Source organism: Canis lupus, chromosome 19 (genome assembly GCF_011100685.1).
Source record: "Canis lupus familiaris isolate Mischka breed German Shepherd chromosome 19, alternate assembly UU_Cfam_GSD_1.0, whole genome shotgun sequence".
NCBI lineage: Eukaryota > Metazoa > Chordata > Mammalia > Carnivora > Canidae > Canis > Canis lupus.
Genome location: NC_049240.1, coordinates 34783631 through 34855719, shown reverse-complemented (window position 1 = coordinate 34855719; position 72089 = coordinate 34783631). Strand labels below are relative to the sequence as shown.

Below are 72089 nucleotides of genomic sequence, written 5' to 3'. Positions count from 1 at the left end.
TGTTTCTTGCCTGTGAAATCAACTAATTACATATTCATTGTTATAAGTCCAAGATAGGAATGTGAAATTGGGTCTGGGATGTTAGTTGCATTCTGTTCTTTGTTCTAGGTGATGGTTACATGGATATTTTCAGTTTACACATACTCATGACTTATGCACCCTACCGTATATGTGTTAAACTCTAATCAAAAGATTAAAAATACATAGCTATTTAACAGTGCTCTTGTAAAAAATAAAGTAATATGTATGTATGTAAATTGTCATGCAAAGTACCTGGTAAAAATTAGAACACACCTTTTATCTTTTTTTTTTTTTCTTTAGCCTAGAAGCCCTAGAGATTTCTTTCTTTTTTTTTTTTTTTTTTTTTTTTTTTTAGCCCTAGAGATTTCATAGTCCTTCTTATTGCTTATCTTCGGTTTTAAAAGAGCAGATAACAAAGTAAGTAAAATATATTTCAGAAAAAAAATTTAAATGATAATGTGTTCAATGATAAAGGACAAATTCCAAACAAATGAATTTCCCTATCAGCTGTCAACCTAATAAAACTTTCCAGTCTTCCTCTCCCTTTCCTCTAAAACATTTTTGGTTCTTCTGTGAGTAGAACATTTCATTTCTCAGATACATTTACTTAGCTTTCTTACCTTCTTCCAATTTTCTTCCCTATGCATTTTTGGTCAGTTTATTTTTTTAAAGATTTTATTTATTTGACAGAGAGCATAAGCAAGGGGAGCAGCAGAGGGAGAGGGAGAAGCAGGCTCCCCATTGAAGAGGGAGCCTGACTTGGGGCTCTATCCCAGGAACCCGGGGTCATGACCTGAGCCAAAGACAGATGCTAAGCAGACTGAGTCACCCTGGCCCTCTTTCTCTTTTTTCATTTTTGGTCAGTTAAAAAAAATAATAATAGAAGAAGAAGGCACGGGTAGTAGTGGAATAAAACAGAATTCTTCTAAGCAATGAAGGTCAAGAAAGGCTTTATATTTGGGAGTAAATAGTGCCCCTTTCAAGTTTTTCTATTTCTATATTCAATTACTTAATGTTTCCAAACATCTAGATTTTTTTCTTGCTATTGTTATAATACTATTGTAATAATGTAATAAATAAATCCATTTATTTTTATCTGGATATTTCTATTATTTCAGTGGAGTTTGGAAAAGGAAAAATAAGTATGTAATTGTGTGATATTCTGAAGGGAAAATATTATTTTCCTAACACATATTTTTAATATATAGGAAAGCTTTTTTCTATAGTATTATACTGTTTTATTCTTTAGCTTTTGGAATCAGAGTTACATTGGCTTTTGAAAAATTTCTTCATCACTTATATCATTCATCAGTGGTATGAAAGAGCTCCTAAGACACCACCTGGGTTGCCCTTCTGTAAATTTCTAAAACTTTATTTCACAAGTATTAGTGTACTTATTTATACTAAAGAAGAGTGCTCATAAATTATATAATAGCAATCACAAGATGCTTTTGACTTGCCTAAATTTTCTTCTCTTAGAACCTCTCCTCACTTACAGACACTCTCATCTGGAGAAGTCAGCCAATCCCTAGACTCTCCTTATTATGTTATTTTCCTTGGAGAGATTCTGAGCCCAAACATAAGCAAAAATGTATACATGCACTTCCTCTAACATGGCACCATTTCAGAATTGTCTCTGTGGTGTTTCTCATGCTCTGGGAAATCAATAAACTCTGTGTTACTATAACATAACAGGACACTTTTCTTGAGGAAAGGAGTTTTTTTACAATTTGGAGAAGGCATTAAGAGTCAGCAATAAATCTTAATGGCATAGGCTAGGACCTTTTTTACCAGACAACTTTTAGAAATATCTTCTGAGATTGTTTCATCTCTTCTGCTTGATAATCCTAACCTAAACTGCATCTGAGCCCCAATTTTATTAAACTTCTCAGTCCATGAGTTTTATTTTATCCCATAAAAATTAGAATTCACATGCCAGAATACTAGTTATTCTCATGAGAGCAGTCTGCCTAAAAATTCTTGGTGGCATTGTGTTCTTCATCTCACCTCACATTTATCTTGTTGTGTTTTATTTTTAAAAAAGTTTTATTTGCCTTAGAAGAGAAAAAAAGACTACAAAAAGATCAACACAGAGAGAGAGAATCCTAATAAAATTGACTAGAACCATCCTTGAGTACTAATAAATTTTATTTTTGTCAGCCTAGCGTCCTGTAGTGGGAAACTCCACCCTAGGTTACCATCCAAAATACTTATATGAGTTTTATAGGCTTTATCCTGCCCTGGTGTCCCCAAGAGTTGATTTGGGAAATGAAATCCCTTTCGAGATATAGAAGCCATGTTGTTACCACATGAGGAAATCCAAGAAAATCACGGAGAAGCTGATCATGTAATTACCCAATTAACCAATCATTGGCCATCTGACTGTGTACTTATGATCGTGTGGAAATTTTCTGTTCTGTGGGTTTATAGACTTCTTGGCCTCAGTTTTCTCATCTGTAAACATAGGGTAATAAAAGTATCTCAGAGTTATTGTGAGGAGAAGTAAAATAAAGCAGAAAAACACTTAAAAATGCACATTGCATGCAAAGTCCTCAATAAATGCCAACTGTTGTTATATTTTCTTTGTCATAGTTATGCTTCTTTCATCAGATGTTTTATTATTTGCAGCCAGAGGTGCACTAGCCATTACAACCACTGCTTCCTTCATACATCTAGCAGGATTTCCTGCTGGCAGCTATGAGTGGTTAACAGTTCCATGGCATATATTGTAATGATAGGTTGGATTTAGATCGTTTTTCTTTCAATAACATTAAATGCGATTTCTCATCAAGTCTAGTACATTCATGTAAGATGCCATTCCTTTTTTTTCTTGTTCAAAAGCATTGATAAATTGAACATCATTCTCCTCCAAACAAAGTAAAGCAAAATAGAGCCAAGAAGAGACTTTATCTCTTGAACTCATTCTTTTCTGATACCATTCTGAAATTTCTGATGTTATTGCCATCATTTAATCCCCACTCAAAAATATATGTTCATCTTTCCTTTGGGGGGGGGCAGCCATCATCATTAGATTTATCTTTCATCAAAAGAAGTATTTTTGGAATAAGACACCATCTAAGTATAAGGAGGTTCAGTAGGCTGTCTGTATCACATGCAGCTTTGCTTGTAATACTCCACACCTGTCAATGAACATTGTTACTGGGTCTCTTCATTAGATTGTCTAGGTTTGTCTGACTTTTGCATGGGAAATATAATCAAAAGTGGTTGGTGGACGCCTGGCTATTCTTTAGTGTCAGTGGACACCCATTTTCCTTTCTAAACTTCTTTTAAAAAGTAAAAGCCCTTACTTGCCCCCATCATTCCTTCCCCCAGGATTTCTCTGCCCATCTTCCCGGCTCTCTACTCAATATTATTTTTACCTAATTTATGAAGGGAATAAAAACATTGCTTTTTAACAATCACCTACTGGAGTTATGAAAGATATCTGGAATTCAATGTGTAGTCAAAATATTTCAAGAGCATTACGGTGTACTATATGCCTCCTTCAATCTTTTAGGCAGTAAATGGTACTACTGTAAGTATGGAAATAGGAGTACCATGCTGGAAATGAGTTAAAATTTGTACCATATCTTGACTTCTCATTTTTATTTTTCAACCAACTTATAAAAATGAATAACTACCTTAATAGAAATAGCTTCTAGATTTTCTTCCTGTTTTTTTTTTAAGTCCAAGCTATACTTGGTATCACCATAAATCTCTTCTTACCTCAAATAAAAGTTTAGTATCTTGCAAGCAAATGGGTGTGGTGAGGAAAACTAAAAGGAAATTGAACAATCAAATCAAATTATTATATTTCTTATACCCAGCCTTCCAAAGAAAGCATGACTGTATTGAATGGTTTATATATGTTCCTGCCAAAAATGCTAAATGCCTAGAACCCACAAAATTTCTTTAGAGCACTATTTTCATGCTCAGTTTGATGAACAGTGTAATGCTCCCTTTCTATCATAGCAAGTAGCAGAAAACAGGAAGATAGTAAATCAAATTTTAATAAAAATTATTTTAACAAGAATAAGTTATGTCCATTGATTTGATCTCATTAAAGTAGAAGTCATTAATTAATGAATGAAACATTAATGGGGGACGCCTGGGTTGCTCAGTGGTTGAGCATCTGCCTTCGGCTCAGGGCATGATCCTGGAGTTCCGAGATGGAGTCACACATCAGGTTCCCTGTGAAGAGCCTACTTCTCCCTCTGCCTGTGTCCCTGCCTCTCTCTGTGTGTCTTTCATGAATAAATAAATACATTTTTTAAAGAAACATTAATTGGGATCAGATATCATGGAGAATCAAAAAACACTGGAAACCATGCTAGAGAGTTAGGAGTGAATGTTCATTCATGAGTATCCACCCTACGCTTAATTTTGTTATTATCTCACCATGTCTTTTAAGTCATCTTTTTTTATTATTTTTATTTTTTTTTAAAGATTTTATTTATTTATTCATGAGAGACACAGAGTGAGTGAGAGAGAGAGGCAGAGACACAGGCAGAGGGAGAAGCAGGCTCCATGCAGGGAGCCCGACGTGGGACTCGATCCCGGGTCTCCAGGATCACAACCTGGACCAAAGGCAGCGCTAAACTGCTGAGCCACCCGGGCTGCCCTTAGGTCATCTTTTTAAACAAAATTCAGTGTGTAGCACAATGCTTTGAACACGGGATATTGGTAAACATAGATTATTTTGCCCTCCATTCTTTTTGTCTTCTTCTACCTCTCAGGGTCTTTCTTAATATATGGTTTTTACATACTAGGGACTTAATGTTTGTGTCTACCCCAAAATTCAAATGTTGAAGCCCTTATCATGAATGTGATGGTATTTGAAGGTAGGGCCTTTGCGAGGTAACTAGGTTGAAATGAGGTTATGAGGATGGAGCCCCCATGATGGATTACTGCCTTTGAAAAAGGAATGAGCTACAGGAGATCTCACTGAATGCCTGAACCAGGGACGGATCTTGTAAAGACATAACCAGGAAGAGGGTCCTCACCAAGATTCCTACCCTGCTGGCCCCTTGACCTCAGATTTCCAACCTCTAGAACTATGAGAAATACATATTTGTTGTTTAAGCTGCCTATTCTGTGGCATTTCATTACAGCAGTACATATTAAGGCAGTACTTAATGTGACTTGTCCACTCTTCAAGGCCAGGGGTGCCATACACTTGATAGGGCTTAGCATCTTAATGATTAAAGTCTTAAATTATTAGTCTTTCATAAATAATTTTTCCTTAGCCTTTGAAGACCATCTGAAAACTATTTTGTTGTTGTTCTGTTGTTGTTGTTAAAAGATAATGTTTCTGGTGGTTTGGAGCAATGTAAATTAATCTGGAGTGAAATCCTTTTATGCTCTGATCATACTGGATACTCCTCAACACATTAGCTTGTCAGATTCCTTAGTTGTCACCTGAAAGTTTAAAAGTTTTTCCAGGATGGCTCAGTCAGCCTAAGTGTCCGACTTTTGGTTTTGGCTCAGGTCATGATCTGAGGATCCTGAGATGGAGCCCTGCATTGGGTTCTGCACTGAGTGTAGAGCCTGCTTGAGATCTCTCTCCCACTCCTGCTGCCCTGCGTGCACATACTCTTTCTTTAAATAAATAAATACATACATACATACATACATACATAAATAAATGAAAAAAAAGTTTTTCCTAATGGAATGTGTGAGAGGGGAAGAAATATTTTGTATTGAGCGGAGGCATGGCCACATAAATATTACTAAGAAGAAAAGAATTTGGGAATCTTCAGCACACTGTGGAAATAACACAGTGCCTCATTCTAGGAAAAATAATGATAGATTTCTCCCTCCTGCTTTTGCAGTGGTCAAAAATTTGGGGAGTATGTGAAAAGTGAAGAAATTTTAAAACATCCTGATGTTTTCTTTTTATTCTTTGTTCTCTTAAATCTTGACACCAGGAGGAAGTGTGTACTAGAAATGGCCTCTACTTGACAAAAATAAGTTTTCTTTTTTTTAAGATTTTATTTATTCATGAGCGACAGAGACAGAGAGAGGCAGAGACACAGGCAGAGGGAGAAGCAGGCTCCATGCAGGGAGCCTGATGTGGTACTCGATCCCAGGACTCTGGGATCACACCCTGGGCTGCAGGTGGTGCTAAGCCACTGGGCCACCGGGGCTGCCCCCAAAATAATTTTTCTAAAGATGTGACATTCACTAGATACAAACCAATAGTTACATGTGCCAACTTAATTAAACATAAATAAAATAAAAAATTTGGTTCTCTGAAAAAAAAAAAAAAAAAAAAGAAAAAGAAAAAGGTTCTCCAGTTCCAGAAACCACATTTCAAGGGATCAGTATAGACAGGATAGTATAGAGCATTGCCATTATCATAGAAAGTTTTATCAAAGAGCTGTGCTAGAGACAGTTTTCAAGATACAGCTGTAGTCAATAACTACTTCTAAAAGTAGTTAATTAAGCAAATTAATTAAATTATACCTTATTTTTACAAATTCAAAGATACCTATTTCTTCTGATTGGAGTATAATCATTTAGCAGTATAAAAACATACAGCTATTTTACTTAAAGGTGAAATGTTTGGAAAAAGGAACAGCATAAATTGGCTAGCTATTCAAACTGTAAGCATTTACTAGTTGACAATTTTGAGTCACTAACAGCTAGAAGAAGCTAAGAAAAACAAATCAAGCTAAAGGAATTAGGAAGAGAACAACAAATCATTTTTCACTTATGCTATGTAGGGGAGAATATCAAAAGGATATTATTATTTTAGTTATTTTAGTTAGTTTAAGAAAAAGTTTGTGAAGAATATCAAATCAATATATTTTTAAAAGATTGTATTTCTGTAAAAAGGAACAAGCAAATTGAAGTAATCTGTGTCTAATTTCCAATAGCATCAAAATAAAAATACCTAGGAATAAATCTAAACAAAGATACATAAGAATTTTATATAGAACAAAATATAAAACTCCTGAGGATCATTCAAAAAGATCTAAATGGGGGATCCCTGGGGGGCTCAGTGGTTTAGCGCCTGCCTTCAGCCCAGGGCCTGATCCTGGAGTCCCAGGATCCAGTCCCACATCAGGCTCCCTGCATGGGGCCTGCTTCTCCCTCTGCCTGTGTCTCTCCCTCTCTCTCTCTCTCTCTCTCTCTCTCTGTGTGTGTGTCTCTCATGAATGAATAAATAAAATCTTAAAAAAAAAGAAGATCTAAATGAATAAAGTAATATATAGTGTTTCTGGACTGGAACACTCAAATGTATAAAGAAGGCAGTTCTCCCCACATTAATCTTGAGATATGGAGCAATCCCAATACGAATTCCGAAATTGGGGTATGTATGTGTGTGTGTATTTAAGTTGACAGTCTGAATTGCGACATTTTTATGGAAATGGAAAGGGCCGCTACTATCAAAATATATTTGAAAGAGGAAAAATGGGAGAATTTAGTAGTTGCAAAAGCTATAGTAATTAAGATGAAACAAAATTATGAAAGAACATAAATAGAAAAAAAACAGAAAAGAAACTAGAAACTGTATAAATATGACAACAAACACTTATTTAGAAAAGACAAAAAATAGAACATATAAAATTCACTAGTCTGTAGCAGTTCTAATACCTTGTTGAGCAGACATTACAAGGGATCTCATACCTTGAGATTAGTGGTTAGGAATAACCTCTTAAGATCCGAACTTGACTCCATAGATACTTACACAGTTCACACACACTCATAAATATCTTGTGTGTGTGTGTGTATGTGTGTGAATGTGAGTAGCCTTGACATCATCATCATAAGAAAAACTGAGGAAGGCCTGAGGCCTGAGTGTCTACCATTCTTGTAACTTGCCAAGTTAGCCTGCCACAGTTTCACAAATATTGGCAGAAAACATGAGACTCCTGTGACAGAGACAAAAATTCTTATTATCGTAGCAATGGTGCCAGCTTGGAACATCAGCATTTTCTTGTGCCTGTCCCCTGAGCCCCCGTTCCCTCAGGGAGACATAAAGAGGTTCAGATGATACTCGAACACACAGTGGGCTGCATGATAGGGAAAAACAAACAAACAAACAAACAAACAAACAAAATCCATGAACTTTGAGAACTCATATTAAAAATGAGCGGTAAGAGTACCTAATTCAGAGGGATACACTACCCTTATTATACTGGACAGTAAACATTCCACACTTTTGCCTGAATAGACATTATTTCTGTTCTCCAAAGCCGCACTATACAAACACATTTGAAAAGATTATCCAGAACAAAACCAGTAATGCTTCTGCTAGCAAGGCAGACAGAAACCTGAGAAGTCCCTGGAGAATTGTCTCCTAACACTTGCATTTTCATCCTCTTCCTTGGCCACTTCTAAAGTAGGCATTGGAGAGTAAGTTCTCCCAAGAGGGTGGGACCAGGAGTTGGGGAGATGTTTTAGCTTGTTTCCTGTTTATAAGGATTTAAGTTCCTAAGGATTTTTGCACATTTTATAGTGTCAAACATATTTTCAGTCCAGGATATTGTGTCTTTGGGAGACAAACTCTTTCAGAGCTTCTTACCTATTTGGATTTATACAGTTCCACATGTTACTAGCCATATGCGTAAATCTAGACATTTCTCTATCTTTAGATTTAAACGTGGATATGCAGAGCCTATTAGTTTAGTGGGAGAGCAGTCTCCTTACCCTGAAAAAATGTGTTTAACTGTTAAGATTCCCAGGTATCTCAACTTATTCAGCCATTTCAACCACTGATGCCTCAATTTACCCTAGATTTGCCATTTGCCATTATGCTGAGTTCTAACTGACCTTTCTTGCTCATAGCATTTCTCAATTTTATCGTTTACTGTTTAGGATTATCAATAAATTGCCATTCCCAGTTCTTCATGTCCACAATCCCTATACTCTTCATTTCCTCTAATTCCTTCTTGCAAATGGAGATTATTTTCTTAAAGCAACTCTATTAAATGCAACCTAAAAGAAGCCAATGCACACATAATATTACCATTCTATTTTTTAACATCTAGCTCTAGCTCTAAAGTCATATATGTAATAGCTGTATTATCTGCTTTTCAAATCACAGGCAGAATTATTATCTAGTTTTTTGCCTGTCCATTGCACGGATTACCATATGTCCAATTCTCAATATTAGTTTTCTCTCTGTTTGTAGCCAGTCACATATTTTAGTTTTCCTTTTTTTTTTAATGATAGTACTCTAATTCTAGGAACCAGTTACTATAACACATTCTGTAACAGCTACTATAGTAGATAATCCTCAAAATTCCAAGTTGTTGAAAGCAAAGATTTCTTTCCTACGGTCACATATGTCTACTGAGTGTTTTTAGGAGTGCTCTGTTTCTAATAGTCTTTTAGCAACTTAAGCAGACAAATCAGCTAGGAATTTGAATGTTACTGGGCACTGAGTTTGAAGTAAAAAATTGGAGGTGTGGCCGGAGAGTCTTGCATTGGCAATTAAATGTTCTAACCAGAGGAATCACTAACCAAATGTTGTGATTCTTACAAGTCATGGTCATAACTGGTCACATACCTCACTCAACCACATGGGGTCATCAAGTAGGGTTGGCCCATGTATCTAAATGATGATATTTCTGAAATATCTGGTCAGCAAAATTAACGATGGTCATAATACCCTGAAGATAGTTTTGGTTTTCACAGTGGAAGGAACTGACTAAATGTTTAGCTGAGTCCTCCTGCCAGAATATTGCTGCTTCCGCCGCAGACACTAGAGGGAATATGAAGGCATGCATCACGCCCATAGGCCTGAGCAGAATCTTTAAACAGAGATGAATAATCAGATAGAGGTTTGGGAATGGAGAGAGAGAAACTCAGGTGCAAGTAGTTGATGATTGCCAGGGGGCTTAGGAGTTGATTTGTGAAAAAACAAAACAAAACAAAACAAAACAAAACAAAAAAACGTTCTGTGCCTCCTTCAAATAGGTCCCTGAGCAATTTGGGACAATGGGGAGATGGGACTGCTACAAACTCTTCTCTCCAACTGTGTGGCAGGGATAATCTCTACAACACGATTTGTCATTTGACTAGCAGTATAGCATGGCAAAAAGATGACTTTGAGATTACAAAACCCTGTACCGCAATACCAATTTTTCTGTTGACTATATACGTGACCTCAGGAAAGTAATTTAATAATATCTGAATCTTTATTTTGTCTTTATAAACTAATACTGATAACTGATATTAATATTGATATTCACATACTAGGGCTTTATACATTAAAGATTAGGAAACACATGGAATGATGCCAGCACAAAATAACTATTTAATAAATAGCAGCATCTGCCATTATTATCATTAATAGTAGTAGTAGTAGTAGTAGTAGTAGTAGTAGTAGTAGCGGCAGCTGCCTAAATGCCTGATGTTGTTTACTAATACATTCCCTGGAGAAGTCCCTAAATTCTTTGGGTTACTGTTTGATCTGATATAGTGTGTATTTTATCCTTATCTTCACCTTGTTATTTTCTTTTCATCTACATGGTTGAAAGCAGGAGAAATAAAGAGGAAATTATACTTTTTGTAGAAGACACCACAGACAATTATTTAATTGTACAAAAGTACTCTGATGATAAAATTCAGCAGTAAGAAAACAATTGAGATACCATGACACAACTATTAGAATGGCCAAAATCCAGAACACCGACAACACCAAATATTGGCAAAGATGTGAAACAATTCGAAGTCTCAGTTGTTTTTGTGGAGATGCAAAATAATACATCTCCTTTGAAAGACACTGGCAGCTTCTTAACAAACTCTTGCCATGCAACCCAGCAGTCACAGTCTCTGGTTTTTATGTAAATGGGTTGAAAACTTCTGCCCACACAGAAATCTTTCCGCAAATGTTTTTTATAACAGCTTTATTCATAATTACCAAAAGCTTGGAAGCAACCAAGATGTTCTTCAGTAGGTAACTGTATAAATAAACTGTGGAATATTATTCAGAAGTAAAAATAAATGAACTTTCAAGCCATGAAAAGACATGGAGGAAAGTTAAATGTATATTACTAGGGAAAGGCAATCTGAGAAGTCAGCACACTGTGTGATTCCAACTATGTGAAATTCTGGAACAAGCCAAACTATGCAGTAAATAAAAAGATCAGTGGTTTCCTGTGGCTAGAGAGGAAGGAGGGAAGGGATAGGCAGAGCACAGGGAATTTTTAGGGCAGAGAAAATACTCTGTATGATACCATTAAGGTAGATAAATGTCATTATACATTTGTCCAAACCTAAGAATGTAGAGCACCAAGTGCAAACCCTAATGTAAACTATGGACTTTGGATGACAATGATGTGTCAAGGTAGGTCTATAGATTGAAACAAATGTACCCCTGGTGAGGCATGCCCATAGTGGGCAAGGTTTTATATGTGTAGGAACAGGGGGTACATCAAATTCTCTGTACTTGATGCCAAGTTTTGCTAAAACTAAAACTGCTCTAAAAAAACAAAGTTTTTTAATATGAAGGAAAAAGAAGAAAAGTATTTTTGTTGAGCTGACCTGCATTTGAAAAAAAAAAAAAAAGCAAACCTAACTTATGAAAGAGTATTTGTCACCTTGATTAGTCGGATATCTTTATTGATTCTTCTGGCATGATATATAGGTTAAACTGTTCTGGTGAAGAATCACACAATACAATTAATCATAGGGAAATGAGGCAAAGATAATCTGACATTAAATTATCTGAAATGTCCTGTATTGCATAAAAGCAAGCTGAAGAACATTGACACATACTCCATCTCTCTTCATTCATTTTGTTTCTTTATAGAGAGATGTGCATAATTAAAGTGTCAGTGTTTCTAGGAACATGTGGCTAAATAAGACATTCATGTCATTTTGTCTTTCTGATAACTTGATGGGAAGTTATTCAATTAATTCGACTAACACCCCAGTATAAGGGGAGACATCTCTATGTAAGTTGTTATGAAGCAGGAGTGACTTGATCAGACTACTGGAGTTGCCTTTGAGCCAAGTTTTGACAGGATTTTTGACTTCTCTCTCTCTTTTGTATTTTCCCCCCATGGAATTTTGACTTGTTCAAAATGTGACAGTGAAACAGAATAGGCTATATTTGACTGTTTTCTAAAAAAAAAAAGAAAAAGAAAAGAAAGGAAAATATCTGGAAGTGGGATACATGCTACATCACCTAAATGCATTGCCTCTCAGTTCCAAATCTCTCTTCTTTTATTCTCCTTTGAGATACTGAAACTGTGCGCTCTAGACATTTCTCCCCTTGCTGCTGTCTCAGTGTTAGGATTTGTCACTAGAAGGAGCTGGAGGGATATTGTAAGAGGAAGGGGTTCCCTGCTTCTATGTGCTGTTTCCACGCACAGGACAGCCAGTGAATCAGCATATAGGAGGTCTGACGTACCCTCTTCAGGAACCTTCATATACTATGTATAGATGTTACTCTCCTGCAGGTTTTTCTAATCTGGCAGGCCACTCTTGCATATGAGCTCTGGCCTGCTCACTCTGGCAAATTTCTTCATCTCTGGAAGGCTGTATTCCCTGTATTCATGTAGCAGCAACATACTCTCCAAAGAGGTCTGAATTTAAGATGGGAATGGGGGGATACTCTAAGTCTGTTCCTTCCTTATTCACGTGGGTTAGTAGTAGCTGAGTTAAGCCTTATCTGCTTCTCTACACCTTATAGTTTCCTTTTATCCTTCTACCATCCATTTGATAATTTGGTACATAAAATTTACCCCCCTCGAATCCCCAGGATGATTTATGTCTTCTGAATGATATACATGTATTAAGTATGTACCTTTGCTTGGCAATAGGAAGTTCAAACATGACGGTGTGAGTCTAATCATTTTTATTAGTAAAGGCTAGGGCAAAAAGCTACTTCTTCTGTAATGTTGCTTAGTAAGAATGCAACTATTTAAATTGAGCATTCATCCCATCAGTAAGGACTAATAAAAATTTCAGTATATCCAAGATTTATCCCAGCAGTTAATGATGTGTGTGTGTGTGTGTGTGTGTGTATTGTTAGTATATGGTCTATGAAGATAAACCCATTAACTCTTTAATTTCTTGAAACTATTATATTTTCTGCCATACATACTTGCATAATTCTACTGCTTTTAACACTAGTATGTGAAAAAGGAGATGATTTTGGCTTATTCCAGCCACTACTGCATGCATGCATTGTTTTATAATGGTCTATTTAATTGTTACACTTTAATTAATTAATTAATTAATTAATATATTTATTTATTACCAGAATGAGAATTGCATTGATATAAATTGCATATCCTCTCTGTTGGACAAGATAAATTACAGAATTCAAAATACTTTTGCTGCTGCTGCTTCTAGGTATAGATCCCTCAAGGTAAAATTTGAATATTCCTTAGAAGGATTTTTGTATATTGGAACAAGTTGTCAGAAAGAAGAGAATTTTCCGAATAATTTCTGCTTTATTTACCACAGTGAAGGGAATCCAGCACCTGCCTGCTGAATGGTTTATCTTCTTGACTTAGTACTCTAAAAGGAGGATCTTAGTGATACTTCAAAATTTGAATATCCTGAATTTTACTGATTATTTCTTTTTTTCTTAAAGATTTTATTTGCTTATTCATGAGAGACAGGGAGAGAGAGAGACAGAGACAGAGATAGAGGCACAGGCAGAGGGGTAAGCAGGCTTCATGCAGGGAGCCCGATGTGGGACTTGATCTCGGGACTCCAGGACCACACCCTGGGCTGAAGGCAGGTGCTAAACCACCAAGCCACCCACGGATCCCCCTCCCCTGATTTCTTATAAATTATTCCATTCTTTTATTCTTCACTTTTAATCCTCACTTTCTCATTGTACTCCACTTTAAGTCACATACTACCTGAATTAATTTCTGTTACTGCCCTCACCCTATGGTATTCAATGATTTTACACATTTCAGGAAGACACTGATATGAAAAAAAAATCACTTTCCCATCTTTGTGTTCTGACTGCCTCTTCATTAATATATTATCTTGATCAAGTTACTTAAATCCTCGGATCCTTTAATTAAATAATGATAATAGTATGGTCCATGTGATACTTAATTATATAATTATATTATTCAGGGTCTGCTAAGATAATACTTTGTACTAAAAAGTTCCATAATCTCAATAAGCACTTATTTATTTGTCAGAGCTCTAGAGGCCTTCTGGGACAGTTCAGCTGAGGATATAGTTCAGGTTTATGTCAGCTTCATCTATGCCACTTTGGGAACTGCAGCTACAGAGGCATAATCTTATAAGAGATGCTAAAACTGAAGAGACTGTGCTAACCCAAAGTTTATATAAACATATTTAAGTGCTCTGTTTACATTACCTCCTCTAATATTCCATTGACCAAAACAAGTCATATGACTATCCTAAAGTCAGTGAAACAAGGATGTACATTGCACATATTCTTCAAGCAAATGCTACAAAGACACACAAGAAAATATGCAGATGTATTAATCTATTATTATTATTATTATGTATTGCAGGAAGGAGGTGAAAATTTGGAAACTGCCATCCAATTTACCATAGTCTTCCTCTTGTTTACAAGCATCTGCTTCCCTGTCACATGCAAATTCCCTATTCCAAACCAGTCACATCAATGTCAGTGTTATTGAATAACTTCATGAATTTCAATATTTAAAGTCTCATGTTCTGTATCATAGGTATATGTAGTTCTTCTTTTCTTATAAACCTATGAAGTAAAAGCATAAGCTCTTTGTCCCCCAAGCCCCAAGTAAAACAGGGATAGAAAAACCATTTAGCAGTCCCATTTGGAAAGGAGCAAAGAGGAACATAGAAGACTGGTTCATAACAATTCTACAATCCTTTTGGACAAATGTTGAAAAATTTCCTACTCAAAATGGTAGGAATGTTTCTGGATTGAGCTTCTATTTTGCTTGTGAATAGGTCCTAAAACATCATCTTTAACAATTCTTGGCACTGCCCTATGATACCATGCTTGTTATATGATACAGTTTTCTATTGCATATAGATTACTTGAGGTTGCTCACTTTTACCTCCAATTTTGCAAAAGGTCTTTCCTTGATAGCAGCTTTCTTTTCTTTTCTCTTTTCTTTTCTTTTCTTTTCTTTTCTTTTCTTTTTTTTCTTTTCTTTTCTTTCTTTTCTTTTCTTCTTTTCTTTCTTTTCTTTTTTTCTTTTCTTTTCTTTTCTTTTCTTTTCTTTTCTTTTCTTTTCTTATTTTAAGATTTTATTTATTTATTTGACAGAGAAAGACCACAAGCAGGGGGTGTGGCAGAGAGAGAGAGAGAAATAGATCCCTGCTGAACAGGGAGCCCAATGTAGGGCTTGATCCCAGGATACTGAGATCATAATCTGAGTTGAAGGCAGAAGCTTAACCAGCTGACCATCCAGGTGGCCCAAAATGTAGACCCTGTAGCAGTTTTCTTTTAGAACATTGTTGCAGGGACACCTGGGTGGCTCAGTGGTTGAGCATCTGCCTTTGGCACAGGTCATAATCTTGGGTTTCTGGAATGGAGTCCCACATCAGGTACCCCTCAGGGAGCCTGCTTCTTGATCTGCCTGTCTCTGCCTCTCTCTGTGTCTCTCATGAATAAATAAATAAAATCTTTAAAAAAGGAGCATTGTTACAAAAGAGATTGTGTGCATTCCAATAAGCCTGTGAAAATATTTACTTTCTCATAAGTCATTAGGAAAATGCAAACAAAAAAAACAAAAACAAGAAATGTGATAACACTCTCGCCTATCCATTTGTCACAAATAGTTTATATTTGGTGTTCAAGAATTTGCAGGGAAACTGTCACACAGTTGATGAGAGTTGATGTCTAAATTGGTAAACCTCAGAGAGCAATATGTTAGTATCTAGGGAAAAAGTACACATCCTTTGAATACTTGCTGGGTGTTTAGCCACTGGACACATTGTCAAAAAATGTCAAGTTATTTATGTGAAGAGTTTACTGCAGCATACTTGCAATGATAAAAATTAAATGAAATACAGAAAAGGTATTTAATTAAAAGATTTAAAAATAATCTAAATTTCCGTAAATATATCACAGTTTAAGTATAATGTACTACCTGTGTACAACAAAAGGGTCTGCAGTTATTGAAAGGATTGAGTCAGATCAGTATTTGCAGACATGAGAATATGTCTGAGATCTATTCTTAAGTGGAAAAGAAAAAATAAGCCCTATATTTGTGTTTTAATGTGTATCAAAGCACTGATTTGTTGACAGATACACCCTCCCACTCTCCCCGGCTTACCTCCCACACATGCATGCTTTTATTTCATTAGAAGAATGCAAAAGAAAAGATATAAATAAACTTTGGTCTTGAGGAGAGTGACTATGATATTTTTAATAACTTTCAAATTATTTGAATTTTCTAAAATGAATGATATTACTTAAAAAATCAAAGGAAAAGTATAAAAATTACTTTTCCTATAAAATGATTCAGAAAATATTTGATCTGTGGCAAATGAATCTAGAGATCAAATAAATCTATAGATCCTCAGACCTTCTAAGATAGTGTAGTGGTTGTAAAATAGGATGTCATGGGGAGAGCATGCTTTATTGGCTGCTACGTGGGAAGCAGAGTGATGTATCAGGTGAAGAGATGGAGGTGGCTGTTCCATTCAATGGGCTTTCTATAAATTCACAGTTTAGCATAGTGATTGGAGGAAATATTTATGGAGTCCATCCGTGTGAGCTTAGTTCTTAGCTCTAACATTTACTGTGTGACGACCTTGGGTGTGGTTTTTAGTGTTTCTGTGACTCAGTTTCCTCATCAGTAAAACACAGTTGAAAATAATGCCTACATCTGAGAGGATTTGTGATAATTAAACAAAATACTACTTAAAAAAGCTTTTAGGATAGTGATCGGCAAATAGTAAACTGTAAGTACATGTTAAGCAATATTTTAATTAAGATTTCAAAAGTATTAATTGTGGCAAAAATAGGCGGTCTTTTGATGAGTATCACTGACATGGTAAGGTGTCTGAATGAGGCTCAGCAGAACTCTGCTGCATTTCTGGTAGTGCTTTAAACCCTTTGTTTATAGCTCTTTTCTACTCAAAAGGAGCCTTTGTTTTTTCAGATATCAAGAAAATAGAAGCTGATCACCTCTGGCTGATAGGTCAAACTTTTTTTCATGTCTTTCTAATGGAAATTCAATAAAAGCACAGGATTCTTTTGGTCTCAATAGATCTGAAGAAAAATGTAAGAATTTGGCTAACTACATCCAATGAAAGATTTTTTCTCTGAACACAGAGCTTGTTCTCTCTAGATAAGTGAATGAATTTACTCATGAGAATTACTGTGTGAAAGCCCTCCTCATCTCCAATATTAACACTAATTTGGGACAATCATCCAAGTTTTCATATATGTTGATGGCACATCATCCCGGTTCCTGTCACCTAAAATTAAGCAAAGACAAACTCAGTAAATTCAGGTTCACATCATCCCCATAATCCCTGTTATTTTCCTTATTTTTCAAAGTATATGCTTCAACAGAATTGTAAGCCACATTCTTTGCTTCTTAAAATCATTGTGGTGGTGGTGTTTGGTCATTCACTTTGTGGCACCTTGCCACAACACCAAACGGAAACTATCTTATTCTCAGATAAAAATAAAAATTTAAACATAAATAAAATATACATCTAGTTCAGATACTTCTTCACAAATCCTTTGTCAAATAAAGCAAAGCAAAAACAAATCCAGACCTGATAAGAAGGGGCCTGATATGAAAGGATTATTGGGGGGGGGGGAGGCGCTAATGCAATAGGGAGAACATTCTGACCAAAAGGATAAGCAGGTGTCTCAAAGGTTCCACAAAAGCAGTTTTTCCTTTACAGAGAGGAGTGAACAGGGCAGGGAGGAGCCGGGTACGGGAAGTAGGACAAAGGGTGTGCAGTGACAGGCAAAAGACACACTGTTTCACTCTGAGGCCACTTCTCAGGAGGGGCTTTTGGGTCACAAGCTTCACCAACGAAGCTTTCCCAGTGCTCCAACGTTCAGTTTTAACATATGGTCTGGCCATTGTTCATTTGTATGTTGCTTCTCTCAAAGTGTTTTGTTCTGATGAATTAGTAAGGACGAAACAATTCAGCTAATCACTGATAAGAATGGGAATTCAGAGGGTGTGATTTTGGTTTGGGGCCTTGTCATAGGTAAACAAGGGGCACATCTAACGTGGTTCTTTGCAGTAAGCCATTTCCAGGAATACAAAATGTCGGGGGGATTTCTCAGCTTTGTTATTTTCCAGGACCATAGGGCTTAGGTGAAATTCAACATTCTCTGACCCTTATTTATACAGCAATATACATATGTATGTATGTAAATAGTTATGTAAGTGTTAATTATGGACCAAATATCCCATAGAAGTTAATGTAAACATCTCTAGCACATCTCTTTCTATTTATCTATGTATATCTACATATAGATATAAATATGTCTTAAAATACTAAATATTTCATATTGAATCTTTTGGTTGTGTTTGTTTTTTGAAAAAGTGATGAATCTAAATATTTGGGAGCCTGCTGAGGACTTTTCAGTGTTCCTTCCTATGATATATTAATGAGGTATTTGAGGAAATTTAGAAAATGTTCCTCACCTACTGAGGTTTCCTGCATTTTAGGTTGAGAATGCACTTCATGCCATCACAAATACAAAGACTCCTTTCTCTGTTACTGAAATTAATAGATATCTTAGCCCAAGTTGGCCGTAGATGTGATTTCCTCAGGCTTTTCTTTCCTTACCCTTAGTGATAAAGACTCAGCCACTTTTTCATTTGACTCGAGTTCTATGATTGTCCTGCCACAGACTTTTACACCTTCAGGGAATGGTGCTTGGAACAGATATAATAGACACTATACTTTAGGATCTACCAAGATTGCATTATAATTCAGAGCTAAAAAGAAATGCAGAAAAGGTTCATGCATAGGATTGTTCATTATCACTCTCATCGATTTCCTTAAATTTAACTTCACGTGTCCATAATGATTCAGTAGAAGAGCCTCAGGAAATTTGAAAGGGCTGTTTAAAACAGCTTGATTGCTTTGTTTGTGTGGACATCTCTTTGATCATCTAAAAGTGAAATAAATTAGATGGTGGCATTTCCATTGTTGCTTTCTCACTGCTTAATCTATATCAGAGCAATATACATGTTATCAACCCATTTCAATCTTAACTCGATGTGAGGCTTTTAAAATTGAGCCATAAATCATTTTGAAAAAGGAACCCAAAAAAAGAAACAAAGATTTTCATATGGGAAGCAGCATTCTAAAATTTAATTTTGTAAGAATCTTATTTAGAAATGTGAGATATAAAATGAATGGCCTGGAACAACTGGTGGAAAGCACAGGGTCATGTGAAGACAAGTATGAGACCAATGGATCAAAGATGTATGTATACTCTGGTGTCCCTAAAGGGAAAGAGACCACTAACATAATATAAATGAGAAGATGCTAGAGAAGCTCCCTGTCTCCCAAGATATGTGAACATGCCAATTCAAGTGTTAAAATATATCATATACATATTAGAAACATCAAATATAACTGGGAGAAATAACTGTAAGCATATGTGAACCTTTAGCTTTTGCAATGTGAAGAGTTGTTGTTCTTTGCTGGATCAGTATTGCTCCATAAAATAAAGAATTTTAAGACAAAGAAAATTTTATAAAATTATTGTGGTAGATGATCAAATGCAAAATATGAACATTTTTAGAATGAGATCAGGGAGGGATGAAAGTAGCAGAATGGGTGAGAGATACCTGATAAATCCCACAAAATGTCACTCTGGCTTAAGTATTAAGAAAACTTTTCTATTAGTTTTGAATCAGATTCCAGATGAAATCAAGAGTTAATTAATTAGATCATGGAAAATTTGAGAACTTTTGTAGCAAAAAAGTGAACTTCTAAGCCATGTTTTCCATGTAAACAAGAAAGGGTAAGCAGAGATGAAATAAGTGGGAGTGTGAGTAAACTTGTCCTAAATTTCCCATATAGTAAATTTGATCATAAATGTGTAGCAACTAGATTGAACTAGTGTATTCTTTACAGTGGTCCCCTCCCCCTAGAAAAGATTCAGTTGTTCAATTAAAAGCAAAACTATCATCAGTATTGTATGTGTGCCACCTGCATCCCCTTATCTTTATCAATTTGGTACATGCTCACCTGACTTCCATCGCAGAATCTGCATTCCTTTCCCTGAGATCTTTCTCTAGTTTGTAAGCAAGATTCATCAGCCCAAGCATGGGCCAATTTTGCTGAGGATGTAGGACCTCATGGGAGCAGTGATTAACCAATGACTTTATAAAAAGGGAGGTGATGCAAAGAATGCATCACTCTTCTTGTCCCTTTTGTGGGGTAACCTGGAGGCATGATCTTCACACTGGGTCCTAGGACTTCCCCAGCAGAATTAAGCTTCAGCGATCCACAATGGTAGTGGGCTTGATTATGTACCTTCACTCCTGTGTTTCACTTCCCCTACTGTTTCCTTCATCTTTTAAACAAATGTTTGCAAGAGACCCTGGTCTCAAAGTCTGCCACAGGGGAACCCAAACTCAGGCAAAGTCAACTGAGCAGTATACTTTATATACTGTAAATGTATCACTGTTAAAATCCTCTTGTTTCAAGGATGTTACCTTAAAATAACCTGTTTGGTGAATGGATCTCTGAAATCTCTGCTTAGGGAGAGAGGATGAGAGAGAGAGTGCGAGTGAGCAGGTTTGGGTATTTCAGTGGGTATAAGAAAATGAGATTCATTCTGGTGCAGCCGTTTTCAAGAAGTAAAGGATGCTGTGAGCAGCAGCTTGTGGTTGAAGTTAGTGATGTGGGCACAACTGCCGAGGCATAGATTTGGCCTGCACTCCATATGCACTGCACAGCTGGCTAGGCTGCTGGAGGAGCCTACTGTAGAAGGACAGCCTGCTGGGCTTGAGATAAAACACACCTGCTCCTCATTGCTTCCTTCTGGGACCTTCTTTGCTAAAAGGGATCATCTCTTTTTCAATAAACACTGGGCTCCGTTATGGGAATACATCATGCAGGACTGAAAAAAAGCCAGCATCCACAGAGAAAAGTTGGTAGAACATCATTCCAGGCAAAAAGAGAGTTGTATCTTCCAATTTATATTGGTCTCATACCCACTATCATTACTGAGACATCCATAATCTTAAAAAGACTTTCAGGAGAAAAATAAGCTCAATTGTCAAAGGACCACACAGATTTACAGTTGGTTTTGGCGGTCCATTGCCAGTTACATAGCTCGACATTTGAGATCTTCCAAGCAAAAATGTTCGGAAGACCTCCTGGAAACTATAATTGCTATGTAAATACATCATCAGTCTCCTTAAAATTAAAAGTATTCTTAAGCAATATTCTGACATATGAAAAATTAATATAATATAGCTAACAGTATATCTTCTGTGGTTCAAATTCTCCCAGACCCTTTTCCCTTGTGTGTTTGGTTTGTAGACTCAAGAATCAGAAATTGCTGCTCAAGAAAGCAAAATGGTTCTTTTTTTTTTTTTTTTTAGCAAAATGGTTCTTGAATAAATATGTAAATGTTGCCTGATGTAAGAATTTCTAATGAATGCATTATTTCATGGTGTCTTAGAAGCAGCTATTGAGAGTTATTATTACTCTTATGAGCCAGATCAATCTAAGAGTTAGGAGAAAGGACAGATCCACATGCTTATGATAGCTCTGGGCTAAGTGAGTCTGTCAATCTGTCTGTCTTTCTTTTTTCTTCTCTTTTTTCTGCCAGACCACCTTTCCAAAGGCTAGCTTACTATCCCTTCCCTAGTAGAGCAGTTACTTTTCCTAAGAAATGTGCGCTGTGGGGTTTATATTTTGCAGAAGATGAAACTTGAGTTTTCTTTCTATTTCCTATAGCTATTTCTTCTTGACTCCTAGCTATCCTGATTTTCATTTGATCCCCAAGCCTGGGTTATAATGAAGAAAACAGGAAACACATTTGAATAGAACACAGTTGCAGTTTATACAAGTTGGAAAACCAAATATAAAGAGGAGAGTCTTTCACAATTTTCTCTAGGCATGCTGTGTTAGTCTTCAAGACGTTGCTACATAACAATATTCCCTCTTCCAAATACTGAAGAAGTTAAGAGCAATTGGTTGAATTCAGACCAAGGGAGAAATGATAAACTCCAATAATTAGTGATGACCTAATGAACTCTTACCATTATGTAATTATGGAGCTTTTTGTAAATGATGCCAACTTCGATTTTGCCAGTGCCATATCACAGTCCTTCTGGTGATAGCTCCAACCAGGAGTTGTTTATAAATGTCAGTGTATATGATTCGAGAAAGAAAATCCTATGGAAGGATAGTTTAGTTTCTCTCAGCCATATTCAATAGAAATATAATGCAAAACACACGTAATCTCAAATGTTCCAATTGCCACATTATTTTTTTAAATTGGTAAATTGATGATACATTTACTTCAATACATCTAAACATTTTTTTTAAAGATTTTATTTATTTATTCATGAGACACAGAGAGAGAGAGACAGAGACAGAGGCAGAGGGACAAGCAGGCTCCATGCAGGGAGCCTGACATGGGGCTTGATCTTGGGTCTCCGGGACCCAGCCTTGGGTCTCACGCCCTAGGCTGAAGGCGGTGCTATACCGCTGAGCCACCGGGGCTGCCCACATCTAAACATTTTTATTTCAAGATCTAATAAATATAAAAATTATTAATGATATATTTTGCTTTTTTTGGTACTACGCCTTTGAAATTTGGTATGCTATTTACAATTATAGCATATTCCAATTTAGATTGGCTGTATTTCAGACTCAATAGCCACATGTGCCTAAAGCCTACAATGTTGGATAGCCAGTCTATAAAGTATCTGGATACAAAATCCAAGACAAAAAGTGCTGATACTTTAAAACCCAATAAAATGCTGCATTGTTCTGGTGGCATTTTTGAGAGAGAAGGGAGCTTCCATAATATAATGATAAAAATTCACAGCGGATAATGCCTTTTTCCAAAATAAATTGGTTATATTTAAGAATTAAGTCTACTGCTCAGCACTGTATATTTGGAATTGTTTCAGCTCATTTTCTGACATCGGAAGGAGGATGCAATGACTTTTATTGCTTCTAGGACATAATCTGTTTAACATTTGGTAGGTAAACTATGACAAAAAATATGGAAGGTATACATATTAAGGTATGCATATTAAGGGTGGTTTACGTTGTATATCTAGGAGTTTTTAGAATGAGTGTAGTCAGTTCTTCTCTCTCTCTCTCTCTCTACTATTATTAGTTTGTTGAGATAGCATCATGGTGACAAAGATTGCTGCAAAATTGATAGGGCATCCTCTCCTGAATCAAGTTGCCTTTCTAATCAGTAGAAAATGGAATAGAGACCATTTTTAATGGTGCTGTTTTTGTTGTGGTTTTCCAATCACTGTGGGCTGCAAAAGATGCAGAAGTGCACTGGCTCTAATTTGGATGCCCTAGGCATGAAACTGTTCTGTTCTACATACTGAAAAGAGACCATTTCCAGTTAATCCTACATGGCCATGAAATATCAACAAAACATTTGAAACTAAAATGCTTTTCCTATGATGCTTATAGAAACATAAAACATTTTACTTGTCAGAGAATTAATACTACTTATATATTTATGAATATTGGCAACAAAGATATGCAAATATATGCTATTAAGATATTTTTCTCTTTTTTTTATTGGAGTAATCTAGTATTTCTTTCCAACCCCTTGCGTTCCCTCTTTATATTCCTTAAAGATTTTGCTGGAAAATGCAAAATGTATTATCCTGTCCAGAATGTTCCCACAATGAAGAATATAATTAGAGTTTTCCATTTGTCAATATTTACTTCTTAGGTCAACAAGAACTGTAAGAATCAATCAATAAAATCTCAACTACAGAAAACCATTTTATGATGACAGATAGCTTATATTAAGGTATCTCAGTTTTTCACAAATGTATATAATATTTTTTGCTAAGCCCTAAGTCAAATACCAAGGGAAGTTTTAATAACTCATGAAAAGTAAAAATACAAAAGAGTAAAAAAACCTTTTCTCTGTAAGAACTCTATGAAAATAGTACAGTTTACTTTTAATTGAAACATGACACTTTAAAAATAGAATCAACTCTAGAATTTTACCTGCTTCTATCACTAGACATGAGCTTTTAAGTTATGTATAAAGTATATTCAGAAATCTTTCTCAAACTACTGGATCTGCCTTTCACAAAGTTTTGGATCTATTGGAAGAATTTCAAAGCCAGAATAAATAATGTCAAATCACCTAGGGATTGTTAGAAACTTAGAAATATGATGTGGTAAAAAAAAGAATGGGAACCGAATGTTAAAAGTCAGTAAGGAGGAGCTGTTATTGAAAAATGTCTTAAAATCATTTTTAAAAGCTGGAGAACAGTTTAACCAGAACTTATATTGACTATTGTCAATAAAAAGAGTTAGGAAAAAAATTTGTACTTTTGGAAATGCTCTGAAAACCATTAGGGAAACATTTTTTTTCCAAAATGGAAAAAGGAATTTCATATTTGGATAAAAACCCACTCCAGAAATTTACCCACTGAAAATGCATATTATATAAGGGGAAAAAATCCTCCCCTTGAAACTGGCAGTAATGAGAATGTATGAGCATAAAATAAAAATTGACCAGGGTATCACAAATTTTAAGTAATTTTTAAAAATCTGTTGTCTTTATATTTGTTGATTCTTTTTGATCCAAGTGTGTGTGCATATGTGTGGCTTCAGTAGGTTCACAGGAAATCTGTTTTCCAAATGTATTTTCCTATAAGATCGTAAGTTTTTCAAAATGATTTTTTTTGTAACCGTAGGCAGTTTTATTTACTTCAACCAATTGGTTCTGTAGTGATTACTTATTTTGCACTATAGTTTCTAGTTGTCATCCATTATAACATAAGCAACTTTTTTTTACAAAAATATTTGTAAATATGCTCATATTCACATGAGCATCTCAAAGTTCCTACCAATACATATCTTGCTTTCCGTACTATGATGCATTTAATACTCCCATATTAATCCTACCGAGAAATCAACATTCAGTCTCCATTATTTTTGCACAGATATTCCAAGTGCATTCATATTTAAATGTATCACACAGCTAATTTCTGTTGCCTAGAAGTTCTGTTTGACTCTTTAGAACTTAATCTTTAAACAGTCTCACTTTTATGCCATTGTTACCTAATAATTTATTGCCAGGAGGCTAGTATTTGATTTGTTTTTCAAGTAATTCTATATGGGAAGGAATAGAGAAAGAGATATAAATATCTTGTAAAATAGAAGTACCTTTTTTTTCTAATACAAACATGCATCTCTATTCAGAGGATCTATTTTTGTTCATTAGTTAATTGAATTTATTAGCTAATCCAATATTCACTTATTTAAAATAGTTCAATAGCTAATTATCTAGAAGCTACTATTGACAAAGCCAATGAAAAGTGTTTATGGTGTGGGTTGTAGGGTAATATAAACATGAGTAAGTTTTGTGTTATCAAGGAAAGTTTAAGCTCTTAATGAAGACAAACTATACACACATAACAACAATATAAGGAAGAAAGTAATAAGGACCATGAGAATGGGTAGAAGAATTTTATATTCAGAAGAGGGAGAATGCACTCAGCTGTGATAATTGGATATTTCATGCATTGGTGACCTATTAGAAAAATACAAAAGAGGAATGAGATTTAAATGGAGTGCCATATTCAATGAGAGTAACAGTTCAGATTTAGAAAGGCCCATATTGTATATTGGAAATGAGGCTCACTGTGAGGAGAAGTAGATGTCCCTTGAAGTAAGGTACAAAACCATTTTCTTAAGCCCTTGGAAAGACCAAGGAGTTAGTCTTTGATTGAGGTGTTCCATTCCCAGTGTTTGGGCAGGGAAATCATATTACAAGGTAGTGAACTTGGAAGTGCATGGTACTGTGTGATTAATGGGAGGAGACTGGTAGCAATCTTGTTAGGGCAGGGGAAAGCTTGTGAAAGATGCAAAACATATTGTGAAAAACAGTCAACCAAGTGTATGTCATAAAGGAATGGGAAAAATAAAAATCCACTGTAAAAGACTGGTGAAATTATTAGAAAGGGAATAAGAAGCTGAGAGAGGAGCTACTGTGTGAGAGCAAAGACAATTTAATGACAGTCGACACAGGGGTAGGGGTGTGCAGATGTCTAATGAGCTAGAAAACAGGAGAACTGGAACACCGGAGTGATCTGGGTCATTTGAGAGGCAAATCTTTATGTAGGCACTAAATTTGATGGGTAAATATTCACTTTATGTTGGAGCATCCCTTAAATATTGGGAGGGTTGTCCATGGGCATTATGACAAATATAAGAATATGAGACATTCAGAGGCACAAATCCCATCTATACTCTGGCTGGTCATGTGCATCACAGCAAAACAGGACAAATGAATGGATGTGTTAAAAATCAGAATGAGTTCTAACTCTTTAAAAATTCACATTAATTTCCTTGTGCCTTACTTATGTTGAGTTTTGGAATACCACAGAGTTTTGTTGAATATTTGTCAAAAAGTGATGTTGACACACTTTCACACAGAACATGGAGATCAAAATGGAGAAAGCAGAGAAAGAGCTGGATATGGTAATCATGAAATACTCAAGGGATCAGATAATATGAGAGGTGAAGGAAGTCATGGGTAAGAATCAAGGCAGCAGGGCAGCCCGGGTGGCTCAGCGGTTTAGTGCTGCCTTCAGCCCAGGGCCTGATCCCAGAGACCCGGGATCGAGTCCCACGTCGGCCTCCCTGCATGGAGCCTGCTTGTTCCTCTGCTTGTGTCTCTGCCTCTCTCTCTCTCTCTCTCTGTGTGTGTGTGTGTGTGTCTCATGAATGAATAAATAAAATCTTAAAAAAAAAAAAAAAAGAATCAAGGCAGCAGGCCATGGTCAGATAATGATGCGCAAGGACCAGAGAAAGCAGCGTGTCAGGATCCATTTGAGAACAAAACTTTAGAAGTTCACATATTCTGGAGGGCAAAGTTAGAATGAGAAGTTCAAAGACCAATGAAACACACATGCACCAAAGAGCAGAGGAAGCCAAAAAGAGGTGCCTGGGATGAAGTAGTTACTTAATACTCAGGCAGTGTTTAGCAGGTATAAAAAATTTAGGCATGTATAAACTAATGACTGAAGTCACTTGTAGGGTTTAATTTATTTGCTCCTATTTTATTTTGTTGTTGTTTTATGGCAGGTAAAACTTCTCACAGAATCTCTATATGTCACTGACTTTCAACTTTGGCTACTCACTTGAATGACCTGAAGAGCTTTAAATTTTACTGATGACTTGGTAACTCCCCCCACATTCCAAATTACCTTTCCTGATTGTATTTTGGGAATCTGGAGTTTTTGACCCTCCCCACATAATTCTACTTGCCCACGTTCAGAAATTCTATGTATTTAAAGCTGGCCATAATGGAATTGATCACAGGGAAGGGGAGTGGAGACTAAAGGAAGCTGTATGCCATGAATTGTCTCTATACCAATTTTATATAGGTTATGAAGTAGACTACCTAGGGGATAATTCTAAAAATACAGAATCCTCAGTCCTACCCTCTTGCCCCCCCAGCCCCCCACAATTGAATGGAATCTTAGTTTTGAAGGCAGAACATAAGTGATTCTGATACATACCCCTGTTTAAAATTCCCTGTCATGGGTCTCCCTAACATATATTCTGTAAACTACTACCGATAAAGATTTTGACTTCTGCTGAGTTTCCAAGCTTTGTATGAAAGATAATGCTGTGGCCTGCTTAGAACTCATGATTCAGTACAATTAGTTTCCATCTCTATATTAAATAATAACTAATTACTATTAATTAAGAGCTATGTAACAAGGTACTGATAGTCTCTGAAGATTCACAGAGACGAGCCATAGTCCTTGTCTTTAAGAAGCCATCCACCTAGTGGAAGAAAAACAAGTAAATCACTATGGGTGTGGGGGCTGAATACTGTGCTAAAACTGGGTGGGGCATGGAAGGCTGGCATGAGCAGGGAGGAAGCCAACAGTTCTGCATAAAGAAACCAGGTGGGAATGTTTCACTGGTAGGAGAGATCGGGAGAAGACCTGGGTAGCTGAAGACAGAAAAGAAGTATATTAGAGAGATAGGAAAAGGGACAAACTAGGAAGTAGACAACACTCTAGTGCAAATTTCAAAGTTTAACCAAGATACAGGTAGCCTTCTCTTGGAGCTTCATGATGTCTCATGCCTTCCTCTTCCCCTTTGGCATTCAGACCAATAGAATATATGCACAAAGGTCTATTAGTTTGCCACAGGACAGATGAGAGGGTTCAAAAAGCAAGTCTGTATTTTTTAGGCCAACAACTCTGCCTATTATTAAAATTGGACAAAATTAGTTTTAACCTCTGATGAATCAGGTTGGCTAACTCTCCATTTTTGGGAACTGGATTGAACACAGGTGATGAAGTAGGGGAGAGGGAGAACAGAAATTCTCCTCTTGGTCCTTCTATGACAAAGACCATTAGCTGCTTATTAATATCCATTCTCTACTTCTTCCTTAACAAATAACCCAGGTTTCGTTGGGACAGACAATGCACCCAGTCTAGAAGCAAATTTACCAGTCCCAATTTGGGTTACTGATATCTGTGGGACAAATTTCTTAATTTACTCAAACCACTTTTTGTTGTTGTTGTTGTTGGAAGGAGTGGTGCTGTCCCTGCTGCTTACAGGAATGTTATAATTTCTAACTGATACTTTCTCTCACTAGGGAAGAATTGACTGAAGTAAGTCCCTGTCTCCATAAGGCGAGATTGAAAACTTTGGCATGTAACCAGTAAAATCCACTGACTTATAAATATGTATGCGACGCCAAATTGCAGAACAAGCACTTTTTATAATCTAAAGTAAGAAATAGCCTTAACGAAATCCCCCAAATCTGAATTGGATCTCTTAATAAGAGAAACATCTCATTCTTAAACAATACTAATAAGACTAGCTTACCATTTCATGTTAAATCAATTCTTACAACTATTTTGGAGAAAACTCTTTCCAGGTTTTTCCAATTATTAGGTGAGTAATTTGCAAAAGGCTGCCCCAGGAAGTGTCCGTGAGAGGATGTGCCAGTCCCTTAAATGGAAGTGACAGCTGCTGGATAATGCTGGAGTTCTGGCTTATGCCTTCTGCTCACTCACTGTGACAGAGTTGTGATGAGTCACCTTATGCTATGAGCATAGATGCATCCCTTATGAAGAATGAAAAAAAAATACCAACAATACTTCTTTTTTAAAAATGGACTGAGCAATTGTAAGAAATCTGCACAATTATTCTCTGATCTTTTTAAGGAGTTGATCATCACTGTGGACATTTCATGCTTTTAATGGCTTTGGTTTAAAATTAATGACAATCCTCAAGCTCTAATGATAAACTTTACAATAATGTTTTCCACAAGCATTTAGGGATGCAACATTAGCCACTGATCTGACATTACTCAACAGTAACAATATCCCTCCATAGAGTTTGAATGCTCAAGGAAAACAACATCAACAGAAAGCCATTTTTATTAATAAGAAAAAGGAATTAAACCTCAGAAGAAATGTTCTTTTTCCCATTGTTTCTTGTAATAGGAAATTTCATTTTATAGTGCCTCTGGTGTTCGGGTATAGCTTTAAGTCCCAGGAATAGCTGGAGACTGTGGGCACTGGGGTTTAGGGTTCTTAAATAAAGATACTTGGGGTGGGTCTGTAGTCCAGCTGTGGGATCCCAACATCACAGGATGCAATTTTCAAAAAAAATTTTTGTTAGAGGCAAATGTGTAAATTTGAGGTTGCAGCCAACACAGAATATTTTTTTTAATTTAGTGAAAAATCATTTGGATTATCTTTCTCTATACTTTGGGGTTCATATTTTCCAGATTATTATTCAGTCTTTAAAGAGCATTGTGACTAAAATACACTACTGAGCCCACATACTGGCTAAGTCCCCCAACTGAGAAGTGCACTAAAGAATTCTACAACAGCCTCCATGATATTTTGGATTAGAAGTAGACTTAATGTGCATGGTACTTTAACTTGGAAAACCACTGGGTAAACTTTATTACTGATAAATTCAGCATAGCTGGGAGCAGAGGAAGACCAGGAGTGCCAAGACTGGTTTTCCATACTCTACTCATTTAATGGGATAATGTGGCCTTTGTTTCATGCATAATAACCATGTGAATATCAACAAAGCAGAAAACTCCAATCTGGCTCTGTCAGCCCTTCTTACTCAAATATTAATTTCTCCTACACCAAGAGGCAAATTTTTATTTTTATTTTTACCAAAGTAAGTGCAACAAAAACTCTTCTCTCTTTTGTCATTCACATCTCTTTCTGGCTTATCATGACCAGCTTTACTATGCTGGAAACTGAGACACAGAGCCAGGACCAGGGCTCAGGAAAATGCCAGTGTGTCATAGATGATTTAGCTTTTACTAAGCCCATTTTCCAGACTTCTTTGTACTTAGATATGACACATTTTTCCCTTTCCATCAACCTGATGCACATGGGCTTAGTAACCTTGGGAGTCATGTGTTCAGATCATGAAGCCATTAGATAGAAGAAAAATGAATTTCTAAGTTATCAATTGGAGCAAAGCTTGCCTGTCAATTAAGAGCAATGGTTTTGGGGTGCCTAGGTGGCTCAGTGGTTGAGTGTCTGCTTTGGCTGAGGTTGTGATCCTGGGGTTCTGGGTTTGAGTTCTACATCAGGCTCCCTGCAGAGAACCTGCTTCTCCCTCTGCCTGTCTCTGCCACTCTCTCTGTGTTTCTCATAAATAAATAAATAAAATCTTTTAAAACTGGGGAGGGGCAATGATTTTACTTAACATGTTCAAGAAATGAACTGTCATACTTGAGCCTTTATATTTCGGGGGAATCTGTTACACCAGCTAAAATTACTTTAAGTAAGCAAAGAAAAGATTATTAGTATTCTTTTATCTCAGTGATACCCTGCTTATTTTGAAGGTCTCTCTAGGAAACCTATCTCTTCATTTCTTACTTGTCTGTACTAAATCTGCCCCCAACCATGTCTGCCTATGATCAGGGTTTATACATATCTTCCTATAACCCCACCCTATTTCATCTTTCAAAACTGATTATCCCTATCTCATATCTTCATGGACTTTTTCCTCAAAAAACAATGAATGAATTCACTCAAATATATAAATACCTGAATGTGATTTAAAACATTGCCTCTCAAGTACTAACACCTTTGTATTTTAAGAGATTCACAATGCACTAATTCAAATGAATGACTAACGTGAGAAACATAAGCCACAGGATCAACTTTTTTTTAAGATTTTATTTATTTATTCATGAGAGACACACAGGGACAGAGAGAGAGACACACACAGGCAGAGGGAGAAACAGGCTCCACGCAGGGAGCCCCATGAGGGACTCGATCCTGGGTCTCCAGGATCACAGCCTGGGCTGAAGGCGGCACTGAACTGCTGAGCCACCTGGGCTGCCCCAGGACCAACTTTTTGAAGACCTACTTACTAGTTTAGGAAGATTGTTGGTTCTTCCTTTCACATCTCATAATGTGTTCCCTATCTAGCAGTACACAAGACAAACCCTCAGCCTGGTAATCAGTTGGTAGCTACAGATTAGGTGCCCCCACAATATCAGTCATATCCTCATCGCTACTGTCTTCGCATCTACCCCCCTCCTCTGCCTGCCCAGTCATGAAATTTGTATTCCCTGCAGATTTTGAAACTGGTAATTCTTCCAGTGTAGCCACTTACTCCCTATCTGTCTCCTCCTCCCTTCCTGATGCCCTGATGACCCAGGAAGCAGGAAGGGCGATTTCACTGAGGAGTATGGATTGATGTTTTGTGAATTTCCCAACTGGAAAATCAGCTGGGAAATGCTAATAGCTACATCAGGATAAACTAAAGTATGTGACTTTGTGGTGATTTACCAAATAATGCCCCTGCCCTTCCTATTTTACTAAAGTGTCCTTGATTTATTAGAGAGATACTCAGTGGAGAAAGTCCGGTCCATTTAACACAGTGGGTCAAAAGTGTTAACACACCCTTCAGAAAGTTTGCCCACACAGCTGCATGCAAAGTGGCTGTCATGCAGGTGATTCATTCCACATAGATGGCTGTTCTGGATAGCACAGTCTGAACAGAAAACAGTCTATAAACCTGGAAATGCCCAATGGCCTATATTATTCTGTTTGAATGCCTGCATGACTCTAAAAACCTGGAAGCATATTGGGTTGTATTAAATGAATGTTTTCTCTCTGTCCTTCTTAGAAGGTATCATTCTGCTTCACAGCGAGCTTGTGGAAATGCAGGGGCTGGGAATGCTTGCCAAATGGCCTCCTCTCATCAGGGCCTCTGATATCCAATTCATTTGTATTTGGCCCCCATGCATTAGAGCAAATTGCTAAAAATGCCATAAAAAGAGTTATTGTAGGGTTATTGAAGTTCTGATAGGTGACTGATGCCTTAATTAGGCCTGTTAATAGTCTTCATAGTAGTATGTAGTAATAACTAAACAGTCAGGTTGGGATTTAGGGTCACTATATTAGTTTGCTGAGTGCCACTAAATGAGCTTTTCTCTTCAGAACCAAATTATAATTTTATAGCTAACTCATAAACTTAACTCCGCTCAAATACTGTTTAAAAGGCTCAGAGAGGTGCTTATTTACCAAGCTTTGAGCCACTAAGTTCTAAGCTGTAAAACTTGAAGTCTAGCTATTGGAATCTTAATCTTTATTTGATTATAACTCCTTTTTAAATAAAGTTCTACATTTTGTAAAAGCAAAAAAGGTAAATTCTACTATACTGAAGAGAAGAAGAGTTGTAATTATACAAATAGTAGTATAAAGTTACATTCACTATTTCTGTCAAAGAGAAAAATTGATAAGTGCTCTCAGTATTAAGTGTTCCCATTGGATTAAGCCTAATTCCAATCAGTGAGAGGTACTAAAAAAATCTATGTAGTTTCAAAGGCTCCATAAGAAAAACAAATTCCTTGATAGTCGAAATTTAACACGGAAGAGTCTCTTTCACTGTTTTTAAGCTGTACTTATTCTGCTATTCTTTTTAATTCTATATTTGCCCTACAAAGACTTCAACATTCACCACATTATTAACAAAAGAAATGTTCTTCTCTGTGTATAAAAAAGATGAGCTTGCTTAAATTCTCATCTGTGAATAATATACTTCAATATTCTGACTTTATTTTTTACTCCTAAAAGGTATTTTCAATAAGAAAATAGGTTATATCACTTGAACCAAACAATATCTGTGGATAGGCAGGACAGGCATCACTTGCTTCATTTGAGAGAGACAGACAAAAAAAGTCCATGCTTGTCTGAGTCAGCATGCAAATCAGTTGCAGAGTGCCTATTAAATCCAGATGCCTTCATTCCATGCACTAAACCTTTCTAAAACTAATTCTCATACCATAAATATAGAGTAAGTGAGCTAAACAGGAAGATATAATTAAAAACAAAGTTTTACAAATATGGTCCCTCTGCCATGGCAATGGAGAGAAGATGAAAACTAGCCCCTACCACCACCATCCTGGCCCCCTAAGACCTTAGAGAAGATTGACTGTGGAGTTCATCATACCTGTGGAGAACATGGGTATGGCTAGAGGGCTAGCATTTAATGGTATGATTCAGAGGCTGTGCTGGCTTCAAATGTAGATGTTGAATCCAAGTCAAACAGAGATCTAGAGAAAAGTCGAGGTACATAAATATGGAGGTAGATAAAGGTAAGTTAGAAATGCAGTCAAACAAGACAGGGAAAACTAAGAGAAAGAAGTTTCAGAGTCATCGAGTGATGGAGGAGGCTCATGAGTACTCTTAAGTCTGCTGCAGAATTTTACATGCTCCTAAGACATGCTTGAAGAGATAATCATGTACTCTAGGAAGAATCCTCTGTGATAGTACATGATCCCTATCACAGGATAGTATAGACCCCTCAGTGATAGTACAGACCAAGTTGGTGCTTTCAGGACTTGATGATTCATGTACTGTAAAACCAGGATGCACATAAGAAAAACCAAAGTTGGTGGTTAGAATATTCATTTGGTCTGGTTATTTGACAAACACAGGCTCAGACTCCATCCACAGTACTGTTTACATCTATTAAGCTCATTTTTACCAGCATTTAATTTAAATCATCTGTGTGTTTAGATACTGTGAAAATCTTATGAACAACTTTGTTTTGGAGAATGACTGCTTAAGAGTTGTTCATTTCCAAAATATGTTGAATTAATTAATTAATTAATTAATTAAGTAGTTTCTTCATTCATTCATCAACAAATCATTACTGACTGCTTACCATGTGCCAAACAAAGTAAAATAAACATGATAGCGTGGTACAGATTCACACAGCCTGCAATCCAATCTGAATCCAGCACTTACTAATGAGTTACTTAGACAATTCTGAAACACTTGGTACCTTAGTTCCCTTATCTTTAAGATGGGAACAGGGATGCCTGGGTGACTCAGTGGTTTAGCACCTGCCTTCAGCCCAGGGTATGATCCTGGAGACCAGGGATCGGGTCCCACATCGGGCTCCCCGCATGGAGCCTGCTTCTCCCTCTGCCTATGTCTCTGCCTCTCCCTCTCTGTGTGTCTCTCATAAATGAATAAATAAAATCTTAAAAAAAATAAGATGGGAACAATACTTCACAGGTTTGAACTGAAAATTGGATTTTAAAGAACATGAACTACTTAGAACCTTGCCTCATATGGTGTAAATTATCACTTCCTCCCTCACATGACTCTATCATCTCTCCATGGCTTTTCTCATATGCTATTTATCCTGATGGGAGGGTCTTCTTGTCCCAAACATAGACTCATTCATAATTTATCTCTCCCAAGAAACTTTTGCTCTTGCACCTCTAAACAGAATAAGATGTGTGCCCTTCTCTCCTTCAAACCGCTTATGTTCATATTCCTCTTAATATGTTATTGCAGTTATTTCTCTACTTTTCTATTTTCTTGCCTGAAATTCCTTGAAATTTATCTCAAGACTGTCTTCCATACCTGCCTCTTAGAAACTTAGTTCTAAACTGGCCACATAGTGCTTACTCAATAAATGTTTATAGAATGAATGAATCAGTGAATCCTTGGGAAATGTAAAATGTGAAAGTAAGTAGAACCAGATTATGAATTTGAAAGGTCCTTTAAGGCACTCCAGGGATTTGACAAGAAGACTCTCCACCCTTAAGAATATTCTTATGACTTTGAGGAAAAAAAGAATATTATCATAGGTTTGAAAAATTTTGCATTCAGAAAGATTTGGCTAAAAATCCTAGCGTAAAGTGAGTGTCTCTTTGGCCCTGGGGAACAGAGGGGCTTCTGAGGTAGAAAGTGCGCATCTATAACCACCAAAAAGTCTTCATTTAGGTATTCTGGGATTTGGGTTTTATAAATATTCTCACTCATTGCAGACTCTTCTATTGTCAGAGAGATTTTATCTTAATGACAAATGAGATCTTTTCCAAATGTAGAATCTACTGCACTGCACATCTAAGGACTCTGATTTCCAAAGTTTTTATGAACTACTCTCCTCTGGGAAAATCAGATCTATACGTAGGCAATAGCCTGATTAATTAAACTTAGAAAAAGTCGTTTTCTTTCTATTTGTCTCTTTACTTCTGGCCCAAATAATTCAGCTGCTTTTTGGTGGAATTTCCCACACAATTACTTTTCCATTTTATTTTTCTGAGGAGGCCTGATCAGCAGGAATTACTATTTTACCCATTTCCTCCACTTGAAAAAATAGATGGTTTGTAGTTAAAGCTCTTCTGGTTAGGAACAACAAGAACTCACCCAGACTGGTGGTAGAAAAAAAAAAAAAAAAAAAAAGGAGGAATTGACTTCAGGCCTGGAAAACACTCTGGAAATAAAGCTGTGTCTATGTTTTATAAATGTATTATCTTTCATTCCTATTTATATATGGGCATTTCATTAATCCTTTTCTCAGCCAAATGCTTTCTTCTGCTTGTCATATGAATATCTTCTTAGTTCAACTATTCACAGAAACTAGCTACATATCATAGATATTTCAATCCCAGTTTTAAATGCTTGAGACCAAGAACCTAATTATCCCAAATGGGTCAGCTGTCCACCTCAATCATCTATAACAATAGAATAACCATGACCGTAGACATGACAGGGTTGATCCTGGTCAAGTCTGAAGGCACATTATGCATACTTCTTAAGATAGACCTAACTGGAAGAGCTGCCTAGCACACAGAACAGTGTTTCCATCCAACAGAAATTGGTAGTTTATTTGTGGTTTAGCACTAAAATTTAGAGGCAAAACAAATCCCCCCCCCCCTTTTTTTAGCCAATGCTATAGCCTATCCCACTATGGTCTACTGAATAACATAACTTGATAACCAGCAATAAAACAGTTAAAAAATAAGGCACAATCTCGGTACTTCCTCAATACTTCATTTGCACATATAGTCTGGAACTCTCAAGAGAAGCTCTTTTTGTTTTCCTCTTAAACTAACTTAAAAAAAAATTATTTGAATATAGTTGTCACATAATGTTACATTAGTTTCAGGTGTACAACATAGCAATTCAACTTCTCTATGCCTTATGCTATGCTCACCACAAGTGTAGCTACCATCTGTCACCATGAAACTAACAATATCACTAAACTATATCCCCTGTGCTGTGCCTTTTATTCCCATGACTTATTCATTCCATAACTGGAAGTCTGTACCTTCCGCTACCCTATACCCATTTTGCCCATCCCTGCACCGCCATGCTCTGACAACTGTCAGTTTGTTCTCTGTATTTAATAGGTCTGCTTCTACTTTTTGTTTGTTTGATAAACTAACTTTTTTTGATCCCTAGAAATATGCATGGTTCTATGCATTTTACTTATAATCAACATATTTAATTCTTATAGAAATTTGAGTTAGGTATAATTTTATACCATTTATAGATGAGCAAACAAAGGCACAGAAAGGTTAAATAATTTATTAAAATCATACAACTAGCAAGGGGGAGCCAGAATTCAAATTAGGACTGGACTTTGGAGCTCAAACTAGCACCATTGCCTATCTTTCTACCTACTTGTATTTTATTAGTCATCTTCAATTTTCTAGCATCTTAACATTACTAATGCTAATTCAGTAAGTACAGTGTGTATGTTATAATTGAAATTCATCTCCTTTAGCCATTAACTAAGTTAAATATACTTTCCATGTCTTAGCAAAATAGACTGAGTGTATTTCTCCTCGCGTTATTTGATATGTTCCTTTTTAAGTCTGTTTGAACTCACAATTTCATTACATAATTTTATTTAGTAAGATATAGACTGATTAAATAGGATAAGGAAAATAGTTCTTTCTATAAAAAGCAAAACAAGTGTTATTAAGAACTTAAGAAAGATGAACTACCACAATAATAGTCTTTCTCAATAGGCTTAGAAAAGATAATATTAAAAAATTAAAAATAATAATTCCACAGAGTAATGGGCTAAGAATAATTGGCAAGAATCTTTAATGTACTGTTCCATTTAAATTTATGACCATAAATATATAATTGTGTATTATTGATATGATTATGCAACAAAGATGGTAATTTCAGTCAGTAGAGAAACGTTTAGGGCCTGCATCAAAATTGTCAAATGTAGATTTATATGTTATACAATAAAATAAGATATTTAAAGCAGACAAATGTCTATCTATCTATCTATCTATCTATCTATCTATCTATCTATCTATTCCATCCTCTCATTTGTCTTATTTTTTTCATGGAAAAACCACTATAGAACACTTTGCCTTATATACATTATCTTTTTAAAAATTCTTAAAGTTTATTTTAAAGTGTACAACTCAGTGGGTATCACTGTCAATAGTCACCATGAAGTTCAGAACATTTTTAAACACCTCTGGGAGAAATCTTATACTCATCTGCAGTCACTCCTCTTTCCTGCTTCACCTACTCCCTGAGCCATTAATCTACTTTGTTTTCCTCTAAAGATTTGTTTAATCTGGACGTATAATGTAAATTAAGTCATATAACATGTGGACTTTTGTGTATCTGACTTCATTAAATTATAATATTTTCAAGGTTCATCCATTTTGTTGCATGTATCAGCATTCCATATATTCATTATATGGATATACCACATTTATTATTCTTTTATCAGTTGATGGATGTAAGAATTGCTTCTACTTTTTTTTTTTTTTTTTTTTTTGCTACTCTGGATGAGTCTACTATAAAGACTTACATACAAGTTTTTGTGTAAATATACCTTCCACTTATGTTGAATGTATAAATGGGAGAGAAATTTCACAGTCATATGGTATAATGGTTAGTTTTATAAGTCAACTTAACTATCATGTCTAATTATTCAATCCAACATTAATATAGGTGTTGCTGTTACATCTACATTTTATAGATGTGCTTAATATCTAAAATCAGTAGATTTAAAGGAGATTATGCTTGATAATGTGAGTAGTCCTCATTCAGTCAATCCTTAAGAGAAACATTGAGATTTCTATAAGAAGAAATTTTTCCTGAAGACAAAAGCATCCGCTCCTGCCCAAGAGTTTACAGCCTGCCAAATTGGTTTACTGATTCAGATTGGACAGTCCACACAATCATGAAGTCAATTTCTTTAAGTAATATACCCATATATCTAAATGGTTGTGTTTCTATGGAGAAAATTGATTTATTCAGATTTTTATATTGAAAACTGTTTTGAGGAACAGCATATTAAGGATGAGTTTTCTGCATTGGTTCTGGGCTTTTTGGAATTACCTAATCTGATCAGATTTTAAGGCAGTAATGACTATTTCCAGTGGTAAAGAGAACACTATTTGATACTCCTAATCAAATACTTCTAAAAGATACGTTTCTGGGTGACTGTATATTTGATACCTTAGGTATTTTTGTCAAACTGATGAGTATAATGAGATTAGTTGCTTCTAAAAGTGGGGGATATAGAGGATAAGTTTGGGACTTAAAATTCCCAGCTTAAGCTTTGCATAAATGACCTGAAAATTTCTGTGAACAGCAACAACAAAACAACAAAAAACACATCTTATCTCCTGTATCTGTAGGGTGGATATTTCTGAAAAGCATATTCAGATTCTTACCTTATTAGTGACTGAATCACACCAGGAATTGAATTCCCAACCTCTAAGGATTCCTGTTAAAGTAAAGACATTGATTGGGAGAAAAATGGGGTCAGGAACAAAGTATTTCATATGGGACTACTAAGGAGAGCATCTGGATTCAGTTTTGAAGCTCAAGGAGTTAGAAGGGGCTCTAACAATTTGATTGGTTGGGTGGGTGAAACATGGAGCAAAAGGTGGCATACACTAAATGAGGTTGAAATGCCAAAACAGTCTTGGAATACTTTTGAAAAGATCCGAAGGTTTAGGGAGATTGTAGTGATAGAGTGGATTTATCATGTAAGACCTGGTCTCTCATTCTGGAAGGATCCACAAGACCATACTTTCACCATTTTTGTGAAAAGTAAATTTGTGAAGGGTGCCCTAGCATTCTTGAAGACTACTGTAGTTGCTCTCCTCTGTCGGTCAGAAATTACAATGGAAAGTGTTCCTTCTGATTTGGGATTATTAAATGTGGTGAGAGACTGTTAGATGCCAATGGCAGCACTTAATTGCCAAAATCATTTAAATGCCAAAGGCAAGCATGATGGCCTTAAAAGACAGACAGTCAAAGCAACAACCAAAAGTCTGATTCACAGAGACCAAAAATGTTGTCCAGTTGATCTTGATGTTTCTAGAAGAAAAACAGATTTATAATCTAAAGCAATTCGTACTTGATCTTTATAGACAGAACAGAAGTCTAACTTGAATCAGCGAAACAGTCACAGACTCAGTCAGTTCCTACACTGGATCCAGTTTACAGACCCAAAGCCCCTCGAGTAAAGGTAGGGGGAGGCTGAATACACTTCAGGAAGAATCCTACTTCCCTAAAATTAATATTGATAATTTATAATCCTGATCATACTGATAATCTTCGTCTCAGCATTCCCCAAAGGGACCTGCAACCTTTAATTAGGTAGGATTACTATTCATAAGGGAAGAAGAAACTGTCAGACTTTTTTGGGGATTACTGGACACTACATCTGAACTGACATTAATTTCAGGAGACCCAGAGCATAAGTATGATCTACCAATCAGTATTGGTTATTTCCACAGTCACCGTTTGCAGAATCCCTGTGTTGTTCATAGTAGCCTCTTATGATCCTCTGTATTTCTGTGTTATCAGCTGTAGAGTCTCCTCTTTCTAATTTTATTTTTTGAGCCTTTTTTTTTTTTTTTTTTTGGTACACTCTAGGTAAAGGTTTGTCAATTTTATTTATCTTTTAAAAATATTTGTTTTGGGGTGTCTGGGTGGCTCAGTCATTAAGCATCTGTCTTTGGGGCTCAGGTCATGATCCAGGGTCCTGGGATGGAGCCCCAATCAGCAGGTTCCTTGCTCAGTGGGAAGTCTGCTTCTCTCTTTCTCTTTCCCTCTGCCCCTCCTCCCTGCTCATTCTCTCCCTCAAATAAATAAAATCTATAAAAAAAAATGTTTGTTTTGAAATCTTTTTTCTTTCTTTCTTTCTTTTCTTTCTTTCTTTCTTTCTTTCTTTCTTTCTTTCTTTCTTCTTTCTTTCTTTTTCTTTCCTTCTTTTCTCTATATTTTGTTTATTTCTATTCTGATCTTTGTTATTTCTTTCCTTGTGCCAACTTTGGGTCAATGTATTCTTTTTCTGTTTCTGTGAAGTGTAAAGGTGGGTTGTTTATTTGAGATCTTTCTTTTTCCTTAAAGTCGATGTTTATTGTTATAAACTTCTCTCTTAGAACTGCTTTTGCTGTATCCTGTAGGTTTTGGTATATTGTGCTTCCATTTTTATTTATCCCACAATATTTTTTGAGTTTCCTTTTGATTTCTTCTTTGATCCATTGGGTTATTCCAGGGTCTGGTTTGTTGTTGTTGTTGTTTTTTAATTTTCATATATTGTGAGTTTTCCTCCTGTTACTGATTTCTAGTTTCATGCTATTTAATTAAAAAAATACCTTTGTTTTTAATTTATTTAATTTTACTTTTTAAAATTTTTATTTCAATTCCAGTTAACATACAGTGTATTATTGGTTTCAGGTGTACAATATAGTGATTAAAAATGATATTTGATATGATTTCAGTGTTATTAAATTTGTTAAGATTTCTTTTGTGGCTTACCACGTGACCTTTCTAGAGAATTTTCTATTTGCGCTTAGGGATGTATATTCTGCTGCTGTGGAATAGAATGTTCTCAATGTCTCCTAGGTTGGTCTGGTCCTAAGTGTAGTTCAGCTCCAATGTTTTCCTATTTATATTTTGCCTGGATAATCTATGCATTATGAAATTAGGGTTTGTAAGTCCTCTATTATTGCATCTCTGTCTCTTTCCCTCTTCAGTTAACTTTTGACTTACATTATTTAGGTTCTGTGATTGGATACTATATATTTACAATTGTAAATTAAGATATATCTACGTTTATCTTTACAATACAACTTTTCTTGTCTTTTTATAGATTTTAACTTAATATCTATTTTGTCTGATATCAGTGTAGCTAGCCCTGCTCTCTTTTGGTTTCTACTTGTATGGTTTTTATCTTTTTTTCCATTCCTTTACTTTCAGTTTCTGTGTGTTCTTTTTTTCTTATCTTTTTTTTTTTTTTTTTTTAAGATTTTATTTATTTTTGAGAGACAGAGAGGCAGAGACATAGGCAGAGGGAGAAGCAGGCTCCCTGGGAGCCTACTGTGGGCCTCTATCCCAGGGCCCCAGGATCACAACCTGAGCCAATGACAGACACTCAACCACTGAGTCACCCAGGTGTCCCTTTTCTGTGTGTTCTTAAAGATAAAGTGAATTTCAGGCAGCATGTATATATAGCAGATAGTTGGGTCATGGGGTTTTTTTGTGTGTGTGGTTTTTGTTTGTTTGTTTTTATCTTCCTGGCCACTCTGTGTGTTTCAACTGCAGAAATTTATCCATTTACATGTAAAAAAAAATATTGGTAGGTAAAAATTTACTATTGCCATTTTTTAAAAATTGATTTGCAGTTCTTTTGTTCCTTTCTTCCTCTCTTGCTGTCTTCCTTTTGATTTGATAATTTTTGGAGTCATATGTTTTGATTCCTTTCTTCTCTTTTGTGTATCTCCTATAGGTTTTTGCTTTGTGGTTATGAAGCTTACAAAAAACATCCTAATGTTCTAATAGTCTGTTTTAAATTGTTAACAACTTAGTTTTAATGATATACAAAAACTATATTTTTGCTCCCCCCAATATTTTGTTTTTGATATCACAATTTATATATTTTTATATTGTTTAACTATTAACAAAATACCATAGCTATAGTTATTTTAAATCATTTTGTCTTTTAGTCTTTCTAAAAGTAATTTTTATGATATCATTATAATATCAGTATTTTGAATTTGGATATATATTTACCTGCACCACTGAGTAATATACTTTCATATATTTTCACGTTACTACCTAGCATGCAGTTGTAGGCTTCTTACAGATATTCTTCATCAGGGTGATGATTTTCCCTTTAATTTCTTTTTCTGAGAATTTTTATCATAAATAGGTATTGGATTTTTAAATTGTTTTTCCTCTTAATTAACATAATTTTCAGTTTTTTTAAAGCTTTTTTGATATAGTAGATTATATTGTACAATTTTGAAATGTTTAACCAACCTTAAAACCTAAAATAATCTTACTTTATCATGGTATATAATTCTTTATAACATTTTAATTTTATTTGCTAATATTCTGTTTGCTATCTTGCATCTAGCATCATGAGAATTATTGGTCTATAGTCTATACGTTATGGATCACAGGGGAGAGTTGCCTTTGTTTACATTTGGTACCAGAGTAATAATAGTCTAATAAAAGGAGTTGGGTAGTGTTCCCTTATCTTCTGTTTTCTGGAAGAGGATATATAAATTTAGTTAATTTTTCTTTAAATGTTTGGTAGAATTCTCTGGCAAAAACATATGTGCTTAGAGATTTATGTTTTGGGAACTTTTAAATTATTAATTTAATTTCTCTGGTGGATGTAGGGCCTTTTAGATAGTTTATTTCATTTTCTTTGAGTCTTGGTAGTTGGTGGTCTTTGAGGAATTGATCCATTTCTTCTAAGTTGTCAATTTATGAGTGCAAAGTTGTGTCACATATTCCTCTTTTTAATGGCTGCAGGATCTCTAGTGATGTTCTCCATTTTATCCTGATAGTTGCAATTTTTGTCTTTTCTCTTTTTATATCTGTCAGTCATGTTAGAAATTTATCAATTTTACTGATTTATTTCAAAGGACCAGCTTTGTGTTTTATGGATCTTTCTCTGTTGTTTCACTATTTTGAATTTTATTGATTTTTGTTCTTTTTTAATAATAAATTTATTTTTTATTGGTGTTCAGTTTGCCAACATACAGAATAACACCCAGTGCTCATCCCATCAAGTACCCCCCTCAGTGCCCGCCACCCAGTCACCCGCACTCCCTGCCCTCCTCCCCTTCCACCACCCCTAGTTTGTTTCCCAGAGTTAGGAGTCTTCCATATTCTGTCTCCCTTTCTGATACTTCCTACCCATTCATTCATTTGGGGAATATAAGTAATAGTGAAAGGGAATAGAGGGGAAGGGAGAAGAAATGACTTTTGTTCTTTGTTAATTCATTCCTCCTGCTGGTTTTGAGTTTATTTTTCTTTCTCTAAAGTGCCTTGTTGTAGGGAATAAGATTATTCATTTGGTAACTTTCTTTATTTATCATGTAAATATTTCCATAAATTTATTTCTCATCACTGCTTTAGAGCATACTCTATGTTTTGGTGTGCTTTTTTTTTCTTCCCCCATTCAATTTTTGTATTTTTAAATTTCTTTTGAGCCCCATGGATTATTTAGAAATGTGTGGGTTTTTTTTTTTTTTAAGATTTTATTCATTTATTCATGAGAGACACAGAGAAAGGCAGAGACATAGGTGGAGGGAAAAGCAGACTCCCTTGCAGGGACCTGGGATCATGCCCTGAGCCCAAGGCAGACAGACGCTCAACCACTGAGTCACCCAGGTGCCCTAGAAATGTGTTTTTTAAAGAAATTCCTACATTCTTATATTTTCCTGTTCTCATTCTATTATTTATTTCTAGCTTGATTTTGTTATGGCCAGAGAACACACTATGTAAGATTTAAATTCTTTTGAATTGATTGAAGTCTTTTTATGACCTAGGATATAGTTTATCTTGGTGAACATTCCATGGGTCCTTGAAAAAATGTGTATTCTGCTATTGTTGGTTGGTGTGTTTTTATACATCAGTCTGTTTGTTGGCTATGTTGTTCCGGTCTATATTCTTGCCAATTTTCTGTCTAATAGTTTTATTATTTGCTAAGAGGTGAGTGTTGAAGTCACCAACTGTAATCATGCCTCTTTTTCATTATAGCATTATCAGTTGTCACCTCATGTATTTTGGGTCTCCATTTTTGGGTATATACACACTTAAGATTGTTATATTTTTTTGGTGTGGGGTGGATTAATCTATTTATCTTTTTATCTTTAGTAATGCTCCTTCTCCCCCAAGGTTACTTTATTAGGTATTGATACGTCTCCCCCTGCCTTTTTTTTAATTAATGTTTGCATGTATATCTTTTTCCATCCTTTTAAATTTAGTCTATCTATATCTTTGAATTTGAAGTGACTTCGTTTTAAGTAACGCTGAATGTGAGATTTGTCTTTTTCCCTCAGTTTATTAGAATGATATGCGGAGACTTTTAATAGTGACAAATGGATGTAGATGTGCTTTCCCTGTCCCTCTCTGCCAAATACAACTGAAAACCCTAATAAGACTAGGCTAGTAAGTTATGTTATATTTTGTTTATCAACCCCACCAATCTTTGTTTTTTTAATTGGTATATTTAGAACATTTACTTTTTGGGTAATTATTGCTTAAGTCTGGTACTTGATTATTTGCTTCTTGTGGTTCTTCTTCTTCTGTTTCACTTTTCTTGCCTTTTATGGGCTATTTATATTGTCTAAATTGTGTGAATGTTAGCTGTTTTTAGATGTAAATCTTCATATAATTTTTGTGGTGGTTGCCATCTGTATTAAAATACACATATATGACTGTTTCATGTATAATTTTATCAGTTATAGAATTTGTGACAGTTTTTATCTTTCAGCACTTAAAAAAAATCAGCTTACTTTCTCTTGGCCTCCATGATTTTATATGAGAAGTCCACTATCATTTAAATTTGTGTTCTTCTATGGGCAATGTATTGCTTCTCTCTGGTTGCTTTCAAGATTCTCCTGTCTTTAAGCTTTTAAAAGTTTAGATATGATATATCCTGGCAAATATTTCCTTTAGTTTATCTTGATTAGTGTTTATTCAGCTTCTGGGATTTATAGGTTATGTCTTCCACCAAATTTGGAGGGTTTTTTTTGTTATTTCTTCAAATCAACCAGCCCCAGTCTCTTACAAAATATCATGAAAATATGAACATTAGACCTTTTGTTTTTATACCACAAGTCCTGGAGGCTCCGTCCATTTTTTTTTCCAGTCCTTATTCTCTGTGATATTCAGATTGGGTGAATCCTATTGTTTTCATTTTTAAGCTGATTGAATCTATCTTTTGTCACCTCTATTATTCAGGCCATCCAGTTAGTTTCTTTCTATATTGTATTTTTCAATTCTAAAATTACTATTTAATTCCTTTTAGAAATAATTTCTAGTTCCTTGCAGAGGTATGTATGTATGTATATATATATATATATATATATATATATATAAAATTTGTTTAAAAAGAATTGTAATGGTTGAAAGAGTTTTATTAGGGATATTTAAAAATTCTTGTCAGATAATCCCAATATTTGATTTACCTTTGTGTTCATATCATTTGGTTGTCTTTTCATATTGAAGTTGTGATTTTCTTGGTTGTTGGTATAAGATGTGATTTTTGTTTTTGCTTTATTTTGTTTTTATTTTAATTTGCCCTGGACATTTTTACGTATCATGTTAGGAGACTGGATATCATGTCTTTTATTTTGTCAGTATTCTTCTGTTTAGGTTTAACATGCTGGTGTTCATCTATTTTATGGGCTGTGGTTCAATGTCAGTTTAATTTTCAGAGTCTTAATGGTGTTATTCTGGTCTGTTTAGTTAATCTACTGCCACTTCCCAGGTCTGGCAGCAGAATGTCTTCAGTGAAGGAGCAAGTGTGGTAGGATCTAACCACTGTCCACTCCTCTTCTCACCCTCTACTGTTCTGGTGTTTCTGGAAGAGGAAGAAGAGTTTATAACCCTCAGAGAAAAAGAGGCTTCCCAACCCAGGTTACTCTCTTCAGTTAATTCTCTCATCTGTCTTCTTTTTACATCAGTATTTCTTATAGGAAAAGGAAATGTTTCATGCCCTACAAGGGAGAGTGCCTCCACTGGTAGCTTACTTCTCCAGAGATCTCAAATAGCTCTCCTTGTTGATGGTGTTTTCCAGCTCACTTGATGTTGTCAGAGGATCTCTCTCATGTCTAGGGGAAGAATGAACTACTTTTTGTTGCTAGGTCAGACATGAGTACATGCTGGGTCTGAGTGGACTTCCTCCGTTGGGTAGGAAGATGCTAGATGCCTGCCACTGTGCTATTCGTCTCATTCTGGGGTCCCAAACCAGATCACGTTCTTCTTACCACCTCTCAGAGTTCTTTTTTATTGTTTCTTGAGCCATTTACAAGATTTTCAGTTGTGCTTAGCAGAGTAGGGCAGGGAAAGCAGATGAACACCTTTTCCCCCATCAGAAGCCTCTGGATATGATTTCTAATAAACTCAAGGGTAGAGGGCAAATCTCACATTCAGTGTGAATGAATGCAATGTAAAGGAGTCTTTAATATCAAGCTTTTCTGTGATAGGAGAAATGTTTAAAATATTTTGTGTATGGTAGGATATTATTCCTGAGATATATTTATTAAATTTTCCACTTATTGAAAGCCTAGGGTAGTTTAAACATGGCTCTGATTTCAAGATTTCCATATATGGTGATGATGTAGGCTCTGGTGTTTATACCTTCACATAGAAGAGAAATTTGTATTGTTACTCTGCCTGAGGAATGTTGTCACTCTCATGCCAGAACTTAAGGACTTTCAGTGATATAGAACAGTAATGAAATTGGAATCAAAGAAAAATTATGGGGTGACTTTTAATTAATAATTGCACATTTGTTAAGGTATTAGAGAAAGAGAATGAAGCCATACCAACACTCTAAACTTAGAGGGTGAAAACCAGCCAAAGACAGGCAGACAAAAGAAAGAAATGTGTGTGATAAGGGAGCTGCTGGATAGCAAGGCTATCCATGCCCCTGGTAGCAAGGCTTTGGGATAGAGTACCAATCACCAGTTTTTCATGTGGTAGATTTTGATCAGGGCAAACAGTGAAAAATATCTCCACAACTGTTATCATAGTTAGGGCCACAATAAACAAGGTTGACTTAAAAAAAAATAACCTCTTTGGGTTCATGGAGAGCCACCTTAAATCATAAGAAAGTCCCGACCCTGAAAAATCAGAAAATTTGTCTATTTAAAATAGTTTCTCTATAGAATCAAGAAAATAATTAGGCTATTTCTGATTTGTATACTCACACATACAAAAAAACATGTACAAAATTGGCAGTAGCCATGAAGAAGCAATAGAATGAGATTTCTAGAAATGAATAAGTAAAGCTAAGTAAAATGAAAAATAGTTTGGATACTGTAGAAAATCAAATAATAACTATAGACTCTGGATTCTGAAGGCCTAAGATGCATGCATTTGCTCCAACACTCACATGTTGACTGATGTAGAAGCAAGAAAGGCAGGCAGAAGTGGAGGGAGAGATGGAGAGGACAGGCACAGAGACAGAAAGAGATATAATTGTGGTATAAATCTTAACAGGTTGGGAGAAGTTTTGTTTTGTTTGTTACATTCTTTTCTTTTTCACCTTCTACAAATGAGCTAACCCTAACAGTTTGTTGAATTAGGGCAATGAAGGTACTTGAAAGTGCAAGAGCAGGAAGAGGGCATGCCAGGATAAGTAGAGGAGGTCCAGAAAAAAAGGCTATAGGGAAAGAAATTATTCACTGAAATAATAAAGGAGAAAGATTTTGTGTCAGTCAGGGTCTAATCAGGAAAAGAAAATCCACTTTCAAAGTTTACAGCAGATGCAGTTTACTGCAAGAGTTGGTTGCACCTATGATAGAGAAGTTAAGGAGCAAAATAGATCACACTAATAACAGACTTCCAACATCAGGAAACACAGTGCTTTCAGGCAGAGAGACGGAGCAAGAAGGTGATTTCCCAGAACCCACATACCATATAGTAGAAGATGGAACAATTGCAAGCCTGCCCAGTAGGAGGTGAAGGAACTAAGGAGAGGTAGCCACTGAAAAAGAAAGTGCTTGAATCCAAATAATATCGTGGAGCAAAGAATGGCAACATGGACTGTATTTAGCATTGGCTAAGTGATGGAAGGATTCAAGGATGCTAATGAAGGTGCTGTTAAAAATTTGTCATCATTTATTCAGACTGCATAGAGAATTGGTTGACTTAAAAAATGAAAAAAAAAAGATTAAAAGAGAAAGAGAAAAAAACAGTTAATGTGTACATCATATCAAATGTGACTTTGGGTATAGTTCACTGGAGTGGCTCAGATAGGAATCAGATTCCTAGAGGTTCAAGTGGGTATAGGTTGCATCATATAGGCTGTAGATGACCACCCGTTGATCCAGAAATTAGAAATGAATGCAAGATGAGAATAAAGAGTGATTGGGAGTAGTTATAGGAAAGTGAGTTATTTTTTTGTTGTTCAGTATAGTAAAAGTTGTACCTACATTCAGAAAATTAAAGGAAAGGACAAGTTTCCACTGACAGGTAATTAAGATAATTATTTATAATTCTGTTTAAAAAGTGGTTTCAGTCACCTGTCTACACACCCTTTATTTTGAATCAGCTGATTTTAAATGCTAACATCAAATTAGTAGTATCGAAATCAAGATATTTTAAGACCTTATAGAAATTTTGCATGTATAGCCTTGACAACTTTATCTTTAAACATCCCACCAAGAACATCATGCTAATCCCTGGGAACATTTCCAAGCACAGTCTTACAATAGCAATTTTGAAAACTGGGAAACAAAATTTTCTACTCACGATGACGGCAATGTGTTGTCAAAGAGGATAAAAGCAAATGATGTACAGGTGACTTTAGCATAGACAACCATCTGGGAAATAGTCCAAAGGACAGGTCCTGAAAAGACACATAGCATTGGCAATGGACTGGGTAGATAATCATGTAAGCTTTGTGGTTCTATACCACTTACAATTTAGAGCAACTCAAGGGAGAAAACTCTAACAAGGAAACCACTGCAATAATTGAGCCATAATTATTAGCATTTTAAAGAGAACATTAAAATTAAACTCAGTGTACTGTATCTGTTCTCCTTAAAAATGGGATACCCTGTGGAGAGAAAGAACTCTGAGTAAAAGTCATCCTGATTATAATGAAAACAAAGTAATATTGGAAACCTGGAGGTCAGGTGAGGTGTAGGAAGGACATCTTACTTCAATATTTTGATATAATTTAGAAGACTGGGCTATTTCTTGTCCAGAAACTCACTCACAACATTTGGAAAGAGTGAGTCATATTTAAATTTCTTGGGATGCATTCTGTATTAGTCAGCTTGGGCTGCCATAACAGAATACCATAGACTAGTGGCATAAACAGCAAACATTTATTTCTCACACATTAGAAGGCTGGAAGTCCAAGATCAAGATGCCAGTCAGTCTGGTTCCTGGTGAGAGCTTTCTTCCTGACTCGCTGATGGCCTTCTCACATGTCCTCACATGTCAGAGATAGAGACAGAGACAGAGAGAGAGACAGAAACTTCTTATAAGGTCGCCAATCCTATCAGATTAGGAGTCCACCCATATCATACTACTTGACCTAATTACAACCTAAAAGCCCTATCTCCAAATTTGGGTGTTAGAGCTTCAATATACCAATTTTGGGGTGATGCAATTAATTCCATGGCACATTCTAGTAGTTTATTTGAGTCAAAGTCCTTAGCGTAGCCTTTGGAGCGTATTATGTATGGCCTGGGCTCTAGGCCAATTCTCTAACATTTCTGTCCACTTGATATAAGCATCCTAAGCACTTGCACTTTCTTGAAATGCTAAATATAGTCTTTCCTGGGGCCTATATATGCAGTGCTTCCTCTGCCTACTTACATACTACTTCTGTGCTTGGCTTCAACTCTTCAGTCAGATCTCTGCTCAAATGTTGCCACCTTCAATTTTTTAGGTATTTATTGTATACTTTCATCAATAGATTATAAATTCAGTAAGGAGAGACACTGTTTTGTACCTATTTATTGTATGGTGAGTACTAAATAAATGTTGAATAAGTAAATGGATCTTGAACCAAGTTAAGAATTTAAAAAAGCTTGGGAACCAACTCTATTTTCATTGCATGCCAAGAAGGAACTGAATATCTAGCCTTCTTCTCATTTGTTTATAAATAAGATATCTTGGACCTCGGCAGCCCGGGTGGCTCAGCAGTTTAGTGCTGCCTTCAGCCCAGGGCATGATGCTGGGGTCCTGGGATCGAGTCCCACGTCAGGCTCCCTGCATGGAGCCTTCTTCTCCCTCTGCCTGTGTCTCTGCCTCTCTGTGTCTCTCATAAATAAATAAATAAATGAAGTCGTTAAAAAAAAAAAAAAGATATCTTGGATCTGAGAGTCACTCATGAAGAAGGGTATCCTTTCTCCCTCTCTGGTTTTCCTATTCCAGCACACATTCATGAATACACATATCTAACTCCTTTTTAGATAACCAGTGTGATCAGTGAACCATTGGGATCCACATTACTACTGACTCACATCTCCAGTCTGGAGTATGCTTTCTCAAAAGCACTATGGGATGGCATTGTAAAAGGAGTCTCTCAGAGGGAGTCAACACTTACAGTCTCATCTCAGGAAATCCAAAATTTATTATAACAGTTAAAAAACAAAAACAAAATGTTAAAAACAACTCAATAATCTTGGTTGTAAGAAAGCATAATTTGATTGTAGACTTGTTTAAGTAAAAAGTAATTTACTGGAAACCTGTTAGCAAAGTTGAATCCACTGATGATCCCTCCTATCCTCTTTGAATGGTATCAACATTCTCAATGACAGCAGAGAGCAGTAAGAACAATCAAGGTAGCAGGTTAACGTAATTATAGAAGCCCCAGGCAATTCACACCAGCCCTTCTACCAAAGGAATGGCTCTGTCTTCCCCAATCCTAGCATTCGTTTCCTATGCTACGGGGGCCACCAGATAGAACATGAGACCATATACACAGGTGACACTATGCTATTTAAAGTATCAGAATACAGTAACTATTCTGTGTGTGTGTGTGTGTGTGTGTGAGAGAGAGAGAGAGAGAGAGAGAGAGAGAGAGAGAGAAGCAAGAGAGAAGCAGACTTCCTGCTGAGCAGTGAGCCCAGTGCAGGGTTGATCCCTCAAGCCCAGGACCCTCTGAGATCATGACCTGAGCCAAAGGCAGACACTTAGCTGATTGAGTCACTAGGTGTCCCTGAATTCAGTAACCATTCTTAACTTGCAAATTCAGCATACTAACTTTTATTTACAATCTAAAGATCATCTCTTGTCATTTCTTGCTTCTCATTCCTCAAAACACACAAACAACTTTTCACAATCTCTTAAACCTCCATAATCATGAAATACAGGCAGCTGAACCCAAACATGCTGTTTATTTCAGTTGCATGTGGCATATCTTTTTATAATATATTTGGCATGAGAAGGCAGTTATAAAAATGCTCACTTGGAATATCCTTTTTCAATTTAACCAAGTTGAGTCCCATTTGAATAGAATTAAGACATCTTATTTATCTTAAATCTGTCAGCCAGCTATGTAAACTCATTTCTTTTCCTATTAGCCAAAGTAATTTCAATAGAGCATTTTAAGTCATCCAAGTACTTATGTCCATAGGATCACCTCACATAATGTTGCCAATTTTTAAACAAATGACATTAACTTTTTAATTTACAAGATGACATATAAATTTCACTAAAAATCACCTTTAATTTTTTATATAAAAGGTTTTCTTATATGTTTTATATGATCTTATGAAGGATTGTGCAACGTGCATGGGAGGCAGAGAGACCAAACTTAGAAACGCTGGGAACTTAAAATGTCCCAGAAGGATATAAAAGGAAGAAACGGCATGGCCAGGAAGTTAATACTTTGGTGATTTCAGTGTTAATCCCAGCATATTTAACAATAGAACTGTTTTTCGGTCACAAAAGTATCCCAGTTTGAATATTAAATTATATTATTAATCTTGTAATGACATCAAGAAATATCGAACTATTGAATTACTCATTAACTGGGTAAATTGCACAAGATGAAAGACCTATATGTGAGTAGAGAGTGCAGGCCACAGCTGCGAGATGCTTCATAACATCTGAGTGACGTGTTAAAACAAGTGAGTATAACTTATGAATCTCTTTATTCTTTCTTCTGCGTTTTCTCTGGGAGAGAAATACACAGAGGGTAGAAACCATTGGGAATGGAAATTGAAAGTCTATCTGAAACTCACTTGGGAGAAATGTATGTCCAAAAACATCTACAGTATGACTGATAAAATATGTGAACAGAAAAAGGTTTAAAACCATTGGAAACTAAGGAAAAAAATTAATACAGAAAATCACATGAAGTCTAAAAATGCCTCAGAAAATTTAATGAATAACAACACATTTATAACTGGCCTTGCTGGTTATCAAAATCTTTATCTAAAGAAAGTATTTTTTCATCTATATGGACATATAATTCTTTCCATTGATGAAATGATCCCCAGTGTTAGACCAAACCAAGGAGATACTATTTTCTGTTTTGCTCCCACACAGATATAAGGAGAGGTAACAGAAGCCTGTCCAGCTGCTGCTTCTCCCTCCCAGGTTAGCTTCAGAATGAGAACTGCTTCTTCAAATCTGAACCAGGATACTTCAGTTATTATTTTTAGTTTCACTATTGTTGTCATTATTCTGAAAGAAATGGTAATTTTAGTTCTGCAGATCTTTGAGAAAGAAATACCCATGTGTATTGCCTGGGTTCACTGTGAACAACTCTCTAGGCAAAAGTGAGATAAAGCTGAAACAAATTAGTTCGACAACAGGAAAATATGTACAATAGAAAGGATAATTGTTTCTTTTTCTCTTTCTAGTATTCCATTAGTTAGGATTGTTCTCTTTTGTGTTAAATTTCAGATTTTTCTACCAAGGCAAGAGAGTGTTCTGCACATAAAATAGAAAAAAAAAAAAAAAAGGACTAGAATTAGGTCTTTCTTAATGCTTTGAATAGGCTGGTTTTGCTTTAATAAATTAAATATGAATCATTCTTCTTTTATCTGAAAAGCTGTGTATGACTGCCTTGATACTGGCAAACAAAAGCTTATTATATACTAACATACACAATACGTGTATTTATTAAAGTATAAAATAATACAGGTGTGCAAATTGTGGCAGCTTAGTGTGTAAAAGATGTCTTTATTTATTGAAATATTATTACCATAGAGTGTTCTGTTAGTTACAGGTGTACAATATAGTGGTTTATCAGTTCTATACATTTCTCAGTGCTCAACAAATGTACTCTTAAGCCCTTTTGTCTATTTCACTCATCCCCCTCTTCCTCTTGCTAGCCATCTCTCTGTTCTCTCTATTTAAGGATCTGTTCTTTTGTTTGTCTTTCTCTTTTTTTAAGAGATGTTATCCATAATTATGTGACTTCCTTCAGGGGTCGGGACAGGCATGAAAATATTATTATGCTATAAAGGCAGCAAAGATTTCAGAACAGTTAGGCCAGAAAAAAATGAGAGAATGGAGGAGACAGAAAGAGAAACAGACAAGGAGAGACAGACAGACAGACAGAAAGGTTAAGAAGGAAAAGGAAAACCATTGAAGTCAAGGATTTTGAAAAGTTAATAATAGCAGAAGTAGAAGGACAGTGGAAAGATAGAATTAATAAAGAAAAGAACACATTTCAAACAAATGCAGTGACAATACATAAATCCAAACATGATTTATTTCAAAAACAGGAAAATCTAACTCAGTCAGGAAAAGATAAACAAGGAAGCATAGACACAAAAGATTAGAGAGAAAAATGGAAAAGAACCAAAGATACAGAGAAAATTAAATGAATTAAATAATTTATCACTTCTTCAAATCAATTTGAAAGCTGAATATAATAAATGAGATTCTGGGAATATGAGAGTTGCAAAAATCAAAAGTTGAAGTGACAGGAAACATAAACAGACCAATTTCATGAGGGAAACTAAACATGCTCCAAAAGAAAATAACCTCCTCCTAACCACTGCATCTCTAATATCCTGCAAAAGGCCAAGAACCAGAGGTTATTATAGGTGGATTTTATCGATACTCCAAGAAATTGATCACGGTGATGCTATTTAAACTTTTCCAGAGCACTGAGAGCAAAGGAAAAGTTCAAAACTATTTTTAAAAGTCAAATATAGCCTTGATACCAAAACCAGAGAAATCAGTTCAAAGAAAGAAAACTCATTTAAAAATATTGATTTATAAGTCTCTAATAAAATAGACTCCAGCAAAAAGCTAAATTAGGAAATACCATAGAAAACTAGGTTTTCCAAAATAAAAAAAGACTTAATGTTAAGAAACATATGTATGTAAGAAATGTATGTATATAACATAGTAAGAAACATATACTAATATAAAAACGTATGCAACATAGATTAGAATTAGTACAAAAACATATAAATATAATTGCTATAAAACATCTACAAAAGCTAGATTGATGGCCAGAAGACATATGATAAAATTTAAAATGTATTTTTCATTAAAATCACTTAGCTTTCAAGAAAATAGTAATCGATGGATACTTTCAGTGTAAAGTTTAAAATGGAACACTGAAAAAAAGCATTACACTCAGAAAACATAGAGTATGTGTATCACTACCAACACTATTATTTAACATTATTCCAGAAGTAATAGTCAATATAAATACCCCAGAAATGTGCATAAAACATACATAAAACGTCTTTGTTAAGGAAGATATGAAACTATCCTTATTTAAATATGATGAAATCATACAGCTGGTTATTCAGAATATTTAAATTTAAACTCTATTAGGAACTCAAAATAAATTCATCAGTGTGGGTACAAAAGTAATATACCGATATAGAGTTCATGTTTATCAACAACAACTTCTTGGAAATTAGAGATTCCATTTATAATGTAAACAGATGTAAATTATATAAAAAATAAACTTAAGTAAGATCTGGACCTAGAGGAAGAAACTTTACATACCCATCAGTTGTTCACTACTGTGTAATTAATCACCTCAAAACTTGGGACCCCTGGGTCTCTCAGCGGGTGAGCGTCTGCCTTCGGCTCAGGACATGATCCTGGAGTCCTGGGATCAAGTCCCACATTGGGCTCCACGCATGGGGCCTGCTTCTCCCTCTGCCTTTGTCTCTGCCTCTCTCCCTCTCTCTCTCTCATTAATAAAATCATTAAAAAAGATGATCTCAAAATTTAATGTGTTAAAGCACAATTATCTATTCACTTATGTTTCTCTTGGTCAGAAGTTTGGGCTGTGCTCAGCTGAAATGAATCCTCTCTGCTGCTCGTGGTGGTGTTGGCCTTACCTGTGTCTCCATGTGTCCCTCCATGTGTTCTCTCTTCCTCTAGGAGGATAGCCTAGGTTATTCACACATGGTAACAGCCTTTCATGTGAGAATATAAGCCACAAGATTATTTTAGGCTTAAATTTAGAATTTGTAGGGATCCACTCAGAAATTGAGAGCTGGTATAAAGATTATTTTTTTTAAAGATTATTTTATGCATTTGAGATTTCACAGATGCAGAAAGAAACCTTCTGAGAACTTCTCTGATCTGACTAAAAGCAAAAACTTCGGAGAAGTGAGGACTGCAATAAATTCCCTTTCCAGGGCACCATCTATTCCCAGGAGAAAGGCTGCAAATAAACGTACTAAAAATCTCCTCTCCAGGAGTTTTATGGTCCCGAAGAAGACCACTCATACCTAAATAGACAAACCGTATCACAAGCTTTATTATCTCCCATTTGTTCTAAAAACCATTGGTCTTTCCTTAAGAGACCTATTTGTACTTCCCACAGAAGCCATTTCTTTCCTTTCCCCTACTACTTTAAGTATATAAACCTTTACCTTTAACCATTTAACAAGCTAGCTACTTCTTTTATTGGCTTCTGTGTGCCATGAATAAACATGTTTCCCCTGTTAATCTGTTTTTTGCCAGTTTAATTTGCAGGTTCCAGGTACCAAATGTAAGGGAGTAGAGAAGCTTTTTCTTCCTGGCAAAGTCAAGTTACAAGATCAGCCTGGATTCAAGCCCGACCTGGGAAAATAGATTCCATCTCTTGATAGGAAGAACTACAAAGAATTTGTGACCACTTTTAATTTTCTATATTTACAAAGGGAAATTAAATGAGACACCTAAATGGCTTGTCATTAGTCAATAAGAATAAATGTTGTGGGGCACCTGGGTGGCTCAGTGGTTGAGCAGATATCTGCCTTTGGCTCAGGTCATGATCCCGGGGTCCAGGGATAGAGTCCCACATGAGGCTCCTTACAAGGAGCCTGCTTCTCCCTTTGCCTATGCCTCTGCCTCTCTCTCTGTGTCTCTAATGAATAAATACATAAAATCTTTAAAAAAAAGAATAAATGTTTAAGCATTCCAATTCCTTCAAAGTGCGTCTATAAAGTTAATGGGATTGATTAAATTTTGGCTAATTATTTTGTTTGACACTTAACTTGATGCTAAACATAATATGTGAAAACAGGTAACAGTTGGCATAAAAAGTGACAAAAATAGTTACGGTGATGAAAAGTTATGATAACAATTTTAATTGGCAGTAATATTTCTACAGATATTAAAACATATTACAAAAAGATAGTAATAGAAACTTTTGATGTTTTCACAGAAATCAGCAGGTAGATAAATGAAATGGATTGAAGATTTCATAAATATACTAAGCATATGATAAAGCTATTATTTAAAAACAATGAGAAAACTATTAGTTAGTGAATATGGAGTTCATATATAACTGATAAACCAAGTAAAAATAAAATGCTGCATCTGTACATTTTTTACACTATGCTCTTCTTGCAAAAACTAAAGCTAGAGGACAATAGAGAGGAATTTATTTTATAATCTCAGAGAGGAAAATGTTTTACTAAATAAAAAAGAATCCAGAGTCTTTAAGATAATCCTTATTATGTAAAAGTAAAAATATATGTATGGAGGGGCACTTGGCTGGCTCAGTTTGTGGAATATGCAACACTTGATCTTGGGGTTGTGAGTTTTAGCCTCACATTCAGTACAAAGATTATTTTTAAAAATCTTTAAAAAAAAATTTAAGTATGGAAAAGGAATACCAGAAGACAAAATACGAAAAGCAAACTGATAAATACATGGAGGACAATTAAGACTCAATAAGACAGCTATCACGAACCCAATAGGAAATAGAGTAGGCAAGGGATATGGGTAAGGGGTACAGTGGTTAATTCCATTTGTCAACTTGACTGGCCTACGGGATGCTCAGACAGCTTGCAAGACATTTCTGAGTATGTCTGTGAAGATGTTTCTGGAAGAGCTTAGCATTTGGTTTAGCTGAGTAAAGCAACTTGCCCTCACCAATGTGGATGAGCATCACCTAATCTGTTGGGTGCAAAATGGGATCAAAAGGAAAAGAAAGGGCAACTTTTCTCTCTCTTCTTGAGATGGGGCTTTCATTTTCTCCTGCCTTTGGACTTCAGATAAAGATCCTGGTTTTCCAGCTTTTGGACTCCAGGATTAACTGGCTGGAAATACATGAGCGATTATTACAACAAAACAAACAAACTCTAGAAAGGTATTTTAATTAAGTGCCCAGAATTGAAACCAACATACTTTCTGTTACTGTGCTAAAGTATTAAAGAATAGAGAGTATTGTTCTTTTAAACCAACTAAACAACACAACAGTTTCTTCATCAAGGTTCATTTTCAAGACCCTTGTTTTACTTTCTTATGACCATTAATCCAAAATTATTAGTTCGTATACTTTCCCTGCCTCATCTCAACCAGTTTTCCATTTGCAATACTTACCTCAAAAATCACCAACAAAGACTAAATCCCAATTTTTCCATTTTGAGACATTATTCAGAATTGGTTACGAAGGTGATTCTCTACTGCTCAGCTCTGAATAATAGATTTTACTGGGGGGTCTTTGGGGGAGTTGATAGTTGACTACATCAAGTAATCTCAAGAAATAGGTCATTTAACCAAATGTTGAAATGAAGTGTTCTTAGGTTGGCAGTTAACCTTCTGTCAGCTTCTACTCATCTCATCACCTTTACCTAAATGATAACCCTTTGTAGAGCCACAATCATCCAGTAAGCCCCTTTCTATATATGAGTACAGAAATGGACATCTAAGAATATTACTTGAATAGTCAACATTAATGCATGGAATTAAAGATGCAGGGCTAGAATCCCTGTTTCTGAACTTTCATACTTAAATGTTCTATTAAAATAATGCCTATTGCTGAGGAAATCAACATTTTTTAAAAGTAAAGCATAAGCCTCAGAATTATTCTATTAAATTTGAGGGGATCCCTGGGTGGCTCAGCGGTTTAGTGCCTGCCTTTGGCCCAGGGCGCGATCCTGGAGTCCCAGGATCGAGTCCCACGTCGGGCTCCCAGCATGGAGCCTGCTTCTCCCTCCTCCTGTCTCACTGCCTCTCTCTCTATCTCTCAGTGTCTATCATAAATAAATAAATAAATAAATCTTTAAAAAAAAAATAAATTTGAAATGTTGGCTGAGGCACTTCCAAGATGGTACTAATAATAAGTAAACATGTTACCAAAATGTAGTTCATTTATTTTAGGGATATAAGTGGAATTTTGAAGTAGGGTTTCTCTAACTTACCTGACAATAAGAATTGCATATAATTCTTGTTGAAACTGTGGTCCTTCCTTGATCTGTTGAATATTTTTTGGAGGTGCCTGAGAATTTGCTCTTTTGTCAATTTGTTAGATGTTTCTTGACCTAAGGCAAGTGTGGGAAATGATGCATTCTCGGCCAGTGGCTCACAAACCTGTCTGTACTTTTGAGTAACCTGGGAAAACATTTTTTAAAACACTCACAACCACCTATGTCCTAGATCAATGAAATGAAAATTTTGGGAGGAGCGATTCAAGCATGTATGTTTTTATATCTTTCCAGGTTATGCTAATGTGCACCTAGCACTGAGATATAGTGTATCAAACCAGAACTTCTCATTTATGTGCATGCAAATCTTAATAAAATGCAGATTATGATTCAGTGGATGTGGGGTCTGGTCTATGATTTTGCAGTCCTAACAAGTTTCTAAGGGAGGCTGATGTTGCTGTTCAGCAGACCACACAATGAGTAGCAAGAAATTAGAACAGTAATTCTCTAAGTCTGATCCTCAGACCAGCAGCATCAGCCTCATCTGGGAACTTGTAAGAATACAAATTCTTGGGCTCCATCCTAGACCTATTTAATCAGAAACCCTGGGGCACAGATCTTGCCTTTACAATGCACCTCCACACCCTCAAAAAATAGCAGATTCATAGTCATTTGATACATTGAGATTCCAGCAATGATTTTGCTTAAGAACAATGATTAATAAATAAAAATGGGGATGTAGGTAGATAATTAGAAGCCCCACATTTGTAGGGAAATTCTGGATTTAGAATTAGACAACCAAATTCTTACTGTAGTTCAATCTTCTCTCAGTTATGGCAGCTTGGTGAGTCAGGTAACTCTGAGCCTTCAACTTCTTAAATTAAAAAACACTAAAAATGAATACCAATACCTTCCTTCCCTGCTTTACAGGTAGATGTGAGGAACCAAGCTGTTATAGGTAGTGGAAGTCTCTACTTGGTAATAACAAGTAGGATGCATAAAGAAATATATAATTAAACTTTTAAACTTGGTTCTAGCTGCACAAACTTTATTCAGAAACAGGATCGCGCCCTGGGCCAAAGGCAGGCGCCAAACCGCTGCGCCACCCAGGGATCCCCAGAAACAAAGTTCAGCCAACACTAAAGAAAGCAAAAAGTTGCTACAAGGAGAAAAAAAAAAGTATAGTACAATTTACTGAATTCCCATTCGGTGCTTTATATATGGTAATAATTCATTTTTCCAACATCCTAATAAATTACAAGTGAGGAAATTGGGATTTGCCTTTGGAGTTACATTAATGGGCTTTTGTATCAGAAGACCGAAGTTTAGTAATACCTGTCAGTAGCTATGCAACTGTTGATTAAAATTCTCTGTCTCAGTACGTCTTTAATGAAATGGATATAATATCTGCCTAACCAAAAACTTAGTACTCATGGATTTAAAAGATATGTGAAAAAAAAAAGATATGTGAAATTGCTATAAAAATTTCAAAGATTTTTAGTGATATGAGGCATTGTTGTGTAAAATAGCATGTAAAAAGTCTTATGATAAAAACTTTAATATTTTCACATTTTCCTAAATTTACTTCAATTTCTCTGACTTATACAAATATCATAGGTAATGTTGAGTTGTAGAATATACATATATCTTCAAACTTAATTTCCATATATTTTAATTTCATAAGTTATTTTTATGAATATTATTTATTCGCTAGTCAGGAGAGGACTCTGAGTATAATCATGTTGAAAATTTTGTCTGATTGTTATGTCATTTTCATTTTACTAGAAGGGAATTCATCTACTAGTGTTGGTTTTATTGGTAACTTCTATAGTTCCATTGTACTTTATATATTTAGAGCTTTGTTGTACCAGTGTTTAGGGACAGGCTCTCTCTCTCCATCAGATCCTCACTCGCTTGTGGTTTTGCAGGTGCTTTCATAAAGCCTCCCAGGACTCCCAGTTGAGATCCTCCCATGCAGGATGCATGGCTCAGTTCCTACTCCATGGTGACTATAGGAATTGCTTTTGATTCAATGACTGAGCTGGCAGGGGTGTCTCTATCTTGTTGCTGCTTAAGAAAACAGATGGATGTGAGCTATGTTGCCAGGCAAGGGTTGGCAGAAATATTTTTCAATTTTCTTACTTTCATAAGCAAAGGTCATTATCATACTCTGCTTTTAACACAGTGACCCTGACTCTATTTCCTCATCTTTTCTGGAGAATGTTCACTTTTTATAACCCTACATGAGTCAGATTCTCAGATGCTTCTACCTGCTTTGGGGCCTGTAGCCTGGAGTGCTCATGGCTTTAGCTCTGCTTTGAGCTTTGTTTTCTGATTTTTAGAGACATTTATTTTAGTTAATTTTATAGCAGGGTCATATCTTTTTTTTTATTTGCTGTTTAGAAATTATTATTATATCTTTAGAGATTAGGAAGGGCCTCATAGTATAACTTTCCATGCCAGCTTAATAGGACACAGTGCCAATTTTATGAACTGGATGTTAGAGATATGAGGATTAGAAGAGTGGAGAAGGCATCATGGAAAATGGCCCAATAGCGCTCACACAGGCAGAATCAATCATTACAGTAATTTCTGTGTGTTTACTCCATGGGTAATGAAGCAATACCTTTCCATACTCAGTGCTGTGGAGGCTGAGCCAATCCTTTGTTCCTCTTCTACTGTTTGTCACTTCATTGCTTTTCCTCATGTGTTGGCCCCTGGCCCCTGAGGGGGAGTGAGCTTGTTTGCTCTTTACAGAGGCCTGTAAATTGGCTATTTTTCAGTTGAAAGTGCCCCTAGATGACTGTGACTAATACAGATCAACCTTTTGCAACTTGATGGATTGTCCTATACTCTATGATAAAGAAGGCTGAGAAAAGAGTAACAGAAAAGTTGTGAATTTGTAGTCTTTTCCTAAGGACACATTCACTTGTCCCATGCTCTGTTTGCAAAAGTCACCTATCCAGCACAAAGTTATAAAATACATTAAAAAAAAAAAACATCAGTTATAAGCCTTGAACAGAGTTTTTGGTCCCCTTTTCAATTGAATGGGTTATATTAGCTTTGAGCCATAGTTGGGTGAAATCATAGTTGGGTAAAATCATAGTTGGGTAAAATCAATTACCTTGCGGTGTTGTCTCAAGAAAGATACAGAACTCCTTATTATTGGGACCTTATCCTGAGTAATATCCTAAAATGGCTCTATGTGAAAAATCACAGTATATATTTTTTAAAATCGTACTGGTTTATTCTCAGAATCATTACTGAGCTTCTGAATTTATCTTTGTGAGAGTGGGAAACGTGTAGATCTAGAGATTTTTACTGTATTAAAAGTTAAAAATTGCATATAGAAATCATTGCAATATAGTTTATCTAAACATAAAGAGAATATATAGAGAAAATAAATCTAGTAGTTTGAATACTTTTTTTTCATTAGGATATACTTGTTTTAACTAGCAATCTGGAAATACAGTTATCTATCATTTATGCAAGGGGTGGATCAATCAGTGTGTAGACTAACAGTGATTAAAAACAGTAATAGTTGGGGCACCTGGGTGACTCAGTGGTTTAGAATCTGCCTTTGACTCAGGTCATGATCCTGGACTCCTGGGATTGAGTCCCATATCAGGCTCCCCGCAGGGAGCCTGCTTCTCCCTCTGCCTGTGCCTCTGCCTCTCTCTCTGTGTCTCTCATGAATAAATAAATAAAATCTAAAAAAAAAAAAAACAATTCTCAATAAAATAGTAATAATGTGTGTGTGATGTCAAGGAAAGGAACAATATTAAGTTAAACTTTTTACTTAAAAATATTAACAGATGCTAGACCATCTATGAAGAAGAGGCAAGGAATTGTTAAACAAGTTTCAGAAGCCTTATTTTATTCTTCTCTTGGATAGGTTCCAGCAATGAGAAATTCCTTGGAGAATACAATCAGTATGCAGTGTGTTTCCAGAAAAGATGGAGTTGAACTGGTTCATTCCCAGCCTGTTAAATTTGGGCTTCAGCATATGAACACAGGAACTTGCATTCAGCTCATTTCTGAAATAGCGTCTGATTGCAGAATGGGAGAAATAGGCCAAAGTGGAACCAATGTGTTCTTCTACCAAGACATGAGCTAACATCTTGTTTCTCATTGTTCAGGCATCACTCTATGAAAGGATCCCATCTTTGAAGGGCCTTCACTCAGGAAGATTACGTGAGGAGCGAGATACCCTCTAGTAGAGAATGTTCCCTGAGCCTTCCAGATGTGTTTAAAAGGATGTGTAGCAACATGGGAGCTGGATGGGAGCAAAGATTGAAAAGATATACATAAACCTTAAATTTTGTGGTTTAGTGACATGAACATAAAACCTGAAGCTTCAAGTTTCTTCCCTACCATTTTCTCTTTTGGAATCTTGGGTAAGTTAGTCTCTGGTACCTTAATCTGTAAAATGATGACAAATATATAAGCCACATACTATAGCTAATGATTATCAATTCAGGGGACTCTGTAGGGATAAGAAAAGAATATGAGGGTGGGAGATGAGAAAAGGAAGCTGCCCTTCCCTTCTTCAATTGAAGGGGCTCAGGATTCATCAGCTGTGTAGGTAAGATATACCAATGAGCTTTAATTTGAAGAGGAATTGACTAAGAAAATGAAAACTGGAGATGATGAATGTAAAATATAAAGGACAGGATAAGGTTATTTTTCATTTCAAGTTTTCAATTCCAGAAAATTTAGGATCATGAAATCATAACAGGAGAGATAGACCTGGGAATATGAGGTGGTCATAACGGAAATCTCAACAAACTGCATGGCTCTCAAAATGTTGGAGGGAACCTCCACACAGTTTTCCAGAGTGGCTGCACCAGTTCACATTCCCACCAACAGTGTAAGAGGGTTCCCTTTTCTCCGCATCCTCTCCAACATTTGTTGTTTCCTGCCTTGTTAATTTTCCCCATTCTCACTGGTGTGAGGTGGTATCTCATTGTAGTTTTGATTTGTATTTCCCTGATGGCAAGTGATGCAGAGCATTTTCTCATATGCATGTTGGCCATGTCTATGTCTTCCTCTGTGAGATTTCTGTTCATGTCTTTTGCCCATTTCATGATTGGATTGTTTGTTTCTTTGGTGTTGAGTTTAATAAGTTCTTTATAGATCTTGGAAACTAGCCCTTTATCTGATATGTCATTTGCAAATATCTTCCCCCATTCTGTAGGTTGTCTTTGAGTTTTGTTGACTGTATCCTTTGCAGTTAAACAGTTAAAAATATACCTGCCCTACGACCCAGCAATTGCACTGTTGGGGATTTACCCCAAAGATACAAATGCAATGAAACGCCGGGACACCTGCACCCCGATGTTTATAGCAGCAATGGCCACGATAGCCAAACTGTGGAAGGAGCCTCGGTGTCCAACGAAAGATGAATGGATAAAGAAGATGTGGTTTATGTATACAATGGAATATTACTCAGCTATTAGAAATGACAAATACCCACCATTTGCTTCAACGTGGATGGAACTGGAGGGTATTATGCTGAGTGAAGCTGTTCCCCAGTTTCTACCCACTGCCAATCCAGGAGTCCTTTTGGCCTAAGAACCACAGTTACAACGAATACACATGAATATGTAGTAAGTATCTTTGAATTAAGGTGCGACTGTTAAAAAGTTTAATGATTAAATGGAGAAAAGTTTCTGTGCACGTGTTCTCATAAATGGAAAATCATTTATATTCAAAAAAAAAAAAATGTTGGAGGGAAGCAAGAGTGGAAGCCAAGTCAGGGCAGTGCTAAAAGTAGGTGTATAGAGAAAGTGTGGTATTTATTTATTTTTTAATATTTTATTTATTTATTCATGAGAGACACAGAGAGAGAGAGAGTGGCAGATACACAGACAGAGGAAAAAGCAGGATCCATGCAGGGAGCCCGACGTGGGACTCAATCCCACATCTCCAGGATCACGCCCTGGGCAGAAGGCAGCACTAAACTGCTAGGCTGCCCTAGTGTGGTATTTCTAAAGAGTGTGGGTTTGACGTTAGGTGAGTTTGAGAAATGGCTTGGGTAGCCTTTGGCAAATCATTTAATCATTTTGGTCTCAGAATCTCATTTAGGAACAGCACTGAAGTCAGGCCCTTCTCTTTCATCTTCTCCTTCAGATTCTGTCCTGCATCCATGTTCTACTGTTTGTCATGTCTTTGAACACAGAAAGTTCACCCATGTCTACTGCCTGTGTGCTCATTACTCTGTCTTCCCAAAGTATTCCAAGGGGGCTTTGAATTCCAGGACAGCAGGGCTTAAATCCTCCTTTAGATCTCCAGAATGTAGCACAGTCATACATAGAAAAGCATAGATACTCGAGTGTTTTTTAATGCATAAAAGAATAAAAGAAGAAAGCAAGAAGAAAGGAATGAAATAAAATGGTATAGTATTGATTCATTCATACTCAAAGACCTGCTCAGCCCTATAATTAGGGCCACACATGTACATGTCTCATTAATACAGATTTCCAAATCAGTGAGCTAAGCAGCTTGCAGCCTGAGCAGGGTGGGGATTGAGAGAAAAAGAGCAAGAAGGTATATAGGGAATTGTGAATTTTAAGGCTATGAATCCCAGCTGTGCCCTCTGAAGTAGGCGATATCCACTACCAATCATTCTATATTGACTTTTTACCTACCATCTATGGCGATGAAGGTAGAAAAGATGAGCAGGATAAATAGCAGAGCCACCCAGGCATCAAGTATGCCAGTGCTTTTCATTTCTGCTGAAATAGTTTTCAGCCAGCCAGTTTACTTTTTGGACTCTTTGGCCTGCCATCTGGGTACCAAACTCCCTGCAGCCACTAACTCAGAGCTCAGCCCAAGTGTTGGAGATAATCCAGGAAATGTTCCCTTTTACTATCACTTGTCAAAGCTACAGTCTTGCACCTAATACAAAATTGTCTCCATGATTTGATTCCACATGTAAAAAATTTAATTGGGGCCTTCATAGATTTTCCCATTGTAAATGTCACCATTCTATCAAGCTACTCCTAACTGCCCAGAGCTATATACAAACTCTCTTTGCTATTATCCTTCAGCTCAGACTTTTGGCTTTTAGCAAAGGAACTATTTGTTGGTATTATAGTTCTTAATGCAGAATTTAATGTGGAGCATCAGTGTGATAGAATAACTCTTGCAGAATGAGCTGAGACACAAAGGATTTGGGTTCTATTTTGAGGCCTTTCTTATGCCAGTTTGACATTAGCCCATTGGGAAAAGAAAACAATGGATAGTGATCAGAAAATTAGGTTCCAATTTCAGTGTGAAAAAGCAGTGTGGATTTCAACTCAGCTTACCTTTCTCACATAATTTAATATACAAAACAAGGAGATGGAACAAGATGATTTCTGTGATGCCTTTCAGTCATAAAATTATTTAGAGTGAAACAATTTATTGTACTTGGAATCTTATTCTTGATACATTAAAAATGGTTTTCCACATCAAAGATAGGAAATTATCAACAAAAAATGTGTTAAGGAGCATGGATTCATATAGCTTAATATTGCACAAAGAGGCTGTGTTATTCATTAGGGGACTGATTAGTTATTGACTGGATGTAAGAGAAAAAAGATCTATGATAAATGAAGAAATAATGTGAAAGCTACATTCTTAAATTAAAAGTTCAAGCAGATTTCCATGTGCTGATGTCATTTCTCTACTTTATTGAACACAATTTGAACAAAACATTTCATTGTTATGCCCCAGACTACTCTGCTGGCTCAAATAAATATTGAATTCCCCAGATATAAAAAGATTTTTCACCTTTCAGAGGGACTTTGCAAGGTTCCAGTGACCTGCTCCTTAGGCAAACAAAATGTCTTTTTCTGCACATAATTTTGACTTGAGAGAAGGTAAATTGAAATGACATTTTAAAATTTAAAATTAGTTTTAGTAAATCCAATATTGACAGTATACTATTTGGGGGCACCTGATACTTGAAAGATCAGAAATCAGTCCTTCCTCAGAGAAATCCTGCTTTTCTGTATCAAGAATATTTATTTATTTTAGAAACATCAAATGTGAAATTGAGCATCAAAAATAGCAAGTTGACGAAAATTATATGCTTAATTTTTCTTTTTTTACTTTTTTAAAGTACTTCCATATGACTAAATTTAATTATCATATTTTTTTTTTTTTGAGAAAGAGAATGCACATAAACAGCAGAGGAGGGACAGAGGAAGAGGGAGAGAAACAATCTTAGGTAGGCTCCATACTCAGTACAGAGCTGTACACAAGGCTCAATCTCATGACCTGAGCCTAAATCAAGAGTTGGACCTTTACCCAACTGAGCTATCCAGGTGCCCCATAATTTTTGTAGATTTTAAAAGCAAGATATAATATAAAATTAAATGTATAAATCCTGTGTGTGATTTTTTTCAAATGTATAAACATCTGTAAGTATCACCCAAATAAAGGATATTACCAATTAGCAAACATATTAGCACATCAGAAACTTTGTTTGTGTCTTCTCGCATTTAAGCCCCACCCCATAGTTTTAACTTCTGCAACATTTATAACATAAATTGATGTCTATTTCTGAACTTTCCATGAAAACTATACAGTATATGATACTTTTTTCATCTCCCTTATATTTTATGTTTTATATATTTAATTTATCTCAATTATTGCTACCAGATTTATCTGTGTTGTGTGTAGAATTTCTTTTATTTTCAGATTTTTTTATTGCTGTTATATTCCATTAATAAATATGTCACGATTTATCAAATTTAACTTTGATGATAACACTGCTATCAACACTCATGTACTTACATTTTGGAAAATATAGCTTCTGTATATGGGTGAAATTGCTTGGTATTTAGCTTAATAGTTACTACCAAAAGTTTTCCAGAGTAGTCGTTGGAATACTAATTTACATGCCCACCAGCAGTGCCAACACTAATTTCCATTAACATATTATCAGTGTTTTTTAAATTAATGTTTTCAATTCGAAAATGAGCATAGTGATATCACACTTTTTCTTCATTTTAATTTCCCTAGTATAGAGTTGTATGAATATCTTTTTGTATTGCGATTCTATTAAACTTATCTCTTGAATTCTTAAGTTCCACTAATACAGCTTCTGTTGTAAAATTTCCAAAACATGTTTTCAGTTTCTGGCTAAAAATCTGTCTTTTCTGAATATATTAAGTATAGTTATCTTAAAATTTTTCCCTGATAGTTCCAGTATCTGGATCACTTTTAGGTATTTTCTTTTATTAATTTTTACTCTTGATTTTTTGGTCATTTGATTCTATTTCTTGGCATGCCTATTAATTTTTCACTAAAAATGGGATATTCTGTGCTTTGGATGATGCTTTTTCCAGAGAAGGTTTAATTCTACTCTGGCAGGTGGATAGCATACAGGTAAATTACCTTAGTCCAGTGGAAACTTTGTTTCCAGTGTTAACAGGGCTGCTCTATTTTAGGCTGCTTTTATCCTAGGGTGTGATTTGCACTCTTACAACATAGCTTTTTCAGTGTCTCACCTGAAACCACTTCCTTCCTTCCTTCCTTCCTTCCTTCCTTCCTTCCTTCCTTCCTTCCTTCCTTCCCTCTCTCTCTACCTCCATAGCCAGGCTTGAATTCTAACTTCTTTGTAGTAAGGCTGCCAAACTATTTTCTAAGCTCTCTAGCTCCTCAGATACTGCTCTCCACTTGCTTTTTAGGAGTCTCAGCCAAAAATAAAAAAATAAAAAATAATTTAAAAAAAAAGGAGTCTCAGCCTATACACATGAAGTATACGAATTGAACAGTGCCCAAAGAGGGAATGACCTATAAATTCCAGGCTCACTCTTTTTGGTTTCCTGCCTCTGGTCTTTTGCCTCTTAAATTTTTGTCACCCTAGGCACCCCACACTCTGCTCAGTCTTCAGGCTACCATGGCGTTGGTTTCTCTAAAATGTGATTGGCAAGTTTTCCGAGGCAACAACATAAGTGAATGAATGCTTATCTTTGTGTGCTTCCCTTCTCCTGCCTGCTTTCCTATTCTTTCCTACATCTTTGGACAACTGTTTGTGTATTTTATACATCTTGTATAGTTTCTCTTAGTAGTGGGATTAATTTTTTGCATGTCCTATTTTCATGGTTGCAAGTAAGAATATTTTGTTTTTAAGCAGTGTGATAAGCTTGGTAGTACAGATTTGAAAGATAGAGAAATAAAAAATAAAAAGTAAGCATTTCCTATGATCACAGAGCAAGGCTATTGTGGACTGGGAATTAGGATTTCAGTCTCAGGAACCTGTTATCGAACTTTTTTGTTTGTTTTTTACTTTACATGCTTCAAATTTCAGGTAAACTGAATTTCTATGGCTCAATTTTAGTTAGATTATATTGAGAAGAAAAATTAACAAGCCAACAATCCCAGTTTGTAATGGAATGCAATCTTGAGTGAATCCTTATTAATACTCACTTAATTACATATTACACTCAAAGAATGGGGAGAATTTTTCTTGAATTAGCAGCTACCGATGAAGTCCACAATTAGAAAGAGTATATGGAGAACTATAGAAATAAAAGGAATTTCTAACTTCCATTTACTGGAAATCTAACGCCATAACCTTATCCAGAAGTCATAAAACAATGATATTGACATTAATCATAAATCAATGATTCATAATATCCAAACCAGTGGCTGACAAGTGGACCCTTTAAATGGAAAATGACATTCATTTTATGACATCTTACAATGCTTATAGTGATTTTCACTTACTATCTCGTAAGTATTTTACGGTGATACAATAAGGTAGCTCTGTATGTTATAAAGATGAAAGAAAATGGATGCACAGATATAGTCACAGGAATTGACCTGAGGCAATGAGGAGTTTATGACATTCTCAAACTCAGCCTCAGTCTTCTTTTGCTATACTAGAAACCTTGAATGTATTATGGATACAGCCCAAGAGCTCTTCTTTACCCTACATCTCTTGAGCTACCCTCAGGCAATTGAAAATACAAAATAAACTCCATGGGGAAAGGTTTATAAGGCTTATGATAAAAATGTTGTGGAAAGCACCTGCGATTTAAAGTATAACTAGCACATTTCTCTTTTGCTTGCTATATGCTTCCATAGGAATGCCAGTGTTCTGTACAGATCCTCTCTTGCTTTAGAAACTTAGGACATTCTCAATGAGAATTTCACATGGGCATCATTGACACCATTTACATAGATCTCAACACGAATGATGTGTTAGTGGTTTGTCAGCCTTGGGATCAAATGTCCTTCCAAGATTCTCTTTCATGTTCTACCAATGAAGTTTCAGGCATTTCCCCTCCCTTATATTTGCCACTGCTTTGCCAGACACAATAAGTCCTGAAAATGTTTTACAGCTGTTTATGACATTCTCTTCAATGTAAAATATTTATGAGCTGATTGATCCCCCAATTAGAATTTTAAATTTTTACAAAAATCAGGAGAGATTGAGTCTTTCCCCTCTGTATCACACTCTGTCAGAGAAACCCCTATGAAATCATACTTGAAATTGAATGTGAGACAAAGTTTAATGAAAAAAAAAAAAAAAAACCTTGTCTTCCCAGTGGATATTAATTTCCTGATGCTTAGGTTAGGAAATTAATACTATTGACAAAAACGATGATGTACTCACATTTCACTTCCCCTCTGATGAACAAGCCATCATTAGGTATAAAACTCTGCTCAATTGACTTTCCAGTATCATTTCAAGAAATGACTATCAGAGTAGCTCAACATTTTTAAAAGAAGCTCAGAAATATCTGAATTTCTCAATATACAATTGGAAAATCCCACTATAGAAATTATAATTGATTTCATTTACAGATGGAAGAGCCTCGGTAGAAAGCAACTGTATAAAATAAATAAATTAAAATGCTATGTCAGCTCCAAATAGCAGATCATTAGTAATGATAGAAAGAGGTATTCATGGGTGATATAGCCCTTTTTGTAACTGGACTATGGTGATCCTCATTTTCTAATTAATGATTTATCTAGAGATAACATTGTAGTTCATAAATATGAGTCATTAGTTTTTGAATGGTCATAGTAATTTCTAATTTTTAAAGAACCTAGTCACATACTGTATAGAACTTGGTGAAAATTGAGCTCTCTCTCTCTTTTTAAAAATATTTTATTTATTTATTCATGAGTGAAACAGGGAAAGAAGCAGAGATGTAGGCAGAGGGAGAAGCCAGCTCCATGTGAGGAGCTTGATGTGGGACTCGATCCTGGGAACCCAGGATCATGACCTGAGCCAAGGCAGATGCTCAACCACTAAGCCACCCAGGCACCCCTGAGGTTCTCTCTTTTAATGAAAGCTTTCTTTCTGATTCTTAGTATAGAAAAGTAGATTAAATTGTCCTAGAAAGAACTTTTACAATGGTGGCCTATGAAAAATTATTTAACATTTTCCTTGAATCATATGAGTGTTCAAAGATTACCATTTCATAGGTTTGCTAATTTCCCAAAAAAAGAATGATTCAGGTAATTGCTATGATTTCTTTCCTTAGGTGTTATCACTTGTAGTATGCTATTATTCTGTCACAGAATAAAAGGTTAAAAAAAAAGCCTTTAGCAATTTCCTGAAATGAGCCTTCTTATTTGGTGTAAGAATTCAGAAAAGATCAGGATTTAATAAAATGCATTTTGTTCAGAAATAAAAATACTTAAGAAAAGAGAGTTATGGGGGAGGGGAAGAGATGCAATTGTAGTGTTAAGTTTTACCAGCAAATGCTCAATTTCAGTTAAGTAAATATAGTTACTTTTTGAGAAATAGATGCACAAATGAGTTTGCGCTTCAGTGCCAACTGCTTTAAATCTCATTGTTACCTAATTTTGAGACCTAAATCTGTAGATTCTCTTTTGTTTTTCAGCCAAGAAAAACACTGCTGCTTGATAAAACTACAACTGTGGCAGAGTGAACTCAAAATAATAAACTATATCATCCCAGTGACCATGTTCTATGGTGACAGCTAATCATAAATAGATTATTTTATATGCATAACAGGAAATAATGTTTAGTGTGATAGACATTAGATATATCTTCTTTTTTAATAAAACCAGTTCATCTAATAATACCATAATG

General features: G+C 35.7%; 1 long non-coding RNA gene across 1 annotated transcript; it reads right to left on the bottom strand.

Annotated features, from left to right (window-relative positions):
- Positions 1-22186: 22186 nt before the first annotated feature.
- On the bottom strand, positions 22187-50413 carry LOC111091062. Its single transcript, XR_005373798.1, has 4 exons — positions 49780-50413; positions 49188-49284; positions 39125-39177; positions 22187-22314 (listed from the first exon to the last, which is right to left on the bottom strand). It is a non-coding gene; the product is annotated as an uncharacterized LOC111091062 (long non-coding RNA).
- Between the last annotated feature and the right edge of the window lie 21676 nt (positions 50414-72089).